Source organism: Halichoeres trimaculatus, unplaced genomic scaffold, assembly GCF_033239565.1.
Source record: "Halichoeres trimaculatus isolate MK-OKI-2021-1 unplaced genomic scaffold, fHalTri1.1 fHalTri1_scaffold_5, whole genome shotgun sequence".
NCBI lineage: Eukaryota > Metazoa > Chordata > Actinopteri > Labriformes > Labridae > Halichoeres > Halichoeres trimaculatus.
The window spans coordinates 2,298,621-2,369,899 of record NW_027437183.1 but is presented as its reverse complement, the minus strand read 5'-3'; the positions used below and the strand labels follow the sequence as shown (position 1 = coordinate 2,369,899).

General features: G+C 41.7%; 3 protein-coding genes across 3 annotated transcripts; 2 read left to right on the top strand and 1 right to left on the bottom strand.

Moving 5' to 3' along the window:
• The first annotated feature begins 160 nt into the window (after nt 1-160).
• On the top strand, nt 161-5,913 carry anxa3a (annexin A3a). Its single transcript, XM_074670354.1, has 14 exons — nt 161-287; nt 710-742; nt 815-862; nt 970-1,057; nt 1,163-1,257; nt 3,064-3,177; nt 3,324-3,414; nt 3,522-3,601; nt 3,678-3,734; nt 3,808-3,901; nt 3,983-4,078; nt 5,212-5,270; nt 5,369-5,491; nt 5,822-5,913. The coding sequence occupies exons 2-14, from the start codon at nt 728-730 to the stop codon at nt 5,879-5,881; spliced, it is 1,020 nt and encodes a 339-aa protein (XP_074526455.1). The 5' UTR covers nt 161-287; nt 710-727; the 3' UTR covers nt 5,882-5,913.
• Nucleotides 5,914-12,481: 6,568 nt separating this feature from the next.
• bmp2k (BMP2 inducible kinase) lies at nt 12,482-54,475 on the top strand. Its single transcript, XM_074669918.1, has 16 exons — nt 12,482-13,351; nt 27,192-27,310; nt 27,844-27,949; nt 28,104-28,246; nt 29,957-30,078; nt 32,333-32,414; nt 34,139-34,271; nt 36,908-37,011; nt 37,089-37,168; nt 37,252-37,400; nt 37,489-37,700; nt 40,357-40,482; nt 43,909-44,219; nt 46,548-46,699; nt 46,805-46,912; nt 52,487-54,475. The coding sequence occupies exons 1-16, from the start codon at nt 13,201-13,203 to the stop codon at nt 53,878-53,880; spliced, it is 3,492 nt and encodes a 1,163-aa protein (XP_074526019.1). The 5' UTR covers nt 12,482-13,200; the 3' UTR covers nt 53,881-54,475.
• Nucleotides 54,476-56,975: 2,500 nt separating this feature from the next.
• paqr3a (progestin and adipoQ receptor family member IIIa) lies at nt 56,976-69,343 on the bottom strand. The gene is made up of 7 exons (XM_074669369.1): nt 69,146-69,343; nt 67,347-67,572; nt 65,022-65,184; nt 64,246-64,401; nt 59,016-59,213; nt 58,373-58,463; nt 56,976-58,195 (listed from the first exon to the last, which is right to left on the bottom strand). The coding sequence occupies exons 1-7, from the start codon at nt 69,204-69,206 to the stop codon at nt 58,053-58,055; spliced, it is 1,038 nt and encodes a 345-aa protein (XP_074525470.1). The 5' UTR covers nt 69,207-69,343; the 3' UTR covers nt 56,976-58,052.
• Nucleotides 69,344-71,279: the final 1,936 nt, after the last annotated feature.

Sequence of the window (71,279 nt, the reverse complement as noted above, 5' to 3'; positions counted from 1 at the left end):
AGGATTATTTAAGTTAATACCAATGTCTGGGAGAAATTTTGTTTGAATTGCAGCTTTGAAAATAAATGCGATAAGAAAAAAGTTGACACGTTCAATACTTATTTTCCCCACTGTGCGTAGGATTTGATTGGTTTCAGGTTCCTGCAGCAGTGGAGTCAGGCTGTCTGAAACAGAAGTCTGAGATGTACGAGCTGTCCCTGAAGGCAGCAGGGTGTGGTATCCACAGGTAGATTTCCACAGAGCTCAAGGTGTGACGGAACAAGCTTCCTCTTCAGACAGAAATCCAGGTGAGTGTAAGAGCTTTAGGATCTTTTTATTTTGTGTGTGTGAGTGTGTGTGTGTGTGTGTGTGTGTGTGTGTGTGTGTTCTTTGATCCAGATTAAAGATCATAGAAACTGTAGATTAGAGATTACAGAGAAAATCAGAGGTTTACTCTCAGGGGATTTATCAATCCTGAAGTCATGAGATCTGAACTCACCTGTCAGACTCAGTCTGTCAGACAGATTATTTTATTTAAATCCAGATTTTCTCCTGGTTTACCTTTAATCTGATCCGTGTTTGGTTTGCTTGGATCAGATCAGTTGATCATGGGGACAGACGGATGGTGAAGAGGATGTTTAACTTCATTTTAACAAACATCTCTTTAGACATCAACACGTCTTTGATTAAAGGAGCTTTAACTTTTTTACCTTTTATCTCTTTCTTCCAGGAACCTTTGGCTGCCATCATGTCTTCTTTATGGGTGAGTCAAGTATTTGATTTCATCATCACTGAAATTTAATTTCACGTAAGCTTAAACACGTTTTCCCTGCAGGACGACCTCGATGACCTCGTGAATAAACCTTCTTCCTTCTCAGTCACAGTGAGTCAACTCAACACTTTATTCAAATATTTGATTTAAAAACTTTACTTAAATGTTTAATTCAAACACTTCAACATGTAAACGTTCAAACTGTGTGTTTGTGTCAGAAAGGAGAAAGAGGAACCATAAAACCTAAAGCTAACTTTGACGCTAAAGAGGATGCTGTGGCTCTGAGGAAGGCTATTGAAGGACTGGGTATGCATACACACACACACACACACACACACACACACACACACACACACACACACACTGGTCAGTGACCTGTGTGTTGACGTCCTTCTCTCTGATCTTGTCCAGGAACCAAAGAGAAAGTTCTGATCGACATCCTGACCCGCAGGAGCAGCGAGCAGAGACAGCTGATCTGTGAGGCTTATGAGGAGGCCACAGGCAGAGTAGGACACACACACACACACACACACACACACACACACACACACACACACACACACACACACACACACACACACACACACACACACACACAAACACACATACACACACTCAGTAAAAATTGTTATACAATACATTAGGATTTTTTGTTTGACAGTATCAAATTCAGGATTCTTTGTCAAAAAAATCATTTTTTTTTTCGTCAAACTCAAAGTCTTAATTTCAGTCTTTGTTTATAAACTGGATCGTAAAAAAGTTCCCACTTTTCTCCAGCAGGGGGTGAAATGTTTCTCTCTGACTCACATGATGTGCATTTTATTGGAAAATGTGTCTCCTGATCCAGTCTGTAGACTTCCTCATCATCATCATTTTACTATTTCACGTTGTCTATCGTTTAGTAAGCACACTAAAAATTGTTAAAATCGTAATTTTGAAAGATTCACTATTTGAATTGAATTGGCACCCCAACAATCCTAAAAGAATTCCATCGTAAGGATAGCATAACACCCTGGCCCCCTATAGTAATAATACAAATAATAATATTTTTACATAAAATAATAATAAAAAAAGAAGTTTATATATATATATATATATATATATATATATATATATATATATATATATATATATATATATATATATATATATATATAAATATATATATATATATATATATATATATATATATATATATATATTAATGTTATATATATATAACATTAATTTTTTATAGAAATTATTAGTTTTTTTAGTTTATATATATATATATATATATATATATATATATATATATATATATATATATATATATATATATATATATATATATATATATAAAGACCTATATGGATTTGTTGGGGCCAATACCGATACTGATTATCAGGCAAGGCAAGTTTATTTATATAGCACATTTCAGCATGAGGCAGTTCAAAGTGCTTTACAGACAGAACAAATTAAAAGAAAACAATTAAAAATTCAATTTAAAAGCAGATTAAAATAATAAAAAAGATACAATAAAACAATAAGATTAAAAAAAAAGTTAAAATAGATTTTTAAAACAGATTTTTAAAACAGATTTTAAGATAAAATTGGCAGTGCAGAATTAAAGAGAAGATCTTAAAATGAATTGTTAAAATGCTCCAATAAAAGGCAGCTTTTAAAAGGTGGGTCTTCAACCTGGAGTTTTAGTAGGCAAGGAGTCCGATAACTGATATTTGAAGCCGATATTCATTTGCAGTCAAAGTGAAAATATTGGCATAAAAAAATTTGAACAATACAAACTCCAACACTTTACTGCTTTTAATGCCTCCAAGCATGAGTTTATTAAACAGCTTCCAGGCTTAGCAGCATGTTTTATAAAGTTAAATTAAACTGAAAAAATAAATAGCAAAAGTTTTCTATAGTAAATAAAGTTTTCAAAAAAAATTATGTAACTGCAACAAAACTGGACAGAATTGAGTTTGTGCTGCTTTTTACAGGCATGTAATGCAGTTGAATTAATTTTCTGTTTAGTTTTACATGACTGATTTTTAAATGACCATCTAGGGCTTCCGTAGTGTGGACAGGGAGAAATTCTGTGCAGAGAAGCATCAGAGGCAAAACAACACAGTTTTGAATGAGTTTCATATCAGCCGTCGGATTTATGCCCCAAAATGCTAAATATAGCCTGTTTATATACAGACAGGTGTTACTGAGCACCTGATCCGTGTGTATCTGTGTGTGTGTGCGTGGATCCTGAACAGCCTGTGTATTTGCATGGGTGTGGTGCTGATTTGAATTAACTGAGGGTTTGTGTGTGTTTTTAACAGACGCTGGTTGAGGACCTGAAAGGAGACACTGGAGGAGACTTTGAAGACCTGTTGGTGGCACTGGTGACTCCTCCCGCTGCGTACGACTGTCATGAAGTGATGAGAGCGATGAAGGTCGGAGGTCAAATTAGTAAACTCAGACCATCAGCTCTGTGAGAGTGTTTGTGGATGTTTGTCGGGACGGATCGCTGCGTCTCAGCGTGATGAAACTCATGGAAAGACGTTTTTACATGTGTAATTTGTTTGTGTGTGTGTTTCAGGGAGCAGGAACAACAGACTCCATCCTGATCGAGATCTTTGCCTCCAGATCAGCTGAACAGATCCGAGCTCTGAACGATGTCTACCTGAAAGGTGAGCCAGCAGGAACACAATGATTCAGACTCATGAAAACTACAGTGAAGACCTGCTGCTGGTCCTGAATTCTTTAACCCTCATGCTGTTTGTTGTCTGGTCCACAGAGACGGAGAAGAAGGTGACCCTGGACCTGAAGTCAGAGGTTTCTGGAGACTTTGCTGAGGCTCTGCTCATCCTGGCGGAGGTCAGTCCTCTTTATGCGACAGAGTGTAACGGAGGCTGTACTGTCTGCTGGTTTACAGCTGGGGTCTGTGTTTCAGGGTGACAGAGACGAGAGCACAGAGGTGGATAGAGACAGAGCTAAAGAGGACGCTAAGGTACAGCCCAGTCTGACTCTACACCTGTCAGCTCACCTGTTTTCATAATCGTTAAACTGTGTGTCCTCTTCAGGCGCTGTACGAGGCCGGGGAGAAGAAGTGGGGCACTGATGAGTCCAAGTTCATCGACATCCTGTGCCACAGAAGCATCCCTCAGCTCAGACAGAGTGAGTCCAACGGACACGCTTAGATGTGTTTGATAAGACCAGTCTGAGCCCAAACTCTGCCTCTGCTCTGTGTGTTGGTAGCTCTGGTGGACTACAAGGAGATCTCTGGGAAAACTCTGCAGGAGAGCATCGAGGGGGAGCTATCCGGAGCTCTGGAGGAGCTGCTGGTGGCTGTCGGTGGGTCCAGACCCGACTGATGCTCTGTATAACGTGTTCATAAATGTTATGTAATTATTAGGGCTGGGACTTTAACACGTTAATTAGATTAATCAATCACACTGCACATTAACGCGTTATAAAAATCAATGCAAGATTAACTCATTGGCTGCCAGACATTTTCAGAGCATCTTAAACGATCATTCAAGACCCAAATAATCTTGTTTTCTATGACCATGTAAACACCAAAGTTACTTAAGAAGAGTTGGACTCACTTCTTTTATGTCTTTCTTCCTGTTTTTGGTCAAAAAAATAGAAATATCAAACTTTTTTGATCCCGTTCATCTCGGGCGCTCCATCCTTTGATCCTCTCTGTGATCTCTGTCATATTTTCTCACGATGGCGCCGCTCTTTCTCTCTGAACTACAGCGACACATCCTCAGTTGGAGCGTGAGCTGCCTGAACTTTTCTGACTCGCAGCGTCTCTCTGTGTCTCTGTCATCTCACATTTCTCCTCATATCCATGCTGAGCTCTTGTCTAAAGAGCACGCAGCTCTCACCCACAGTAGTTTACGAGCAGGATTTTGATTGACAAGCTCCACCAGACTCCGCCTCCCTCCGCTGAAAAAAAATATAATTTACTTCTATAGACACAGTAAACAGTAATCCAATGTTAATGGCAGGGAACACAGACATTTTAAGTAATATTGACCAGTTGAAAAAAAAAGGATTTACAAATCTTCTCTTTTTCATGTATTCATTCAGTTAGTCATGCACTATAATTTTGTAATGCCCTAGAATTCAAATTCTTTATGTGGGGACCTTAAGCAGATATAAGATTAAAATGTGATTAATTAGATCAATTAATTACAAATCCTGTGTCCACAAAAAAAAAAAAAACATCTTCTGAACAAAATAAACAGGATTTTGTTTTTTAAACTTGTGTATGAGAATATTCAATGATTTAGTCTTTTACCAAAATCTGTTTGAATTGAAAAGTGTTGCTTCTGATGTTGAATATTGATGTGATTAAAATGCGATTAATAACGATTAATTAATTACAAATGGGATAATTAATTCGATTAATTTTTTTAATCAAGTCCCACCCCTAGTAATTATGTTCATTATTGTGTTATTGTTTGTTCATCCTGCAGTGAAGTGTGTGAAGAGTGTACCGACGTACCTGGCAGAGCGACTGTATGAGAGCATGAAGGTCAGTCCATGGATCTGTTCAGAGGACTGGGTCTGTGTTTGTGAGATCTTTGGAATAACTGACAGATGTTTTCTGTGTTTCTGTGTGTGTGTCTTCAGGGGGCAGGAACATGTGAGTCGACTCTGAACCGGATCATGGTGAGTCGGTCTGAGATCGACCTGCTGGACATCAGAGCCGAGTTTAAGAAGCTGTACGAGTACTCGCTGCACTCAGCCATCGAGGTGAGGAAGACGTTTTCTTCTTCTCTTGAATATTTAAATCACTAACCTGCAGAGATTTCAGACCTGATGGAGACCTGTCTCACATACTAAACTGTTCTAACCCTGAGCTGGAAAACCATGCTCTGAGCACACCTGACCACTGTGTGAGAAAGGTGTGTGCACACTGAACTCTGTGTGTGCAGGGGTGTGTGTTCCAGCTGGTTGAACTGGTTAAACTGGTCTCACACACGCTCAGACTGGATGTAGGTTCTGGATTCTCCTGTTTTTTGGGGGGTTATGGCCCAGGGTTCAGGTTTGGATTGACCCTGATCCGTTTGTTGCGTTTTTCAGTCTGATCTGTCGGGGGATCATGGAGATGCTATAAAGGTGATCTGTGGAGGAGACGACTAACACCTGAGCTCCACCTGACGCTACAAAGTAACATCAAAGTAACCTGATTCACTTACACCACTACACTTAACCATCAAACTAACCACTAACCACTGTAACAAACCAATCAGAGGACCTCATAGACTCTCACTGATCATATCCTCTTTCTTTAACTTCATCTAAACATCATGAGGTCATGAAATTATGCAAGTGTGACATAATGAGGTAATGTAAAAATGAGATCGTGGGAACATACAGATATGAAATTATATAAACATGTTAAAATGAGACCATGAGGTAATATAAATTATAAATATGAGATCATGAGAAAATGTAATTTTTCAAACATGAGATCATTACATAATGTATAATGTATTTTTTCAGTCATAAGACGTTGTAGACATCCAATCATGAGATAATGTAAAAACTCAAACATGAGAAATTGAAACATTCACACATGAGATCACAAGACAATGTAAACACTCAGGCATAAGATCATCACATGATGTATTCTGTTAGTATGCTAATAAGAGATCATGAGATTTAGTAAATACATCAATATGATATCATGAGACAGTGTTAACATTCAAACCTGAGATTATAAGACGGTGTAGACATCTAATCATGAGATAACATAAAAACTCAAGCATGAGAAATTGAAACATTTACACATGAGATCATGAGACAATGTAAACATTCACAAATACTATGAGGTAATGTAAACATGCAAACGCGAAATTATGACATAATGTAAACACTGAAACATGAGACAATCTAGATATTCAAACATGAAATTGTGAGATAATGTAAACATGTAAATAGAACATCATGAGATAATTTAAATATTTAAACATAAAATTCTTAGATAATGTAAACAAGTTGATATGAGAACTTGAGGTAATGTTTGAAATATTATATCATGAGATAATCTTAATACCCAAACATAAAATCACAAGATAATGTGAATTTATAGTTGTAATATTTTGCAAATATGTTAAATGAAACCATGAGTTAAAGTATTACATAAACATGAGAAAGTGTAAAAATTCAAAAATGAGATCATGAGACGATGTAATCCTTCAGTTATCAGATTATGAGACATTGTAGATATCTAATCACAAGATAATGTAAAAACTCAAACATGAGAAATTGTAACTTTTACACTTGAGATCATGAGACAATGTAAAAATTCAAAATTATGTCATGAAACACGAGGAAATGTAAATATTTGAACATAAAATCCTGAGACCACGTAAACATGTAAATAAAATATCACGAGATAATGTAACAAATAAATGTGAGATCATGAGATAATGTAAACAAATAAATATGAGATCATGAGATAATGTAAACATAAATATAGACTTAAGATAATGTTATCATGAAAACATAAAAATGAGATAAAGGAAACGTGAGATCATGTTAACATGGCAATATGAGAACATGAGATCATGAGATAATAAAAGCTGTTTTGTGTTTCAGTCTGACTGTGGAGGGAAATACGGAAAGACTCTGCTGAAGATCTGTGGAGGAGACGATGACGATAACTAACAACATGTTTCTGTTTGATTTGATTTCATTAGTTTCCTCAAACTATGTTCACTGCTGTGTTTGTGAAGGTCAATACTTTACTCCAGTACAGATGAAATACTCAAGTGAGGGTAACTGATACCTGTTACAACATCAAAACTGACTCTGCAGCAGAATAAACAGGACAGAGGAGACGGTTTGGTCTGAATGCAGAAAGACAGTTTTATTAAACTTTAACTTTAATATTTCTGTAGTTAGTTTAACTCTAATGTATCTCTGCTTGTACTTCAGAAAGTATTTACAAACTTCATTCAGCACAGCTAACCGTCCGATTATTAAACATGACATAACCTGAGAGACTCTGTTTTCCTTAACTTATTTATTTAAAAATACCACTTCACACTCCAGGCTTTTCTCTTTATTGCTTTATTTTATTTGTTTCTGTTTATAATAAACTATTAGACTTAACTGTTTTTATCAATATTTTAAAATAATGAATGTTCTGGAAACATCAGTCTGCGGTGCTCAGAGGCTCAAAATGTGAAAGTGTTCTCATAAAAAGTTTACAAAAAGAGAGTACAGGCTAACATTAGCTCCCATACACACCGAGGAAGCTGTGTCAGTGCGTCTTTAACAGAGTTACTTCCTGTTTCTTACACAGTCACGTGGCTCAGGTTCACCTGTGCTCACCAGTAGAAACATCAAATAAAGAAATTTAAGATCAACTCTGTGTCTCGTTACTTCCTCATGCGTGACCATCATCCATTCTGTCTGCACATGCTCACTGTGAGGTACTTCCCCATAGAGACTAGCAGGGGGCGGCAGGGCTGAGCAGCAGGTGTGCACACCTTCAGAGGACAAACTGGGGTTAGGGTTAGAGATGTTGGTGCCATGATGCTTAACAGGTAACATTTCTGTCTGACAACTTTCCATTTTTTTTTTATTTTTTTTTCGCCGAGTTTTGTTCATTTTGTTTTTAGATTCTCAAACTTCTGAATGCTCTGTCTTAGTGAAGCAGATACCTGAAAAAATCCTTTACATGGTGATGAAAGCATGAAATTGTGCATAGATACACTAATAAGGGACACTCTTACACAATCGAATATTCATCATGTCAAGATAGCAACAATTGAAGTTGGTCACTTTTTCTGATGAATATTTCGCAACAAAGTCAAACCAGGTACATTTAACCTAAGGCCTCTCCCAGTTTTAGCAAACTAAGGGTGTATTCAGACCTGGACTGTTTGGTCCACTTTAAACGGACCAGGGTTTGTTTCCCACGCTGGTGCGGACTTTTCATGCAGGTGTGAATAGACACAAACGAACCCTGGTGCGGACCAAACAACCGGACCCAGACCCACTTTCTGAGGTGGTCTCGGTCCGCTTCCAAACGAACTCTGGTGCGGTTCGTGGTTCTCCTGTGCAGGTCTGAATACAAACCAAGGTCCATCAGACCTAACTACAGGATACATGCGCCTTTTGGGCCTATAAAGCCACCGTAACCTAACCGTCTTTGGTTCATACCTGATGCTTCATCTTCTGTTTAGCCACGCTGTTGCTAGCATGTTGTGGGTCAGGACACGCAGAGCATAGCGTCTCCTTGCTGCGATCATTGGTCTTCCTGTTCCTAAATTGTAAACGGTGTTGTTAAGCCTGCTTTGAAGGAGCTGCTCTTGAAACTGAAAATGATTTTGCAGCTCTAATAAGAGCATAAAACACACATTTTTGGTCCGGACCAAACAAGTGGACCAAAGGACTTTTCTGGTCTGAATACAGCCTTAATCAGTGCCCTTCTGTACTGACTGATGCTGACCTTAAGATTCTGTAAAAGCTTGTAGTTCGTGACTAGGGATGGGTACCTTTCAAATTTGAAATGGTGCGGTACCAGTGCCTGGTACCTGGCAATCAATATCGGTACTCACTGGTACCAATTTTTGATACTTTTGTGTGTTTATATGGTAATTAATATTACTTTATTTAAAAAATAAAATCACAAAGGTTTTTAAATTTAACACATTTATTCTCCAGTATATAATCTTGCAGGGTTGCACGGTTAGCACTGCAGCCTCACAGCAAAAAGGTCAAGGGTTTAATTCCCAGCTTAGCCAACAGGCCTTTCAGTGTGGAGTTTGCATGTTCTCCCCATGCATACGTGGGTTCTCTTTGGGTCCTTCGGCTTACTCCCACAGTCCAAAAACATGCTCATCAGGTTAATTGAGCACTCTAAAGTGTCTGTGAGTGTGTGTGTGAATGATTGTCTGTCTATGTATCAGCCCTGTGATTGGCTGGCGACCAGTCCAGGGTGTACCCTGACTCTCACCCAATGACAGCTGGGATAGGCTCTAGCCACCGCGACCCTAAACAGGATAAGCGGTACAGAAATTAAATGAATAGAACCTTGCAATGATGTGTTCATGTCCAGCATGGAAAATCGCCTACTCTACCACTCTTTAACAGTCACAAGGATGCGTTTAGGTACCTAAACATGGTATTGTTTGATTTTATGTGAATTAATAGTCAGTACTACAGACGTAAATCAGTCAGTACCCATAAAAGTACCTAGTTTGCTACTCATCCCCAATCTTGATGTACAATAGATCAAGTACAACTGTGGGTGTGGATGAGGCCAGACTTGACGTGTTTGCCCGAAAGCAGCGACCATATGAAGCCATTCCTCCAACAAGAGCAGCTCTGCTTCAACACACTGAACGTGCTGCGTCTCAAGCAGGCTGCGTATGGGGTCAAGGCAATCCAGTGTCAGCCTGAGGCAGTCCTGCTGACTGGGGATGGAAAACAGTTGGTGATCAATGGTGAGTCTTTTAGACAGTGAATACACCGGTTGCACAAAGTTGTCAGCAACTGGACAAGTGTGGCTGCAAATCAAAGTGCTGTGGAAGGTGTAAATATTTTAGATGAATAGAAAAGTAAGCTGTATGGATGTTTTGGATGGATGTTTTGTTACCTGCTCAGTAAACTGTTCAGCATGTCTCTGTCTGTAATCACCAGCATGTGGCAGTATAAGCTTCTCTCAGAGTCACAGAACAGTAAGTGTGTCAGAGAGGAGCAGGATGTGCTCAGACAGAGGGGTTTGTTCAGTCATGTGACCGCTCCCTGCTCCTCCTCTCTCTTATGTAATCCTCCTCTCTGCCATGTGCTCCTCTAAGGCCCCGTTTACACGACGCCGAAAACGGTCGATTCCGCAAACATTTCGTTGCGTTTCCACCGTCCGTTTAGACGAGACCACGTTGCGTTTTCAGTGAAAACGCAAACTTTTGAAAACGCTCCCCAGAGTGGAAAGATCTGAATCCGCTCCTCCATCCAGCTTCGTGTAAACACAGAGCGGAGCGTCTCAGGGTGAAACGCTGACGTCACCGCGTGCGCACTCGCAGTTTCAGGTGAAGGCTCCGCGCTCAGCCACATTTCCAGTTGAGCCAGTAGTTGGCAGTAATGCGCGTTATGGTTGGATTGCCGACCGTCTCACACAACAAAACGGCAGAAAAAGAAAGAACAGAAGCGGAGACTTCTCCCCCTGGAGTCGTATGAACGCGGATCGTTTTCACGCCGTCCTCATGTAAACGCGGGTGGCTTTTGAAAACGCAAAGGAAGAATCGTTGCGGGAGTCTCCGTGTAAACGGGGCCTAACACTGACCTGGATATGAAACCTGAGAGCTGTTTTTGAGGAGAAGTCTCTCTTTCTACTCCGATTTCTGACACTCTGACGACAGGGGAGGGCCGCAGAGACGCCTCTCTGCTGTTTCATTGTTCCACAATCAAAGTGTTGAGGTTTATATTCTGGATTCTCTGGCCTGATCACATGCCTTTGTTCACTGAGCAGCTGTCTCAGCACTTCCTCATTGGCTGTGTGTGATGATAAATCACTGTGTTTGTCTTTCTGCAGACGGCCTGAGACTGAGTGAGACACAGACACTTTAAAATGCCCACAGACAAGAGGACGATGAGGTTTTTATGAATTAACCGGAGAATAAATGTGACGTCAGGTTAGCTCAGCCTGAGGTTTGTTTATCTCTTCATGCTCTGAATTCTTCCAGTCTGTTTGAGCTCTTTCTCCCTCACTTTCTCCTCAGACTCTCTGTCACTCAGACCAAGGCCCCTTTCTGTCTGCTCTATGGTGGCCCATTGCAGCCAAAAAAAGCAAAACAAGGAGCTTTGGATTTTAAATACAAAGAATTAATCAATCAATGGAAGAAAGTGAAGAAAGCTGCAGTTCCTCGACTGTCCGCTAGAGTTCATCTAATCAGTTTGGGAAAGTACACACCTTTTTTCAAGTGTCTTTTTTAATTTACTGCAGAAATAAACATGTTTACAGCCTGGTGTAAAAAGACAGCTGAGATCATCAAGAGATCAAAAGCTGACTGCGGTGATATTGTCTTCTTTTTGTCCCTATGTTAAAAAAAATCCTTTCTTTTGGATTATTTACAGGTTAAAGACCAGTGTAATTATGTTGGAGGACAAAATTAAAATAAAATCTTGTTTGTTGGAAACTGATTCTGCCTTGTCTTGAAAAGCAGCCTTTTAATTCATACATATTATCTTATTATTTTTCTCTCTTTGATTTCTATATGCTGTTTTTAGTATTAAAAAAGTTATAATAATATTGTTATAAATTGTGTTTTATTTTTCTGAAGCTAAAATAAAATTAATTTTGTACACTTCATTTGATGATCTATATTTGTGTAAACCATTGCGTCCTAAAAAGTAAAAAAAAAAAAAAAAAAAAAAAAAAAAAATATATATATATATATATAAGATAATATAATAGATATAAATATAGTATATAATATAATATAATATAATAGATATTAAGTAGATGTTGTTTTTACAGCTGTGCTTCTGCTATTGTTTTGTTTTAACATTTCTGACCCACATAATTCAAAATAAAGAACTATTTATGTTATTTTTTTAAACCCTGAATCGTTTTTATTCATGTTGTGATAACTTCATTCATTATTTCCTGCTCTCTGATTGGCTCTCTGGGGCCTCCGTACCTTGTCTCCTTACACCAATGGTAACACTGTGAGGGGGCGGGGCCTGTTTGGGTTCGGCTGTTACTCTCATTGGGTAAATAACAAACCTCCCTCCTCTGTAGCAGAGCCCCGTAACAGTCTGATCCGCGGCGCTGGTCTCTGGCAGCCGTCAGGGACCCACGGGAAGTTTGGCTCCGTGAGAAAGACGCGGGGCTGGAGGAGTGGACCCTGGGAAACTTCACTGGAGGGTTTCAGGACACTAACGGACGCTGAGGTGTGAGGAGGCCGGGCACGGAGCGTGTCAGCCCGGCTGCTGTCTGCTGAGGACCCGCTGTGTCTGCTAGCCTTAGTTGCTAACCTCCGCAGCTAGCGGGCTAACTAGCCGAGGGAAGGGAACTCACCGCGGCGTGTGATGCTAGCAGACCCGGGGCTGCTCCTGGAGGGCTGCTGAGGTGGATTTTCTTTTCTGGGACTCTCCAGAGGCAGTGTTAGTCCTCTGTGTGGTCTTTCCTCCCCTCTGCCCTCCTCTGTGCACACCGCGGGCTCCACGCAAGCTAACAGGGATCTGTGTGATCAGCTAATGCAGCTAGCGCAGTGTGTTTTGAGTGGATGCGCCCTGTGATCCGGACCAGCCCTCCTCTGTGAGTACTGACTGTAAATGTGGTACCAGCACACGGTGTCCAGACCCTGCAGAGGAGCCAGAGGAGCATGCAGGAGGAGAAGGAGTTCCAGATAAGGGGATAGGAGACAAACCGACTTAAATCTGGACTGAGTGGGTCATTCGCCACAGACAGGGACTGGTTTAGGTGTCAGAGGAGCTCCAGGATGAAGAAGTTCTCCAGAATGCCAAAGTCTGAGAGCGGAGGGCTCGGAGGGGCGTCCGGGTCCGGGTCGAGCTCCGGGGTCAGCAGTTTCCTGGGGAAGGTGTTCGCGGTGGGCAGGTACCAGGTGACCGTGGAGGAGCTGGTGGCTGAAGGTGAGTCCAGAGAACAGGAGATAACCCTTATGTTTCATCATCTTTTAGGGACATATGTTAATATTTACATTCGAAAAAAACAGAGACATACTTTCAGACTTATGTTTTTTAAGTTTTGATTGGTTTGTAATTCATTAAAAGTCAGTAATGACTCTGTAGTGGATGTCACTGCATTAAAAGCAGACATGTATGTAGTGCAGATCGCTGCTAGGCCTGTCACAATAACAAATTTTGCTAGACGATAATTTTCCAAAATATTATTGCGGATAAATTATATTATTGTTAATATTATTTTGATTTTTTTTTCATTTCTTTCATTGATGTAATTATGATAAATGGGATAATAAAGTGAGTACACCATATCAGAAGCAAGAAACTTTAATTTCTTAAGAGTATTCAATTGTAGTTAAAAGGTCAGGATCTTTTAAATAAAATAAATTAAACAAAAAATATGATAAATTTAACAAACAAGAAAGAGAAAAAAAATAAAATGAAAATGAAATGGACTCTCTTTTAGAAAAAAATACATGTCAATGAAAATAATTAATACTAATCAAAAACAATAAAACATAGACCCTGTCTCTAAAGAAAAACAAATATAAAAACTATAGCCTAAATAGAAGGGAGTTTATGCAGTTCCTTAATTGTTTGTAACATGTACTTTTTCTCAGTCAATCCGTACTGTCTGTCAAACATTTTTAACATTTCTGGCTTTCAACCGTATTGAAGGGCTGCATTTCTTTGGCAATGTATCTGTCTTTGAGCGCCACCATTTGGCGCTTTTATTTCTATTTACTTTGCAGACCAAAAGTCTCAGTAAGAGCGGATTGTCAAAGAACAAGGCTCCGCTGCACCTCCCCTTCTTCTTCTTCGTCGCCACTATTTTAAAACAAATGCGACATATCAGCTCGTTGGTGTTCATGAGCTCACACTTTATTTATTCTGATAAAAAACAAAATATTCCCACACTGGGACTGTGGCAGGCGGCTTAAGAACCGTATCTTTGGTGCCATCACTCATATTAGCGTGTGTTTCCTCCTTACCCCTCAGGACGCTCGCTTCAGCTCTCTCCGTGTGTACGCGCGAGCAGCCCCGTCTTCACCCCAAAGATTGCATTTTTGACAGATGCTCACTCTGCAATGAATCTGCTAAATCCGTTTTAGAACCTGATGTTAGGAAAGTTAGATTTGATTTATTGATTATCGTGACAGGCCTAATCGCTGCATTAGTAAACACAGTCATGACTCTGTGGTGGAGGTCTCTGCATTAAAAACAATCATAACGTTGCTGCAGTGTGTCAGCTCTCAGTGTGTCCGTATTCACCCGTCACCCGTCCGTCCTCTTGTTTGGACCAATTACTAGCTCATTAAACGAGCAGTGACTCTGGGCCCTGCTCGTTTAATGAGCTAGTAATTGGTCTGTTCTCTGCAGTAAAAGCTCAGTTTTGCTCCTAAACATCTGCTCATGTCCCAAGAAATCCCTCACAGATCCAGTAAAGTAGGTCGCTCTGCTCTTCCAGGCTGTGGAGAGTTTGGTACCTTAACTGGGGCACTGGGGATGTGGTGTCGAGCTAAAGCTGACAACTTCGCTCCATACAGCTGTGGTTTACATCCTGTTTTAGCTGTACCTCAGGGGGTTAGCCCTCAGGACAACAACGGTCCAAGCCTCCTGAGTCAACATCCAGCCTTGAACGCCTCTTTATTGGACGTGTTCATTCAGGTCCTCAGTTCGTCCCTGGAAGTGCTCTCTCTGCAGCTGCTCAGATCAACAAAGACGAGTGTCTAACAGAGACGGGACAGTCTGCGATAATTACTCTCATTTTATGAAATTACACAACATCTAAACAAGTAACAGCAGAGCTCTGTGGGTCGACACATAAAGGAGGCGTCTGCAGAGACAGATCAACCCTCAGGATGTCAACAGGCTTCAGGGAAGTGTTTCCATGGTGGTGTAACAAAGATCTGTGTTTGGAGATGTTGAAATGAGGATCTCCATCGTGTTTAGGCTCAAAATGAGGAAGTGAAAACACAACAGCTGTTATTTCACAACCATCGGCTCTAACAGCTCTGTTTCCATCATTCGCACACTGAGACTGGCCCAGTTTAACCAGAATACCCAGCACCAGGTTTCTCTTTATCAATCAGGGGTTATTAAAGTGCAATGATTTATGTCACAGAATATCAGATGATTTCGACAAGACTGTGTTTAGTTTACAAAGTGTCTAACGCAGAGTTGATTGGACGAAGACTGAGTCAGACACTTTAATAACCTGGTGGATGAAGGACTCTTCTGTGAATCATTCTGTCTCTGTCTCTTTTTACTGGTGGAGGATTTTCTGGGTCAAGGTCGACTCAGAAAATAAACCTGGAAGCTTCCAGGTGAGTGAAAGAGAAAGCCCAGAGCTGTTTTTACCTGATTGTGTTTACAGAATCAAACATACGCACAGAAAACAAACCCCATCATCGTCTCCTGACGTCAGAAACTCTGTTTACTGACCCGACAGGAACAGAATCTGAACTGGTCTCAGAGGGGTCTGGTTCTGTTTGTAGTCTGAGTAGTGTCAACCTAAGGATAACCAGAGATTCCTTAAATGTTAGACCCAGCAAAGATGAAGCTACACAGGCGACCAGTCTAACGTGTAGTTGAGAACGTAAGGCTATGAGGACATACAGCAGGAGTATAAACCAACAGGCTGTAAATAAGCTACTGAGTCAAAGTGTAACCTGTGTGTGTGTGTGTCATCATATAATCATGTGGAGTGTCTGTGTTTGACCTTTGCTCATCATTCTGAGTCCTGAGCTGCTGTTTGTCAAACTCTCTGTCAGTGAGTTTCTTATAAACCGTCCGTCTCCTGGATCAGCTCAGCAGCTGTAGTTTGTTGGTGTTAGAGTTTGTTGAGGTGAGAGTTTGCTCAGGTGAACAAACAGGAACCGTAACCTTAGGCCTGGTTTAAAATGTAACTTCTTGGCAGAGTAGCCTGTGATTGGTCCTCTGAGCAGGATTGAGTTTCCCTTGTTAAACCATTTTTTGAATTACTTCGCCTTTTCTCGCCTCCTCGTCTGCTCTCAGTCCTTCATTTGATAGTGCCTGTTTGATAAACATCAATGTGTTTCAGCCATAGACTGTTAAAAAAATGGACTCCATCTTGCCAAACTGCTCCCCCTGGTGGCTGGCTGCAGTATAGGTCAAAAAATCCATCTCCCCAGTCATTCCAGATGGGCTGTGGTCAAACTTTAAAAAATTAATACACCTCGTAGAAATGTTTCTCACGTCTGATTGTTGTGTTGATTTGAAGATATCATTTGACTGCCTTGTATTTTGAGGTGTCCCAGTCCGATACTGATATCGGTCCAATATCAGCAAAAAACAAATATCGGTATCGTATCGGAATGCATCTAAAATCTCCGATATAAGCAGTCCATTCCAGACCCCGCTCCTGCTGTTTTTATTTGATTAATTTAGGTTATTTTCTGGGTCTTCTAATTTATTCTTTATTTTATTCAACTACTAGTATATTCTTATGCTTAATGTTAAAATTTCTGTTACCCATTGGTTAATGATCAATGGGTCAGTTTTTCCTCATACCTACTGTTGCTGATTACTGTTTTTTGTTTGAATAATATCACTTAATCAAGCCTTTTCTAAAATGAAAGCCATACTACAAAATAAGTACTAAAAGTATGCATGTTTAATGCTGATATCGTATCGGATTAATATCGGTATCGGCCAATACTCAATGCTGCAGTATCGGTATCGTATCGTATCGGAAGTGAAAATGTAATATCGTGACATCCCTACTTGTATTCAGGTCCTTTTTTTTATCTGAAAAGTTTAATTTTGTTATTACAAGAAGTTAAAAACAAGGGTTTAAGTCATGTTTAATGATGGTTGACAGCTGACGTTCTTGTGTATTTTTTTCAGGGATTTTAAAATATGTCAGGAAGTAGAGTCAAGAAGAGATTAGACTCTTGAAAGAAAAAAATAATAATAATTTTGTCACCGGCTCCACCAGATTCTCCCAGAATCCCTCACTGTCTCAACTGCACAGACTTTTTCAGCTTTAACAAAATGTAACATGCTCAGAGTCTCTAGCTGTGTTTCCATTACACTGTTTTGCAAAATCAAAGTGATATGTCTGAAGTTCCGATAAAGGACAATTGCGCCATGCCGGTGTTTCCATTACTACTAGAATTGCGCAGAAATTGAGTAAAATAGCATGCAACATGATGACGATGATGATGCTGATTAGTGTTTTTATTCACTTGTCTAACGGTCAGCCGTGATCACGCCAACTCAAAACAGGCAGGAACAAAACCTTGAATGAAAATCATCATCTTCAGCTCGCCTGCTCCTACTTACACATACACCTCCACCCCTCCCTCCTGCTGCACTCTGACCCACTCACAGCCGCCCTGATGCCTTCACTTTTGACGGTCAGAAACACAAACAGCTGCACTGAACACAGAACTAAGAGCAGAGCTGCTACAATATAGAATAGAAAATACTTAATTTATCCCTGAGAGGAAATTCAGGAGGAGTCACAACAGCAATCAAGAAAACCAAAGTAAGAAAGTGTATAGAAATTGTAAAAAGCTCCATAAGAAAATAGATGCTGACAGCTTGTCCATCATTGTCCAGTCAGCCAGCCTCCACCTCCACAGGGTCCAGGACTGAGCTTCTTCAGCAGTCTGTTCAGTCTCTGTCTCCTGGATCCTGTCTGCTCACAGCAGGTGAAGCTCTTCCAATGTTAGCTCTGTTAGCCATGTCTGTGAATAGCATGATGCTACTCTGCCTTCTGGTATTCCCTTTGTTGCTGGGTTAGCACAGCTAGCTCGTCCATCTTATTGGAGATAGATCTTACGTTCCCAATAACGATGGATGGAAGGACAGGTCCATGTCGTCACTTCTTAGCTCACACCTGAGAACCAGCACGTCGTCCTCACCTCCTTCTCCTCACCTTGTGGGAAACATCTGGCCTAGCACCAGTTAGCATTGATACTGCAGAACGGGTTGAGCTGGGACTGAGTGGGTAACTACAGCGTAGAGCCAAAGCTGGCTTCATCTGTTGATTTGTGATGATATCTACTTTGATTCAGTCTGTATTTACAGACGATAGATTCAGTTTGAGTTTCAGAGCTTCTTATCAGAAACACTATTAACACAGACCTATAAAACCATAATGTAAGAGCTGAGACAACACAACAGGGTTCAGCTGTGGACAGCCTGCTTATTCAGTTACATAGAGGTAATATGAAACATAATCCAAACACATCAACAGAGTTTAGATTATTCTGGAGTGTTATTTCCTTTGGATTAAAGAGATCAGACGAGTTAATGAATATTTCAGCAAAAAAACCATCAGATGGTTTTATTTCTTGTTGCTCTATGGCCTTTGGACTTAATCAACTCAAACCCACACTCTGACAGACTTTTTCATGTAAAGATGATATGATACTCCTAGGAATCAGAATATTAACAATATAACCTGTGATTTACACAAATACTTTTCAGTTTCATTCTCAGTCTGAAACAGTGCCGTGATGGTTTTCAGCCTGATCTTCAGTCTCCAGGTCGTCCTGGCAGCCTGCGGTTGGGTATCTTTGGTCTTTTTCTGAGCTGGACTCTTCCTCTCTGAGTCATTTCCTTGTGTCCTCTGCAACTCGTGTGGTTTCTGTCTGAAAGAGGAACTCAGACATGACATGTATGAACAGGATGCATCTGTGAGCGTGTCACCATCTTCGCTCTTATCAGTCCGGTTCCTCATGGAGGAGAGAGAAATGTGGAACTGAAACTATGCCCTTGTTTTTGGAGAAAGTTCCCTAACCTGAACCGGTCTGATGACTTAAAGCCACAGAGACACGGAGGAGGATTTTATTTCTCTTCTGACTGATCAGACATCCATCTTTTGTCAGATAAACTGACTTTAACTCATCATCTCTGTGTGAAGACTAGAAGAGGGTTTCTGATGATCAGATGAAGATTAGACTTAAGGATGAGGCTGAGCTGCTTTACCTCAGAGAGTAGATCTTTGTTTTTATACTGTGAGCAAACACACCATTGTTTCACTGACGAGTGAGACATCTTGAGTTTTCACTATCTTTGTACAAATCAGCGTCTAGGCTGACCTGACAGCAGCATAAAAACCTTGACTCTTCAGCTCCTCATCTTTCCCTCCTCCTCCTCTTCTCTGAGTCACCCTCCTCTCTGAAACACACGCTGACCAAACACCACATGTCTGAGCACAGGTGTGTGTCAACACGTTTGGGGTCTAATGGAGCGGTGTGTGACAGGTAAAGCTGTTAGCTGAATCAGAGACATGTTTGTTCAGAGTGCACTGAACTGTCCGTTTATTCTGTCCCTGCAGAGGCATTTAGAGACAGGCTTTCTTGAACACATCCTGCTGCGATTGCAGTTTGCATTTTGCTCTATTTGTTGTTTTTCTCGAAGGCTCACTTTGGTGTACTTAGCTCTATGTTTGGTGACAAGATGCAAACGTAAATTGTTCTCTTTGCCAACTGACACAACACTTCGTTAGTACCATAATCAGTAGGTATTATGGGAAATGTAGTTTATAGTCAATGCACCTCTTGAATAAAAAAATACTTTTTTCTAATCCCCAAAGGGAAATCCAGGAGGAGTCACAGCAGCAATCAAGAAAATAAGCATAAGAAAGTTTATAGAAAGTGAAAAAAGGTCCTTAAGAAAATAGGTGCTGCGATTGCTTGGTTAGCACTAGCTTAGCTAGCTTGTCCATCTTATTGGAGATAGATCTTACGTTCCCAATAACGATGGATGGAAGGACAGATCCATGTCGTCACTTCTTAGCTCACAGAACCAGCACGTCTTCCTCACCTCCTTCTTCTCACCTTGTGGGAAACATCCGGCCTAGCACCAGTTAGCATTGCCATTCTACAGGCTGCCAACAGCTGATTTTACATGTAAAAAATGCAGCCATGGTTACATGTAGGATCTCCAGACAAACACAGGAGCAAAAATAGTAAAAATATCACTGAAGACAAAATCAGTTTGGTGTCCATGACCAATAAATGAGCCGTACAAAGTGATGATCCACTCCAAATAAAAAATTGGCAAAAAAGAGACAATAAACCTTACAAGAAACGTTAGTGTGTGCTAAGAAATGACTCAAGAGAAGGAGTTAACATAGTTAAACACCGTGTAAGACTTGAAAACAAATGTGAAATAATTTAAAGATAAAAAGAAAAAGAGTCTGAAATGTGACTAAAAAGGCTGAAATGTGACGCAGCTGTTAAAATGATCATGCCTCTGGAGGAAGAAACGTGAGAAGGCGGGTCCTGTCAGACTCTTTATCTCCAGCTACAGGAAGATGTTGGTCGTCACTCTCTTCACTTCTGGTCTTCACAGCTTCAGACGTTAAAATCTTTCTCTTTGGGGTTTGATCTGCAGCTCTGAGGCTCATAGCGTCTGTGTGAGGTCGTCATCCTCCTCTTCATCACTGTTAAAAAGCTCTGAGCAGGTAGACACAGCTAAACAGACACACGTCTGTCACCAAACAAACACTCTGACCGGCCAAACAGCCTGTTTCTCTCTGTCAGCAGAAACACTCAGGGTGAGGACACTGTGTGTGTGTTTGTGTGTGTGTGTTTGTGTGTGTGTCCCTCCCTTTCTCTCAGATCATGTAAACAGCAGAGACTCTCTCAGCATTTCCATGCAGACAGTCTCAGCTCACCTGATTCCTCCCTGTTCTTTGATCAGGTGATCTCTTGGTTAGTCTGCGACGTGTGGAAGAATCAGGATCTGGATTAAACGGTTTAATGTCAGCAGCTGGTTAAAGACGGTCTGATGTGGGCTCAGCGGTGACGTCAGACTCTGTAGACTCTGGATTTACCTCCACAGATCAGATCGGCTCAGACCGGCTCGGTGTGTTAGTGTCTGAATCTCTGGGTCTGTGTGGAGAGGACGGGGTGTCTGCAGTAAACGTGGAGGATGGTTTATGAGCGGCCTCAGTTTTTAATCGGTCCCTGTCAGGGACTGCTCTGAGCGCTGTGACTCAGCTGAAATCACGCTGACCTTTGACCTCCTTCTCTCCAACTCTGGGGACAGTTTATCATGTCTGATGCTGGAAAGTAAAGTGTGAACTCACACTGCGTTAGCCTCCACAGCTAGCTTGTTAGCATACTGTACGGCTGATGAATGGGCACATTGTGAGTCTTTGTCATCGTGTTGCTGCAGAAAGAATGCTGGTACGACGCAGCACTCGGTCATGTGACCTGCAGCGCTGTCTTTGTGCACGCTCATTCAGCCCTCTGTTTGTCCCCCTCTTCTCTGTCAAACTGTCTCTCTCTAACTCATCATCACGCCATCTGAGGAGGACGCCACACAGATGTGGGCATGGCCTCAGCGTGGGCATGTGGAGGGAACAGAAACACGCTAAATTGTGTCCTGTTTGGGAGTAGGGATGCACTGTAAAATTGGTACATTATCGATAACGCCCAATGTTGGCTTAAAATGAAATATTGGATATCAGCCAACACACTGATATACACAAATAGAATAAACAGACAAATAATGGGGTGAGACACACTTGACTAATGCCTGAGCTTTGTGCCATAAACTAAATAATAAAATATGCTCCTGAGCCTTGAAGCTGTTTAATAAACATGCTTGAAGGCATTTGAACGCAGTTAAGTGTTGGAGTTTCTATTGTTCAAAATTTTGACACCAATATTTTCACTTTGACTGCAAATTAATATCAGCTTCAAATACTGGATATCGGCCTCCTTGAGCGGCCGAAATGAGCTTCCTCCGTAGGGTGGCCGGGCTCTCCCTTAGAAATAGGGTGAGAAGCTCGGCTATCCGGGAGGAGCTCGGAGTAGAGCCGCTGCTCCTCCGCGTTGAGAGGAGCCAGATGAGGTGGCTCGGGCATCTGATGAGGATGCCTCCTGGACGCCTCCCTGGAGATATTACATCTCTCGGCTGGCCTGGGAACGTCTCGGGATCCCCCGGGAAGAGCTAGATGAAGTGGCTAGGGAGAGGGAAGTCTAGGCTTCCCTGTTTAGGCTACTGCCCCCGCGACCCGACCCCGGATAAGCGGTAGAAAATGGATGGATGGATGGCCTCCTTGACTTCAAATAATTGGTATTGGTATCGGCCCTGAAAAAACGTATCGGTCTATCTCTACTGTAAATAGTTTTTGAACTTTTTGTGACTGCGTTTGCACAGTGCAGATTGAGTCGTTACATATTTGGCTCGTGTTTTAAGTTAAATTTGATTTCAAGCCGCAATCTGTACGGTACATGTAGCTGACCCATCCAGGCGCATTTACTGTCAAAAAGCAAACTATTTTATTAGGGTCCTCACAAGGGATGGGTACTGAATAAGGTACTTTTGCAGGTACCGACTGAATTCTGTCAAAAGTACCTGGTACCGGTTCATGAAAAATCAAAAGGTACCATATTTAGGTACCTATATGCATCCTTGTGACTATAAGAGAGTGTAAGAGTAGGTGATTTTCCATGCTGGACATGAATGCAGCATTATAAGGTTATATATTAAAGAATAAATATGTTAAATTGAAAAAAATATACATTTTGTTATTAAAAAAATTATATTTTTTACCACATAAACACAAAAAAGTACCGAAAATTGGTAGCGTTGAGTACCGATACTGATTGCCAGGTACCGGGCACCGGTACCGTATCGTTTCAAATGTGAAAGGTACCCATCCCTAGTCCTCACCCTTAAGATGCCCTGTTGTATTTGGTCCTTTTCTTTTATTACTCTGTCTGCCCCTGAATTGCTTATTAGACCCCCTGAACAAGCTCAGAAACTTACCAAATTTGGCACACACCTTGTGGTGACCCCCAACATCTCATAACTTTCTCTCTTGCCCCACCTGAGGCCCACAGAGGCCCCGTTTACACAAAAACATTTCATGTGAGAACGCTACAATGCAGTGGAAAAAAATCTGCAAATTACACTGAAATGCTGAGGGACTGAAAACACTGTAGTAAGCATGCCAGGCCGTTAGTTGGCGCTATAACTGTCTTGTCCAGAAGCTGCTATTGGGAGATCTCCACCAAAGTAGAGTTGAGCCAGTCATCTGGTGTATTGGGGAATACTAAATTCCAGATGCACATTTTCTTGAAAGACAGTCAGCAGAAACAGCAGATTGAGCAGCACAACAACACGGTAGTTCACAACTATTGTAACAACGGTACTGTTGTCCTGTTATATGCCTAAAGCGCGAGGCGGAGCATCATCGTTTTCACTGACAACTTAGAGAGGTCAAACCAACGCTAAAATGTTTGATTTATTGAGACACAAAAACCATACACTGACACCCCTGACCTATCTTGAACAGGAGGCCGGCTAGTTGCCCTTTAAAATAAGATTTTGCCACATATTTACCCTTTCTGCAAAAATGATCTCCAAAACCATTAGTGGTAACAACTTGAAATGCACTCACATGATAGACTAGACCCTGTTTTACAAAAGTTCTTATGGAAGTTGTCATTTAGAAAATGCTTTTCAATTGACGAGCCCTCAAAGTCGATGAACCCCACAGAGGCCCTCTCAGCTCCCTCCATTAGAAAACATGGGATGACACTTTTCAGCACGACGCAAGCTGCTGCATTTGGGCCTCTAGACAAACATGTAAAAGTCGTACAGCTTTGAAAATGACATGGATGGATCCTTGACAAAACTTCCTACAAAAATATCATATTTCTACATAGATTTGGGTAAAATTGTGGCATCTATGAGGAGTTGTTTGGAAAACTTTTGTGAATTTCGCTCCCTCTGCAGCAGTCAGTGATGATGTCACACACTCATTGGGAGTTCCGTGCAGCTGGTCATGTGACCTGTCCAACGCTGCTTCTTGTTCTCAGATGTGAGATGCTCTGATCTGATCTGAGGTCAGCCCTCTCAGAGTTTCTCAGGTGTGTGACCGTGAGCCTGAAGGTGTTAGAGCCAGGGGGTGGAGAGTGTGCTGTGAAAGGTTAAACTCATGTTCATTATCCTTCATGAGGAGAGGAGCGTGATGAGCCTGAGACTGTAAACCCTGGAATTATGAATAATTACAGATATTACATAATGCTCTGCAAAATTCATTGTTTCCTCTCTGGGACTGAAGGGAATCTCCAAACTGTTTAATCTGAGTGACGGTGGATTAAAGTCCCTCAGAGGAACCATGAGGAGGCGTTGTGCTTATTTGAGTCTTTATTCTGTCCCTCTTGTACCTCTGTAGTATTTTCACATGATTTTCTAACTTCAAAGTGTTATCAATGACACACACCCTCAGTATGAATGAGGGTCCTGGTCTCTGTCGGAGTGGGTCTACAGCTGCAGAGAACTCTGAGTTTGTTTCTGTTTGATGAGCTCAGGGTCTGGTCCTGACCTCCAGAGGGAGAAGGACAGAGTGTGTGTTATCATAGATGACTTCATGTTTTAGAGGAGGAACAAGTGTGAGCAGCAGAAACCCCAACCCTTATCTCTTTCCTGTCCTCTGTGAGCACAGTGCATGCTGGGTAACTACTCAGGCTGACTGTAGAGCGCCCTCCACAGGCTGTGACTGTCACAGTTGCCTTTCACTGAACCAGGCGTCTGCAACCTTTACTTTCTTAGTAGCCATTTTTCCTCAGCTTACCTGGATTAAAGTCATTCAGGAGCCACAAAAGCTACTTTATCTACTATGTAGATTAGAAAGTATATAAAATTATATTCATACATAATATCTAGTGAATAATTATCAAAACTAGTAGTTTTTTATTTATGAAATGGTGTCTTAATTTTTTGTCTTCAAAAAATTGTGAAAATGTAAAAAAATAAAGATAAATTAAAAAAATTTGCAAACAATTTGAAAAAAACAATCAATTTGAAAAATTTGCAAACATTTCAAAACGTTTTAAATCTTGCATTTGCAAAAGTGTCAAAAAAAATGAGATTTCAGAAACTAGCAAAAATTTCAAAAACTTTTGAATGTAAAGAATTTGCAACAATGTCAGAAAATAAAAATTCCAAAAGTTTAAAAAAAAAATTCCAAAGAATTGAATTCAAAATCTTTGCAAAAATTTCACTTTTAAAATCTTAATATTTGTTTTATAAAATCCTGAAATTTCAGTGATTATGCAAAAGTATCACAAACTTTTGGAATTAAAAATATTAGCAACAATTTCAAAAACTAAGAAATGTGAAAAACTTGCAAAAATGTCAAAAAATTTACTTTAGAAAACTTGCAAAAATTCAAAAAACTTCTGAATCTAAAGAATTTGCAACAATGTCAGAAAATTTAAATTCCAAAAATCAAAAAAAAAAAATGAATTAAATTTTTTTTCCATAATTTCCAAACATTTTGCACAAAAAAATATTATTTTTGTCACCCAGCTCCACTCAGATTCTCTCTGAATCCCTTATCGTCTCTACTGCCCAGACTCTGGCTGCAGTTGCTGCCAGTGACTCGACAAGGAACAGCATCGAGCTGCACTTTTTATTGATTTATCCGAAACTTTTGAAACAGTTGACCATGATGTTTTAAAACTTGGACTTCTGGGCTCAGGACTCTCAGCTGAAGCTGAAGCTAGCTGTTGCTAACTATCTTAGCAGTCGGTCGCAGTGATGAGACATGATGGTGTATGCTCAAATATTATGTCAGTCCACAGGGGTATGCTACAAGGCTCTGTATTAGGCCCACTTTTATTTACAATTCATGTGTATAATGTCGATCAAAATGTGTTTATGCTGATGACGCTGTTGTGTACTGCTGTGCTGCATCTCATGTGCAAACTGTTGAACATTTGCAAAATGCCTTTGTGGTCCTTCAGGATGCAGTGCATGAACTGAAGCTTCTTTTAAACACAGATAAGACCAAGCTTATGTTAAGAACCAGATCAAAGACAAGTTCATGAAATGTTCCCATGCTGTCAGACAGAGACAAATACCTGGGTGTATTGTTTGATGTCATTTTGAATTTTAAATCACGTTTTTATTTTTAGAAACAATTTGTGATTTTCTTTTGATGTAAAAAAAACAGCCTGTTGCTGCAACTTTTTTTTTTACCTGTTTCACAGCAAAAAGCTTCAATCTTAACAAGTATTTGTGTTTTATTTTGAGTTAAAATTGTCTTATTAGTCAGGGAAAATGTCTTTGTCACTTTGTGTTTTGCTGCTGCTTGTCTTGGCCAGGTCTTCCTTGAAAAATAGGTTTTCAGTGTCAGTGGGACCAGCCTGGTTAAAGAAAGATCAAATAAAAGTATAAAATATAAATAAAAAAAATGAGCTCTGTCAGCAGCCAATCAGAGAGCTCTGTGTCTGTCATCAGCCAATCAGAAGGCTCTGTGTCTGTCATCAGCCAATCAGAGGGCTCTGTGATGTTCGTGAATGAGGAGTTTGACTGTTGAATGAGCCTCCCTGTCCTCCCTGCCCCCCTTCCTCCTCCTCCTCCTCCTCCTGCTGGTTCCCAGTTCAGACCCATACTGGTCTCAGCTGACCCAAGGTGACTGGTCAGGAACACAAACAGGTCTTTGTTCATCCTCTTTACTCAAACAGAGGCCTCAGAGATCAGCTGTGTGCTCTAATGAGAGAGGGGCCGTATGATCACAGGACACACACACACACACACACACACACACACACACACACACACACACACACACACACACACACACACACACACACACACAGTTTCAGCTTTTGCATAAACTCTGTGAACATGTTTTTGTATTTCCAAGAAGCTAATGGCTTCATTGGCTTGGCTGATGCTAAGCTAAGCTAATTCAGCCCAGAAGCTCGCCTATGCTTGTGTTGTCAGGTGTTTTCTCTCTGACCTTTGACCTGACGTTTACCTGTGCTCTTCTTTCTCTCAGGTGGGTTCTCAGTGGTGTTTCTGGCTCGTACGCACAGCGGCGTGCGCTGCGCTCTGAAGAGGATGTATGTGAACAACGTCCCCGACCTGAACGTCTACAAGAGAGAGATCACCATCATGGTGAGACACTTTATCCCTGTGCTCCTCCTCTTCCTCCTCTTCCTCCTCTTCCTCCTCTTCCTCACCTGTATGGTTACTATCGCTGGGACACACCCTCCTCCCTTAGCACGGCTAGCTTGTCCATCGGATGTAAATTATATGTTCCCAATAACGATGGATGGAAGGACAGGTCCATGTCGTCACTTCTTAGCTCACACCTGAGAACCAACACATCGTCCTCACCTCCTTCTCCTCACCTTGTGGGGAAACATCCGGCCTTGCACCAGTTAGCATTGATATGCTACAGGCTGCTAACAGCTGATTTCGCATGTAAACAATGCAGCCATGGTTACATGTAGGATCTCCAGACAAGAACAGGAGCAAAAATAGAAAAAATATCACTGAAGACAAAACCAGTTTGGTGTCCATGACCAACAAATGAGCCATACAAAATAATGATCCACTCATAATGCAAAGATGACGAAAAAGTGATGAAAAAATGATAAGAAACGGACAAAGATCATCATTTCCCTCTTGGTCTCTTTGTGATGCAGAAGGAGCTGTCGGGTCATAAGAACATCGTGGGTTACCTGGACTCCACCATCAGTGCGGTGTCAGACAGCGTGTGGGAAGTCCTGATCCTCATGGAGTACTGTAAAGGTACACAGATGCTAGACTCAGACTGTTTAACTTCGATACTGAGATAAATATGAGATAAACCAGCTGATACTTGTACAGTACTTGTACCAGTAGAGCAGTGCTTATTGATCCTGATTAATCTTTAATCCTCCATCCTCCACCCTCTGTCCTGCAGCTGGTCAGGTGGTCAAACAGATGAACCAGCGGCTCAATGTGGGTTTCAGCGAGGCCGAGGTCCTTCACATCTTCTGTGACACGTGTGAGGCCGTCGCTCGTCTTCATCAGTGCAAGACGCCCATCATCCACAGAGACCTAAAGGTAACACACATCACCTTTTCTGTGAAGTCAAATATTCATCTGTTTGGGTTACCAAGGGGAATTTCATGACCACTTTAGGAGCAGAGACACCTACAAACTTCCCTAACACAGACCTTCAAAATAAAAGTGTGCCACTTTCCTTTCCTTTTGTTATCTTTTCCTTTCCTTTTGTTATCTTTTCCTTTCCTTTTGTTATCTTTTCCTTTCCTTTTGTTATCTTTTCCTTTCCTTTCCTTTCCTTTCCTTTCCTTTCTCTTCCCTTTCCTTCCCTTTCCTGTCATTTTCTTTCCCTTCTGTCTCTTACATTTCCTTTCCTTTCTTTCCCTTTCTCTTTCTTACCATACCTTTTCTTTTTTCTTCTCTTCTTTCCATTCCTTTTCTTTTTCCCATTCCTTTTTTTCCTTTCCTTTCTTTCCTTCCTTTCATTTCCTTTTGTTATCTTTTCCTTTCCTTTAATCCTTTCCTGTCCTTTCCTTCATATCCTGTCCTTTCCTTTCCTTTCCTTTCTCTTTCCCTTTTCTCTTTCCATTCTGTCCTTACCTTACCTTTCCTGTCATTTTCTTCCCTTTTCTTCCTTTCCTTTTTCTTTCCTTTCCCTTCCTTTCCTTTCTCGTTTCATCCTCTCCTTTCCTTTCCTTTTCTTCCCTTTCCTTCCCTTTCCTGTCATTTCCTTTCCTTTGTTTCCCTTTCTCTTTCTTACCATTTTTTTCTTTTTTCTTTCCTTCTCTCTATTCCTTTTCTGTCCTTTCCTTTCCTTTCCTTTCCTTTCCTTTCCTTTCCTTTCCTTTCCTTTCCTTTCCTTTCCTTTCCTTTCCTTTCCTTTCCTTTCCTTTCCTCTCCTTTCCTTTCCTGTCCTTGAGTCTGACCCCTGTATCTTCTCTGACTCTGACTTGATTCTGGTCCTGGTCTGATCCTGGACTGTGGCAGGGATCCAGATCAGTCCTGGTCCTGCTGATGCTGGCCAGTCTGAGTCTCCGTCCCTGTTCCAGTCCTCCTCAGTGCTCCATCAGAGGGTCGCTGTCCTCCGTCCAGCTGGACCGGCCTGTAAACAGAGACCTCCTTCAGCTGCACAGGCTGCTCCTCTGTTCTCTGAGAGTGAGTGTGTGTGAGAAAGAGTGTGTGTGTGTGAGAAAGAGTGTGTGTGAGAAAGAGTGTGTGTGTGTGAGAGTGTGTGTTACATAATATCTGACACAAAGAGCAGAGAGGCCCGTCCTGCTGAATGAGGGAAGAGAAAGTCTGAGTCTCTGTGATGCTCGGATCAGTTCGACCTCCTCCTCCTCCTCCATCTCTCTCCTCCTCTCCTCCTCTCCTCCTCTCCGTCACAGCGCTCTCTGATTCTTCCTCTTTCATGTTTTGTGTCTGTGGTCTCCCTCCATGAGTTCATCTCTCCTCTCAGTCGTCACTTTTAATTCTCTGCTGAGACGTGAGCTCAGAGACGTCTCTTCATTTATTTTCATCCCTTCATCTTTAGCGTCCTCCAGCTGTGATTCTCTGAACATGTTGGTGATATTATCCCCTCCAATCATCCCGGCCTGTCCCGGTGTGATGATGGAGGAGCCATGATCCTCAGCTCTGTGGTTTCCTGTCAGTTTAAAGAGTTTTATCACAGACGCTGTGTGGAGTCTTTGATTCAGGATGTTTCTACAGAGATGTGTCGGTTGTTGTCTCATCTCTGACCCTCTGTCTCCTTGTTTCTCCGTCTCTGTCCAGGTGGAGAACATCCTGCTGAACGATCAGGGAAGTTATGTTCTGTGTGACTTTGGAAGTGCCACTCATAAAGTTCTGCTGCCACATAAAGACGGAGTTACGGCTGTGGAGGACGAGATCAAAAAGTAGGTTTAACGGTCCACTGATAAATGAAAGAAGAAGAAATGTTCTTACTCTGTGCACACGTTCTGTGTTTACACAAGATCACTTTCAGATTCATGACATGTGCACGCCAGCCACTACCTCCCCCATATTTATCTATATAAGGAGCTCTGTTTCCCTCACTGGGAGTCTTTACGAGATGATCAATAATCAGCGGGCGCTCCTGGGTGCTTTGAGGGGGGTTAACGACGGGTGTTCAGAATATAAACGACCCATATTAAAGCTGCTGCTGGATATTTTTGTAAACAAATAAATAAGTTGGAGTTAACGGTGAAGCTGTGCGCGTCATTTGCTCAGAACATGTGTAAAGTCACAAGAGGTGAATATTCATCAATATCACGTTTATTTAATCAATTTTGTCAGCTCACTGTTTTCACTTTTAAATTCTGTTAAAAACTTTTTGTTAATGAAAGTAGTCTTAATATGTCATGCATTTAGTTATATGTGTATGTTAACATTAGGGATGCACTGATCCAACTTTTGTAGTTCCGATACCTATACTTAAAGGATGCACCGATATGAAGTTTGGCCGGCACTGATATCCAATATTTGTATTGTTGTAATGGCTGATAACCAATATTTACCCATATCAATATTGATTAAAAAGAAAATTGATGCGTCATATTATTGTTTTTTTTTATTGACGTTGTCACATGGTGAAATCAGATACCAGGGGGTAATACTCATTTGTAACTTCAGTTCACTGCATGAGGTGCTGTGTTATTGGATACTTTTATGGGAAAAGATCACTAAGTTCATACGTGAGGAATATTGATGAGGAAAAATCTCTTCTCCCAGAGAGCGCTGTGCGCTGACGGAGGCTCTGCATCTCCGGCTTGGACAGCCTGACAGCTCCCGGAGTTTAGCGTCTGATAACGTGATTTAGAGAATCTCCTTCACTCTCTGTTACCGACAGTTTTTCAGGATCTGAGTCACAAACTAGTGGCAAAACTCCCCTAACTTTAGAAAAGAGAGGACATCATAGTGTCTCTTCGTCCTGGCAGACTACCTGTGTTTGTTTATATCTGGCACGCCGCGCGCGGACTGATACACTAAGCAGCGAGCGCCTCGTAGCCAGCTGTGGCTCTGCAGCGGAGGTAGCGCCGTTTTACGACACGATGAGAACTAGAGCCTTATTAAGCGGTGTTTTTGTGTGAAAGTAACGCGCTGAAAGTTCTCTAAATAAAGCGTGAATGCAGACCCATATCAGAGTTTTTTGGTGGGAGTCCGTTTATTTGTGTTTTTGGTCAAGTAAAATATGGCCCCGTCTGAGTGCAGAGGAAACCGACTGACGAGCAGGGAGGGGGTGTTTGGTGCGAGCGCCCTGGGCTTCTGCTGCACAAAAACACTGCTGTAGGGGTAATTTCTGCCCTAAACCTTGTGATAGGACCCAACTTGTTCCATCCTGGAGTATCACTTTAATGTTTACCATCAAAACAATTCTTCAGAATGTACACAAGTTCTTTTCAAAAGTAAACTTTTATACTCTGTAGACTGGTAATAAAGCAAAAAACAAAGCAAGTGCATCAGCAAGTGTCCCACCAATCCGATTCAGCTTTGAGGGGCACTGATACATCGATAACCATTTCCACCGATCAGTATCAGTGGATTCCTTGTCAACATTTTTTGAGAGCATGGTCTGAGGAGGTTTTAACTTTGTGCACAGAGTAAGAACAAATTCAAGAAAGAAAAAATTGACAAATCTAAGATTTGTGCAACAAACCTTTGTATGCACAATTACGGCTGCTCTCTGCTCCTTATTACAGACACACACACACACACACACAAACATAGACCTGTTTGTACCAGAGGAACTCTTTCACTTTCAGTTTCTGCTCCTGAGAATAAGTTCAGCTCTGTCTCTCTCAGTCTGTGTTCATGTTTTAAATCTCAGCCGCTCTGATCTCTGCTCCTCTTTACAGCTGTAATAAACAGCTCAGTGTGGCCCTATCAGCTGTTTATGAGCCTGTGTGTGTGTGTGAGTGTGTGTGTGTGTTTCTCAGGTTACCTCCGAACACACAGCAGCACAGACAAACTTGATCCCATTTGAACTTTACCTGGATCTTCCTCATCATCATCATCAGTAGTGTGTTCCTTTCTCACACACACACACACAGAGGGTGTGTTCACAGAGAGGAGCTTTAAAACTGACCTGCAGTAAACAGGAAGTGATGCTCTAACTTTGACCTGCAGTGACCTCTTCCTGTCCCTCCTCAGGTACACCACTCTGTCATACCGCTCCCCTGAGATGATTAACCTGTATGCAGGTAAACCCATCACCACCAAGGCTGATATCTGGGTAAGAGACACTCTAAGAGTGTGTGTGTGTGTGTGTGTGTGTGAGTGTGTGTGTACAGTATGTATGTTATGCAGCCTGCTGGTCCAGTTTATCATCCTGACCCAACTGGTTCCTCCCCCTCCCCTCTCTGCTTCCCTCGGGTTGTTTGCCTCCCTCAGCTCTCCAACAGTTTCCCCCTCATTAAAGATTCACCAACATCATAACACAGCCAGGACTCCTCCTCCTCCTCCTCCTCCTCCTCCTCCTCCTCCTCCTCCCTGTTAGCTCCACATGATTGTGTCAGTTACAGATCAGACTTCACGCAGGCTGTTTTTAACCGTTCAGCAGAGTCCTGATCAGGTCGGGTATTTCAGAGTTGTTACATCTCTCAGCGCGTCACATCAGGTCACAGGAAGTTTTTATCTGAGACACTGTGATGTTAAATCTGTTTTATATCTCTGACAAGATGAAAACACTTAAAGGTTTAAATACTTTCCTCAAAGTTGCAGTTGCTCTGATTGTCATTCAAACAAACTTTTATTCTTCATCCTCAGTTTGAAAAACAGGTGTTACAGAAATAATCTACTGAACAACAGGTGTGTGTGGCTCCAACACTTCCTGTGTTTACATAAGTGCTGTCAGGCGATTAAAAAAAATTGATCTAATTAATTACAGGATTTGAAATTAATTTATCTAATTAATCGCATTTTAATCTCATATCTGCTTAAGGTCCCAAAACAAAGAATTTGAATTCCAGGACATTAAAATTACATTAAAAGACATTAAAAGACTTAAAAAAAAATAAGGTGGGAATATATACAACACATTTTTAGGTACCCTGAGGCTTAAGGAACACACGAACCTACCTTAATAAAAAACTAAGTTAACAAAATCTACACAGTCCTGCACCTAAGATAAGCTGATTTGATTTTTAGGACGGTTTTTGCTTCTGTTCACATTTTCACTCACTGTGGACTCAACTGTCACTGCAATATGAACATCTACACTTCTATGAGGTCAGGAGAACCAGGGCTAAAGGCTAAAAACTGTGAGGAACTATGTACAAAACACTTAATTCAAGTCTTGGATCAAAGAAAAGTGAAGTATTCTCAGTTTAACATGCTCTGAACACAAACTGTTACTGATTGGTGCAGAGCAGCCCCAAGCTGAAACATGACACCAGGAAGATGGAAGCAAATTTTCAAAGAATTCTTTAGATTTAAATACAGGACAAATATCGATCATTCAGAGCTTGTTTAAAGCAGTAAAGAGTGTAGAATTGCCTGTTTTTTACAGAATTGAGTTAGAGCAAACGGTTGATTTTCTGTAGATTTTCAAAAAGAACGAGTGAATAAACGAGACGTGGACTGTACCACTCTCGCTTCACCCTAAAGCATGTTGCTGACATCACGTGTGATACATTCAGGGACCGTCGGAAATTTGAAAATCTGACGAGAACACCACTTTTTCCATGTAGGACAAACGGTTTGTAAATACCAGACATTTAAAAATAAGTGCGTCCTTGAACGCCTCGCGGGTTTGGGATCCAGATTAATCTGTGTTAGTTTTTATAACACGTTAATTTGCGGTGTAATTAATTAATCTAATTAACGCGTTAAAAAATGACAGCCCTTGTTTACATGAATTCTTAATTCTGCGTGTGTGTGTGTGTGTGTGTGTGTGTGTGTGTGTGTGTGTGTGTGTGTGTGTGTGTGTGTGTGTGTGTGTGTGTGTGTCCTCCTCAGGCTCTGGGCTGCTTGTTGTACAAGCTGTGTTTCTTCACTCTTCCTTTTGGAGAGAGTCAGGTGGCCATATGTGACGGGACCTTTATCGTTCCTGATAACTCCAAGTTCTCCTCCAGGCTCCACTCTCTCATCAGTAAGTTATTCAGACATAACACAGAATGTTTGTACCCTATTGACCTGAATATAAGAAGACCCCCCTCTTTTTAAAACCAATATTCAGACAAAGACTTGTAAGACTGAACAATATTTTAAATCAGTTGACTCTGTTCCATCTCAAACTGCATAGTTAGATCGCTGAGTTCAAAAGTTTGCAGCCCACGAATCATGTTCTCACACTGTATGACCAGACGCTTTGATGCGACTTCACTGCTGACACTATACGTCCATGCGTCAGACTCTTCACCCCTCTTCTTCTATGCCGTCTATTAAACTTTAGACTGACTTCATCCAATTTTAGACCAACTTCAGAGATTGCGCATGCTCTGTGCAAGAGGCTGAGGCACATTGGCTCATGGCGCTGCTTCTACCATGCGATACCTTCATGAGTAGTGCTGCAACGGATCATCATCGATCCATGATCCATTCGGATAAAAACACAAATAAACGGACTCCCACCGAAAAAATCTGATATTGGTCTGCATTCATGCTTTATTTTGAGAATTTTCAGCGCGTTACTTTCACACAAAAACACCGCTAAATAAGGCTCTAGTTCTCTAAAACGGTGCTACCTCCGCTGCAGAGCCACAGCTGGCTACGAGGCGCTCGCCACTTAGTGTATCAGTCCGCTCGCACGGCGTGCCAGAAATAAACAAACGCAGGTAGTCTGCCAGGACGAAGAGACACGATGAGAACTAGAGCCTTATTTAGCTGTGTTTTTGTGTGAAAGTAACGCGGTGAAAATTCTCTAAATAAAGTGTGAATGCAGACCCATATCAGATTTTTTTGGTGGGAGTCCGTTTATTCGTGTTTTTGGTCAAGTAAAATATGGCCCCGTCTGAGTGCAGAGGAAACCTGCAGAGGAGCAGGGAGGGGGTGTTTGGTGCGAGTGCTCTGGGCTTCTGCTGCACAAAAACACTGCTGTAGGGGTAATTTCTGCCCTAAACCTTGTGATAGGACCCAACTTGTTCCATCCCAGAGTATCACTTTAACTATCTTTTATTGAAACTCTGAGACAACCATCGAAATGATAACTGCTTTTATTTATGGCTCTAAATACAATCACTAAGATCTGTGTTTCAGATGTAAATCTGATGACAGCTTCTCAGGAACAAACTCACACACACACTCCCATCTATCTCTTAATAACAGCCACTTTGAAGACCATGAAAACCTATTTTTATTTTTCAGTTTGCATTTTACAGACGGTCTTCATTGAAGTGCGATCTTCGACCCTGTAACTCCATATTTTTTGGCTGCCTGAAAAGTTGTTCAAGATCTCTGCTGCATAAATCTGTTCATCTGACCATCATTGTCTTAAAATAAGCATCATAACACCTAGGGATGCACAAAATATTGGTATCTATATCAACATCATCATTGGCCGATTTTGGTCTTTTTTTAACATACCATTATCAGAGCATCTTGAAAGATATTTCCAGACCCAAATAATCTTGTTTCCTCTGACTAAGTAAACACCAAAACTACCTGAGAAGAGTGGACTCTCTTCCCTTATTTCGCTCTTCCTGTTTTTGATCCAAAAAAACATTATAGACAGAGAACAAACTCATAAAAGATCTCTTTGAGGATCACGATAAGTTTTTCATTTACAGTTAGCATTTATCAGACGGCCTTTAAGGGCGCGCGATCTTTGATATTACTCTCTGTAACTCCAGATTTTTGTCTGCCTGACAGTTGTTGAACATCTCTGCTGCAGTAATCATCATTACCTTAAAATTAGCATCACAGCTTCGCCTCCGTTGTCTGTTAACTTGCCCGACTTTTGGTCCACTTTGCTCTGGACAATCACCACGCCTCTCCATGTCTCATCTCCTGTCACTGCGTCTCTGCTGTGAATGACAAATGAGGTCACTGCGGTGTAGCGATTTACAACTATCAGCATGTGTCAACGGGTCGACCTCGATTATAGCACCACCCTCCACTTTTAACATTGTTTTCAACAAAAAAAAACTCGTCTCACAAATAGACAATTAGTAATCTCTTTATTCGACGTATGACGGTGTGATTGATGAGTCATTAAGTCAGGTCAGAGTGAGTGTGAGGACAAGTAAACTCAAACTATATGAGCTCACACAGACCCACTGACATACATCAGTATATGATAAACGCACTATTTTAGATATAAAGAAAATTCTTAAAGAGACTCAGAGAGGAAACACTCAGCTGTTGTTTTGAGCTAAAATCAGAGAGTTGAAGGTCACCTGTCAGGTGTGACTGGGTCAAACTTTATAAAGCAGGGGAGTGTTTTCTGTCAGAGGGTTTATATCTGTCACACTGTGAGCTTTACTTCCTCTGTCTTCAAACAGGAAGTGTGTATTCAGCTCTGTTGTTTTTTAAACGATGTTTACACCCTGTGTGTGTGTGTGTGACGTCACCTGTACCTGCTCAGACCGGCCCGACAAACGGTGACCGAGCAGCAGCAGCAGCAGCGTCTCCTCTGACTCAGCCTGTTTGAACCGGTCTGACTCTGAGAGGAAACTTCCTCTGATGAAGAGGAGGCTCCTCCTCACATTATCTGACCAACAGCTCCCCCCTGTGGACAGACAGAGGAGGTGCAGATCTCTCTGAGCAGACTGTGTTTCTGTCGTTCAGGATACATGCTGGAGCCCGACCAGGAGAAGAGACCCGACATCTACCAGGTGTCTCACTTTGCCTTCAAGTTAGCGGGGAAGGACTGTCCTGTGCCAAACCTCTTTGTGAGTGAAGACGTTCGATTGATTACATCCTTTAAAGTCATTATCTCTGTAACACGGCTCACCTGCTGCCTCCACAGAACTCCCCCCTCCCCACGGCGCTCCCTGAGCCTCTGACGGCCAGCGAGGTCGCTGCCAAGAAGAGTATGACGAAAGCACGGTAACATAAACACACACACACACTTCTGTTTTTTTTTCTGCTCCGGCCTCTCCTAAATAAAACTCCTGATGCCTCCTCTGCAGGATCACGGACTCTGTGGGTCCCACAGAAACCTCCATCGCCCCCAGGCAGAGACCCAAAGCAGCAAACAGCAGCGTCCTGCCGCTCGCCAACACCGTCACTCCTGTGAAGATGAGTGTGCCTTCAGCACCCGTCAGCAACGGACAGAAAGGTGTGCAGCGTCTGTAAACACACCTGTAGAGTCTGTGTTAGTCTGCAGCTCCTATAAACACACTCTTCTCTCTGTCCTCTGCGCTCAGCTCCCACACCCGGCTCAGGGCAGCCCTCCATGCAGCAGCAGCAGCAGCAGCCTCCTCCTAGCAGCCAGACGCACAGAGTCCTGCAGCAGCTGCAGCCTGGAGACCTTCGCCTGCAGCAGCTACAGCAGCAGCATCATCATCATCAACAGCAGCAACAGCAACAAGCACTGCAGCAGCAACATACAAACGCTCAGCAACTACAATACCTCCAGGTAGAGAACACACACCTCCACCTTCCACACAGAGCTGATGGTGTGGTTGTAGTTTGATGATTCAGAGCAGAGAGGCTCAGGGCTGCCTCAGTCAAACACAAGCCTGGGCCTGTATTCTCAAATCATCCTAAGGCCAAAAGTAGCTCTTAGTGACATTATTCTCACATGTAGAGAAGAGAAACTGAAACTTAAGTATCAGTCTCATCACCCAAGTATTGATCGATTCACTCTTAGGCTTCTTCAAAGTCCTCCTCCCTCCTCCTAACAGTTTTTCACTTAGGAGCTCTCTTAGGGCCTGAAACACTTTGTGAATAACTTCTATCTTACAGAGGGAAAATTCTAAGAATTTTTTTTTAGACCTGATGGAGTTGTTGTCCCTGAGTTCAGCCTCCTGCAGAGCCGCCTCAGTCCAAAACAAACCTGGGCCTCTATTCACAAATCATCCTAACGTTGCGTACCCACCGAAAGCGTTGAGAGCGAATGTATTTGCGCGTCAAATGAAATCGCACCGCGCTAGACGCTTGAGTTTTGACGCTGGTACAAATATGCAAAAAACTCTCACCACTCACCGTGGCTTCGTTGCACGAAAAGTCCACCATCATCATTTCATCGTCGAACATGGCTCCGATCACCACCATCGCAGCTCTGTACCTGCTGTCGAGAAGTCTGCTGCGGACTAGGCGTTGATGTCGGTACGTCTGGATGACGGCTGGTTCCAGCGGTACTTCAGGCTGACTGTTGCCCAGTTTGAAGACCTGCTATCCAGGGTTGGTGCCAGGATCTCCCGCCTGGATACCAACTACAGGCGCTCCATTCCAGCTGTGGAGCACCTGTCCATCGGTGACGATCTCCACGCTGATAGGCTCTCACGGCGCATCAAGACACTCACTCGCTGGAAAAGTTCAATTATTTCAACTCGAGCGTCAAGCGTTGGGCGGTAAGCAGCGAGCATTTTTTGGCTAGAAACGCTCAATGCTTGAACGCTTGATGACGCAGCGCCAATTCGCGGTTTTAAATTGACTCTGTATGTAATATCAACGCCCAAAAAATTTGCGACACTTCCAGTGGGTACACACTGTAAGGCCAAAAGTAGCTCTTGGTGAAGTCATTCTCAGAAAAATCTTAGAATTCCTACATTTTTTCTTAAAATTTTCCCTTGGTAAGAGAAAAGTTATGCACAAAGCGTCTCAAGCCTACAGAGAGCTCCTGAGGTGAAAAACTGTTAGGAAGAGGGGGAGGACTTTGAAAAAGCCTATGAGTGTATAGATCAATACTTGGGTGATGAGGTTGATACTTCAGTTTCGGTTTCTCTTCTCTACATGTGCTCCTCTCAATCGCTCATGTGCTGATAGCTATCTATCAATCTTTCTATCTATCGAGATAGATGAAACTTTGTCTCTTCTGCAGTAAAAACAGAAACTTGCCTTAGACACGGCTCCAAGTACGAATTTAAACACGCTTACAAACACAATAAATGTCACTTCAGAATTTGGAAATCTTTTGATTTTCATCTTATGTCATTTCGTTTATGTGTGAGAGGAAGTGACTGTGTGTGTGATGTGGCTCTTTGCAGTACCAAGGTAGTTTTTGTGGCTCTTGGTCTCTGACTGGTTGGCCTAAACAGTCCAGTTAATGAGCAAATTAAGCTTATGAAGTTCTATAACATTCATACAGTTATTAATATTAAAGAAACCAGTTTCATAATCTGAGAAAAACGCACTTCTCTCACTCGTGTGTGCGCAAGGAGAGGGAAGCACGCATTGATGTGTGTTGGGCAATGCACTCCTATGTGTGCCCCTGGTGTCGTGATCATGAGACCCGAGTTCCCTCTTTTATTCTCCTTAAGCTGAGCCAACAGCAGGCTCTGTCTAGTTATTTTTTATCCATTTTTTTTAATTGTTTTTTTTGGTTGTTTTGCCAAACCAAATCCCTTTTTAAAAGGATGCCACTAGACGTGCATTGGTCGGTCGATCGATTGGTGCTGATTTCCTCAATTTTGGGGGTTGGTGATCGTCCCATCCTTACGTATGAAACTGATCTTATACACCTCCGGTAAGGTCTGACAGCCAGCCATTGTTGCTTTTTGCTCTGAGACCAAAAACTCAGGACACTTCATTGGCTGTTTAAGTTAAAACATAAAGATTTGATTGTTTTATAGTTATTGATCAATGATTTTCAATAAAAGAAGATTGGAACATTGAAAGAATACGCTGTCAGTTATAGGAAATAAAAAATAAAAATTGGTATCAGCAGGTCAGGCCTTTTTAAAGATCAGCCATTAAAATCAAACATATAGTAGTAAAAAAAAGCAGCGTTGACAGCAAACACAACATTAAGCAGATCAATATAATTGTCATGTAAATGAGTTGCGGTCAGACATTTTGAAGCTGTGACACATTTCTGAAAACAGTATGAGTCATGTGATCGTTGTTTTTACCATTCATTTATTACCCCATTGTTTCTCTTTTAGTACCGACCAATCACAGCCTTTAGGAGACTGCATCACTCCTAGAAACGAGGCCAACCGCACCTCCTCGCTAAGATCAAAGTTTCTGTCTCCTCCTCGCTCAGAGCTGCTCTCAGAAACTTCCTTTGTCTAAAACTTGAAGTCCTGAGAGGAGGCGAGCATGTTTTAACCCTGTCCCTCCCTGCTCAGTACCAACAGGCCGTGCAGCAGTCCCTGCAGCTCCAGCAGCAGCAGCAGGCTCTCCTCCAGCAGCAGCACCTGATGATGACTCCTGTGTACCAGCAGCAGGTGGCCCAGGCCCAGTACGCAGCCATGGTGAGTCCTGATGTTGACCTGGTCCTGGAGCTTCTCTGGGCTGTGATTTGATTCTGATGTTTGTTCAAAAAGACATCCGTCAACCTGAGTCTGTTCTCTTTGTACTTCAGCAGCTAGAGACAGAATCTGAGAGCAGCAGATCTGATCCAAGTCTGCATAAATATCAGATTAAATGAGAGTGAAACACATGGAGGCGCAGCGTGAAAGCACAGATCTGAGTCCTTCATTTAATGTCAGAAGTGTCTCTCTGTTCCAAACACTGGCAGAAGACTCGCTCCTCGTCTGTGCCAAGCAGACGCTCAAACTTCCCACTGACTCCTCCAAACGCTCAGAAACTCGTATTTACGCCGCGACTCAATCAAACACACAAACACACAGGTCCTCCGCACGCGCTCCGTCAGGGCGGAGACATTTTTAGTCTGTTTCCCACCGAACGAGCACCATCTGTTTTATTTCAGAGGCAATCTGGTCCGAGCCGAGCCACGGGGGGATCGAACAGAGGGTGAAAGCGACGATTTCCTCTGTGATGCATCCTGACATATGAAATGGTTCACAGGCAGCACCTCGCACAGTCTCAGCTTATTCCCAGGATACCTGCAGAGGCTCCTCTCTGATCCCAGACCTGCTCTCATTGTGCTGACGGAGGAAGTGTGAGACGATTCAAGACGTCAGAGACACACGAGTTTAAGCTCTCAGAGAGTAACTCTAACAGAGACTGGATCAGGGACTCAGTCTACCAGTCTACCCTGCAGACTCTGAAAGACTTCCTCTGAAGTCACACTGGCAAACTGTAGCGTGCTTCAGATACATCTTTATGATGCTTAACAGGAAATTTGTTGCCGCGTGTGAGGATTGAGGAGGCACGCTTCAACCCTAAAACCCAGTTTGTTGAGCCAGTGTGACCACAAGTGAACACCATTAACCTCTCTGCTTTATCACGCTTTGAAAAGGTGGGCTTCAGCGCAGTTTACTTTGAGAGCTCCTCAGGACAATCATCTTAAACAATAACTGGGTGTCAGAGGGCTGTGTGGGACCAAAACTACTTAACTAGGGGTGCATCAATACCTGTGAAACAATAAAATCTTTATGTTTTAAATCAAACAACCAATAAAGTGTCCTGAGTTTTAGGTCTCAGAGCAAAAAGCAACAATGTCTGGCTGTCAGACCTTCCTGGAGGTAACTAAGATTGGTTTCATATGTAAGGATGGGCCCATGACTGGTCCCCTAAAATGAAGAAAATCTGTACAGATCGATAGGCCGAACAATCGGTGTCTAGACTTAACATAAACCAAGAAGTCTCTAAAGTTGTAGCAGTTTTCTGTGTCTCATTGTGCTGACCGTAAGCGGCAATCTCTGGTCGAATAATGTGAGAAAAAATGCTGAAGTGCTAAAATCTGCCGTTTCTCCAGTGTCCGCTCGAGGCTGGCTCTGAAAGAACCAGAAGTCACAAACACACTAAGCCAAAAAAAAAACATTTTCAAAGCAGAAATTGACCTATTTACAGCCTGGTTCAAAAAACGTCTCCTGTCTGAGTCGCTAATTTTACTGTCAGCACCCTCTCTACGGGTAGAGGTGTCCCAGTCCGACATTAATATCGGATATCGGTCCGATATCAGCAAAAAAACAAAAATCGGTATCGTATCAGAATGCATCTAAAATCTCCGATATAAGCAGTCCATTCCAGACCCCGCTCCTGCTGTTTTTATTTGATTTATTTAGGTTATTTTCTGGGTCTTCTAATTAATTATTTATTTTATTCAATTACTAGTGTCTTTTATGTTTAATGTTAACATTTCTGTTACCCATTGGTTAATAATAAATGGGTCAGTTTTTCCTCATACCTACTGTTGCTGACTACTGTTCTTTGTTTGAATAATATCACTTAATCAAGCCTTTTCTAACATGACAGACCTACTACAAAATAAGTAAAAAAAAGTATGCATGTTTAATGCTGATATCGTATCGGATTAATATCCGTATCCGCCAATACTCAATGCTGCAGTATCGGTATCGTATCAGAAGTGAAAATGTAATATCAGGACATCCCTATCTATGGGGGTTGAATTTTTTTCTATTTATGCAGTTTAGACCAGTGGTTATTGCTCTGAGACTGCAAGGTAAGCTCAGCTTTCCCTAAAATGTCCCTAAAAAGTGTTGATATGTTCTGCTGTGTGAACATTTCATTGATAAAATCTGAGCTAGAATTCCTTCATCTTTAGTTCAGAATCAGCTCCTATCACAGGTAACTGACTCCACCTCCTTCTCATTCATCCCCGCAGCGTCTCAGCGCTTTAACACAGTCGGACGCTGAGCGTCTTCTGACTTCAGCGGGGAAGCGTAGAGTGGGTTGTTCCACTGTGGAAACTGGACGGTCATTGGATAAACGCTGGGCTTTGTCCCGCCCATCGGACGCTCAGCGTCTCTGGGGGTCTATGAGGCAGTGGGCTGGCCTGGACGCTGGGCTTCTGCATGATGATTGGATGATCTGTCTGAGGCCGAATCCCTTTTTGATTGAGAGTGAAATGAGCCAGTCAGAGATCTTAAAGTATAACCCTCCACCGGAGCATCTTCTCAGTTCTACTTTCAGTTGTTCTGGACTGATCTGGAGGCTTTATCAATCCCCAGCGAGTTTACCTTTCATAAAAACGACGAGCGTTAAGAGAACACTGGTAAAATCTCTGGAAAAAACACCTGGCTGGTACGACAGGGTCACAGATCATTTTCTTGAAAAGGAACGGAGGGTAGAATTTACGTTTAAATAAACAAACAAATTTATGATGTAGGTTGGAAAAAAATGAGCTCCACCTCCTTGACTGAGCAGCAGCCGCCACTGGTTTAGAGGATATTAAGATTGCAAGCTCGCCCAAGCAGAGGCACAGCTCAGGTTATGTGACTGACGGGCGCCCCATAGCTGTGCTCGAAGCCCTTGCCACTTCCAACATGACCGCGATAGCCGATCTGCTTCAAAATCTGTTTCAGAAATAGACGAGTGACTTCAGGGAGACTACGTCCATTGATTATACAGTCAGTGGCTGACTCTGATGAGATTGTGCTCATGGTGATGTAGGCAGGCCATACACCAGGCCATGTACCTAAATTCTGGTTCCTATTGGGGCAGTGTGACTGCTCCCTGAGACTCGGTCATTTCTACTCTCCGAGCAGTGAGTCTGTCTGAGGTGATCCTTCTTGTTCAGTTTGGTTTCCTTCGATCTGTTTCACTGTCCCTCCTGATCCTCCTGCCCTATCCACCCCCCTGTGTCCCCCTTATCTCCCCCCCGCTCCCCTTACCCCGTCCCCAGCTCTCCAAACCCAGAGCTGATTCTAACAACATTCTTCATCTTTTCGTATCTAATCATTGTGAACCATGAAATCAAAGCTCCGTCCCTCATTCCCTCCCCCTTTCTCCCTCTCTGCCTCCCCCCACAGCTGCACCAGTACCAACAGGCTTTTGTGCAACAGCAGCAACATCAACAACAACAACAGCAACATCAGCTACAGCAGCAACAGCAACAGTTACATCAACACCATCAACATCATCCTCATCTTCCTCAGCAGCAGCAGCAGCAGCATCCTCTTCCTCCCTCCACCCAGCAGACGCTCCCTTACATGTCCTCCCCCCTCGAGTTCCAGATCCCTCTGGGTTCATACAGCGCCACCACGCCCTCTGCTGCTCCTGCACCTGCACCTGTGCAGGTGGGAGGGCCGTCACCTGTGGATTCTTCATACCTGAACTCCAGGTAAGATCAGGGAAGCTGAAGAGTAGAGCTGCAGTTGAATTACCATAGAGTTATGATTGGTAGAGTAGAGTTACATTAAAGTTGTGGTAGAGTTAAAATAGAGATTGGTGCGTCTGTCTCAGGTGGTAACCAGGCAACCACTGGCTGAAGAAAAACCCTCAGGTCCTCCTGATGCTTGTCTTTTCCAATTCCAAATGCTACTGAAAGACACAATTACACAGTTGGAATATTTCTTGATTTACAGAAAGAATTTGACACCATCGATCACAAACTATTAGACATCAATTTGTCCACATTAACAATCAAAACTCAACTCTGTTATAAGCTACATGTGGGGTGCCTCAGGGTTCAGTACTTGGACCATTGGTGTTCATGATTTATGTTTGGTTTCCAGCTCTCTCAAACTTATTTTATTTGCTGATGACACAACAACATTTTTTAGTGGAAAAAACCTCAAACAGCTTCTGGATACTGTGGAGAATGAACTTCAGACTCTCAGAAAATGGTTTGATGGCAACAAATTATTGCGTTTGGGCAATAGGTCATAACAACAACATCAAAGTAAATGATGTAAAAATTGAAACTGGGTGTGAAAACAAATTTTTAGGAGTTATAATTGATGATAAATTAAATTGGAAATCTCACATAAATCATGTCTCAGCTGAAATTTCCAGATCCATCTCAATTCTCTATAAGATTTCCTAAACCAGAAGTCTCTGTTCATACTGTATTATTCACTCATCGTCCCATACATGACGTACTGTCTAGTCGTCTTCTGTGACAAAAAAAGCCATACAAATTATAAGTAAAAAATGGGGCTGAAGAGTTAATCAAATTTAATTTGTATTATTTTTCATTTTATAAAAAGTGCATTTCACACGTTGACCTATTTCATGGTTCATAGATGAGAGGATTCCTGTTTAGTTTTTATGTCATTGTTGATATCAGGCCTGCAGTGCTTTGTTCCTTTCCCTTATATTATTTAAGGTAATTAATTATCATTTTATTTCACGTCTACAAGGCTTGAAGTTATATCAATCAGGCAGTATTTTGCTGTTACTGTAATAGTTAAATCAAGATATGTTGTTCGGATCAATTCATTCTTCATTTCATCTGATTTCAACATAACGAGGGATGGTACCGATACCAGCCTTTTTTCAAGGTATCAGTACTCGAGAAGGCTGCAAATACCTCCTCGCCACTAGGTGCTGCTAATTGCTGCGGTTTAACACCACAGCAAATGTGTGCCAGGTCCTTTTCAGACAATATGAATGAACCAGGAAAAGTTCTCAGTTAAACTTTTTTATTTTGTATTTTAGTTTACTTTAAAAAATACTTAAACTCTGACAGTTGTTAGTCTTTTGTGCACTTATGATATATATATATTTTTAATATTTATCAAAAAAATTCTAAACTCTAAGAGTTGTTTGTGTTTCATTTGGACTTAATGTCAGAGTGACTGTGTTGTCTTTGATTAAAATGATCTGTCACTGATCATTTAAATTTTATGTATCAAAAGTGCTAGTAGTATCGGTGAGTACTCAAGAAGGAGTACTCGTACTGGTATCGCTCCGCATAAAAAGTGGTATCGAACATCCCTAATCATAACATGTAGGCCTGGCACAAAGGAAAGACTTGTTTCCATGTTGACAGAATCCTTTGCTCTGTTGGTCATACTATATGCTTGTTATAAGTGATTAATGTAGAAGATAACCCCCCCCCCAAAATAAATAAAAATAAAATAAAAATAAAAATAAATAAAATAAATAAATAAATAAATAGACAAATAAAAATTGCATGCCAAATCGCAATTGCAATATGTGTCCCAAAACATCACAATTACATTATTTTCCAAAATTGTTCATCCCTCATAAAAAACCAACCAGTCCCCTATCCCTGCAACTCAGTATATTCCAATTTACAGACTTGGTTGATTATATCACAATACAAACAATGTATAAAACAAAAACTGGTCAATTACCACTAAGTATTCTGATACTGTTTGTTATGAGAGACAATCAGTATAGTCTGAGGTGTACTTTAATTTTCCAAAAACCACAGATACAAACAAAAACTGAATTACATTGTCTGTCAATCAAAAGAGTTAATTTATGGAATTCCTCACCAGAAGAAATGAACACTTGTAGTACATTAAAATGCTAAAAAGACAGTACAAAAACCATATTATTCAGAAGTGTTCAATGGAAAATACTAATCAATAGGTTTGTGTTATTATTTACTTAGTTCAGATTGATCCAATTACTCAATAATCTTGCAGCAGTCTTGACACTCTTTCTGGATCTGGTTGTCCCTGTTGTGTCTCTGCAGCAGAAACCCCCTGCTGGCCTCAGACGGGATCACGCCGCCCTCTCAGAGTAACCCCCCCGACATGTCGCGCTGGAACCCGTTTGGCGAGGACAACTTCTCCAAACTGACCGAGGAGGAGCTGATCGACCGCGAGTTCGACCTGCTCAGAGCAAGCAAGTCCACGCCCATCATTTCACCATTTCATCCCTTACTTCATCATCTCATCCCTTAATCCCTCAGTTTCAGTCCTGTCACTCACCTTCTCCCTCCTCTCACAGAGAAACCCGTGGAGCGAGCAGCCAGCCTGGAAACGGACCGCCCCACGCCGGCTAAGCCCCTCCCCCCAGAGGACCTGTTTGGCTCAGTCCCATTTGTGGCCAGCGCAGGCAAGTCTTAGAGGAGTCTCTGCTGTGAGGACCAGCACTGTGGAGCCACCTGACCCCCTCTGACCCCCCTCTGACCCTCCTTTGACCCTCCCCTTTGACCCCTTCCTCTATAAACTCTGAGTCAGGTGTGTTTCTGTCAGTCTGCAGGTCAGAGGGAGGAGCAGAGCGCTTCATGTTAGAGCAAAACAGAGACATGAAGACGAACTCTGTGACACATTAAAGTCAGAGCAAAGCACCCGCTGTGTCAGGGTTTAGGGTTCAATTCCCTGCAGAGAGTTACAGAGGCGCTCGGCGTGAGATGCTCTGAGACTTTTAGACTCCTCTGAGGGCCAGCGAGACGAACACAAAACACGTTTCTGCAACTTCAACAGAGAAAAACAGACACTGCAAGAGAGGGGAGGAGGGCTGAGTGATGATAGACACACACACACACACACATACACACACAGGAGTGACACTTAAGAAAGGCTTTCTAATTAAAACAACACAAGTTAATTTCCAATCGATCCACTACATCAACCATCACTCAGCCCTGCTTCCTGTCCACAGCTCAAACACTTCCTGTTCCTATCAGCTGATCCCTGACACACACACCTGAGTCAAACACTTCCTCCTGATGGCAGCAATAAGCGTGTGTGCCTGATCACCTGTCAGGTGAGTCCAGTAGAAAGGCGTCTCAGTGAGAGCAGACTGTAGTCCCGCTCTCAGACCACCTGAAGCTTCGTGTCGAGTTCAACGTAATGATGCAATATAACCTCTGAGCACTTGAATGTAGGGGCGACGTATTTATCCGTCTAACTTTATGAAACCATATCTGACGTCTGATTGGATCAGAAACCAAACAGAGAGGTGACGTCATCCCGCCATCTTTGGGCTGGGACTTATTCCTGCAGGCTGGCATGAAAAGATTAGTGTTAACTGATTTTTGATCAGCTGTTTATCTTCCTGTTTGTGCCATCACAGCGTTCAGACACGCCGCTGAACCAGTCAGACCAGACTGATTATACTCGCTGATCTGACTCCTCTCTGACTTCCTGTTTCTATCAGCTGTTTTTCTGATCAGCTGTTCATCTGTCCAGATTGTCATCTGTCCATCTGTTTGTCCAATTAGCTCTTCATCAGCTGTTTGTATGACCAGCTGTTCTTGATCTGTTCGTCCAATCAGCTGTTCATCCATCCATCTGTTTATCTAATCAGCTGTTCATCTGTCTGGCTGTTTGTTGAATCAGCTGTTTATCTGTTTGTCCAACCAGCTGTTTATCTGTCCAGCTGTTTGTCCAATCAGCTGTTCTTTAGCTCTTTGTCCAATCAGCTGTTCATCCGTCCCCTTGTTTGTCCAATCAGCTGTTCATCTGTCCAACTGATTGTCCGATCAGCTGTTCTTTAGTGGTTTGTCTGATCAGCTGATCATCTGTCCAGCTTTTCTTCCAATCAGCTGTTCTTTAGCTCTTTGTCTGATCAGCTGTTTGCCTAGTCAGCTGTTAATTGGCTGTTTGTCTGATCAGCTGTTTGTCTGATCAGCTGCTCATCTGTCCAGATGTTTGCCTAGTCAGCTGTTCTTTAGCTGTTTGTCCAATCAGCTGTTCATCTATCCCACTGTTTGTCTGATCAGCTGTTTGTTCAATCAGCTGTTTGTCTGTCCAGCTGTTTGTCTGATCAGCTGTTTTTGTGATCAGCCCAGGTTTAACCCTTAAGTTAATGAGAGAAGGATCTCCTGTTTTCAATCCTGGTTTCAGGGATCCTCTGTTCTTGTATGAAGTTCCTCTCTGAGCTCACAGGACTTTGTTTCCCTCAGAGAGTGATCAGCAGGAGAGTTCAGCGTCTGCAGGTTTACTTTCTACTTCCTCAGAGGTAAAGTTCCTAAAACACAGAGAGCGTGCACACCTGGACCTGACCTGGTTTAGACCCTGAGGCTGATCCCCTCCCTCCTCTGTGTGTGTCAGACCCTGTGATGGCACATCTGTAGATGTTAGTGAGCGTGTGTGAGAGCGTGCTGATGGTTCCTGTTTCATACAATCCTAAAGGGCTGTATGTTTAACCCTCGCTGTGCTGCAACCTCCGCCTTAGAGCAGCACAGGAGATCATCTGTGTCATCCACACACACACACACACACACACACACACACACACACACACACACACACACACACACACACACACACACCTGAACTCTGATCATTGGGTTTAGCTGCAGGTAAGTCTGCTTCTGTCTCATGTGTGTGCTCACGTCACCAAAGCTTCATCTCAGCTGCGTTTTTCTTTCTGTTGGTTCATTGGAGAGACGGCCATGTCAGAAACATCCTGTTGGTGTGTACTGGTGGATGGGTTTTTATTAAGAAGTGAACATTATGCCAAAAATCAGAGAAAGGGACGATCACAGCACTTTATTTCCTCAAAGTGTGGAGGAGGAGTCCACTCTGATGTTTTTATGTTGAAGACTTTTCATTGTTTGCTTCTCGTCTGTGCGACATGTTGCTCTCAGCGTTCAGAGGATCAGTTTATGGTACGGCTCGTGCAGAGATGTCTCAAACATGTTCCTGTATCATCCTGTGAGTGTGAATGTATTTCTCTTTATAGAAATAAAAACCTTTTAAACCAAAGATTCACTTTGTTCCTTCTTTATGAAGTGTAAATCTCTCCACCAGCACACACACTGATGTTCCTCTAACAAACATGGCTGTCTCTGAGCGAACTGAACACTGAGACTCTGAGTCAGGTCGTCCTCCTCTAACAAAGCTCTGTCCTCTGAAGAATAGGGTTCAGCTGACTTGAAGGTCAAAGGTCAAAGTTCAGACTGATTTTTGTAGAAAAAGCAGCTGAAGAGTTAAAAACTGCAGTTCCCTGAGTGTCCACTAGAGGCTGTGTGCAGAAACAGCAGAATCCAGATATACTCTCATTCAAAAGCTGAACTGTACAGCAGAAATAAACGTTTTTACACACTGAGGCGTCATTATAACCAGTTATTGATAAAGTTATTGAACTGATGAGTTTGTCCATATAAGGGCGTGGCTGTTTGATTGACAGGTGGGCATCCTACCTTTATTTAACCAGGTAGGTCGCATTAAAAACCTCTTTAACAAGACAGACCTGGCCAAGACAGACAGCAGCTAAAACACAAAGTTACAGACAGGAAACACCAAAAGAGACAAAGTACAGTTAGTAAAAACCATAGACTGTAAAAAAAACAAAAACAAATGGAAGTCATCTTGCTTGGCTTGAGGTGAGGTCGCCTCAAAAACTGCTCCCCCTGGTGGCTGGCTGCAGTATAGGTCAAAAAATCTGTCTCCCCAGTCATTCCAGATGGGCTGTGGTCAAACTTTAAAAAATTATTACACCTGGTAGAAATGTTTCTCACGTCTGATTGTTGTGGTGATTTGAAGATATCATTTGGCTGCCTTGTATTCAAGTCCTCTTTTTTCTGAAAAGTTTCTTTTACATTAGTTATAAGAGGTTAAAAATGAGGTTTTACGTCATGTTTAACGATGATTGACAGCTGCCGTTCCTGTGTATTTTTTACCAAGGATTGTAAAATATGTTGGGAGGTAGAGTCAAGGAGTGATTAGACTCTCTAAAGAAAAAAACTATTATTAATTTTGTCACCTGGCTCCACTCAGATTCTCCCAGAATCCCTCACGAGCGTTTGGTACAGAGAGCATTATTTATTTTGTATGATAAAAACCCATAAATAGTGGGGAAGCTGGCTAAGAACTGCCTCATAAGCGAAGGTCTACCAACGTCAGAAACAAACTTTTAGGTTAAAATGCTGACAGAGAGGGAAAGACATCATCCTCCTTCACTAAACTTTATTTAAATACAGAATGACAGAGCTCTGATCTCACACCTGATCCAGGTAAACCATCACTCAGACCTGGACACAGAGTCGGTTTAATCTTAAATTTAATTGTTTGATTCAGGGTCTGGCGTCACAGCAGAGACACATCAAAGTGTGTGTTAAAGAGAGTCACTGGTTTTTAGTTTTGGAGTATTAATAATAATTCCAGTCAGACTGATCAAACACTTTAAATGTTTTTAAAAGGTAAATGTTGGTTTATCTTTATAAAGATCACAAACCCTCTCAATGATGTATAATCAACTCAGCAGATCTCAGTTTTTCTCACCTGAGCTGCACCTTTATCGAGCTAAACCAAGGCCAATGATTTTGTAAAGTAAAACAACGAAAAAAATATATCTGAAAAAAAAAAAGAAAAAAAGTTTGATCCTGATTTTTTTATTTAAATTAACTCTAAACCAGAACAAAAAATAAGCAATCCAAGAAAAAAATTATTCAGGTCTTTAATTTTTTATAACATTTTTTTCTCCAGTTTTTACTTTTAAATATTATTATAATTTTATTTTAGGTGTTTATTTTTTCAGGTGCAATTTTCTTTTTTTTTAATTAATTATTATTATTATTTTTATTATTATTATTATTATTTTTATTATTATTATTTATTTATATATTTATTTTTTAGCATTTTTTTGCGTTTCAGATTTTTTGATTCACGCATTTATTTATATTATTCATTTTATTTATTAGTTTATTTATTTTCAGATTTAAACTTTTCGCCCTGTTCTGGTGGCGTGGTCTCGACTAAGATTACATATAATCCAGGATCATCAATTACATTTTATTTTTTTAAAGTGTGTATGAATGTACATTGTCCCTCCTTATCAAATAAACTAAACTGAAATTGAAATTGAAGAAGGGTGTAGTATTGTGAGTGACAGTATAGCAAAAAAAAGCTCAAAACCTTACTTGGTGATGTTGCCTTCAGGGAACGTAAGAAGTTTCAGAGATATGACTCTAAAGAGCTGACACAAAACTGTTATTAAATTGAAAAATAGTTGCTTTGGTTAAGTGTTTTATTTTTTTTAAACTCAGGATCAAACTTCACATTTTCTGTTTCACTTTTTATTTCAAATTATTTTTTTTAATTTACAAAACTTTTGGCCTTAATTTAGCTCCAAACACCTTGACCTGTTCAGAGGATGACGAGGTAAAGACTGAGTTAAACTATTTTTGTTTCTTGAGTTTTCAGCCTCATGTTAGACTTCCTGTAAACTCAGGTGATAGTCAGAAAAATCTGTGAGCAGATCAGATTATAATCCAGGATCAGGAGAGTCTTATACCGCTCACTTCCTGTCAGTCTGTCCTCCTGCTAACGAGCATTGTTAGCATTCCTCCTCTCAGGGCTAACGCCTCAGAAATAAATGACCTCAGAGATTTTCCTCCAAACAACAGTGAGAGTTTAATCTGCTCAGATTAAATCTGAGAAACTTTATGAAGCTTAAATCTTCTCTGTGTGTCGTCTTAGCTTCATCGTCTTAGCCTCGGTCAGAGCAGCTTTCAGACCATATGGACCCCTCAGATCCTCCTCAGATCCTCCTCAGATCCCCCTCCAGCCTCCTTCTGCTTCACTTTGGGACAAACTGTTGGGATTAGAGTCTAAATTTAATCCTCATCCAAAGCCTCAAATTACAGAGAGCAGCAGCTCATCCTCTCAGTGCAAACGCTGAGATCATCAGCTGGGTCAGAGGTCAGAGAGTCTGAGACTTTTTGTTTTTTTCCTGCAGGTCCCGAAGTGACGACGAGCAGTCCGGTCTCTGAGGAGGTCAGCCGCCCTGATCCGGGTTCCTCTGGGTCTCTGCAGCTTCCTGTCGCCGTCAAAGACCCAAAACCAGCCAAGAGGAGCAGCCGAGCAGGAGACGAGTCCGACAGCGACTTTGAGTCTGACCCTCCATCACCGAAAAGCAGCGAGGACGAGGAGCAGGAGGAGGAGGAGGGTCTGAACAGCGAGCACGGTGAAGACACTGAGCCAGAGATCTCAGGACAGCGCCCCCTGCTGATGGACTCTGAAGAGGAGGACGACGAAGAGAAGCACAGCTCAGACTCAGACTGCGAGCGCGGCAGAGTCAAAGGGCGCTCGAAGAAAGGGTCAGGAGGCAAAGCGGCGGTCAGGAAGAGTCCTCGGGAGAGGTCGGGGCCAGCGCTGATCACGCCGCCTCAGTCGCCCAGCGGGGCTCGAGCTGCTCCGCCTCCAGACACTGTGGATGTGTTTGGCGCCGTTCCTTTCCTGGGCGGGGCTTCGCCTCCAACCGGACCTCCAGGAAACGCAGACATCTTCACTAAAGCACCTTTCCGGCAGGCGAGCCAGGAGCCACGAGCTGCAGACGAGTTTGACGTTTTCACCAAAGCGCCGTTCACCAGGAATCTGTCCAAGTCTGGACGGAGCGGAGGAGACGTCCCCATGGGCCAGACTCCGCCCATTTCCCCTGAGAGCATCGACATCTTCGGCTTCTCTCCCTTCCAGCCCGGCCCAACAGACCCGCCTCCCACCACCTCCCGGAGCGCGGAGGACATCTTCAGGCCGTCTTTCGAGGACTCGCCAAGTCCTCAGCACCAGCGGCTGAAGCAGCGCAGCCTCCAGAAGCTCTCGTCCCGCCAGAGGAAAACCAAGCAGGAGCCCGCAGCCGGGGGCAGCAACGGGAAACGCCACCACGGCACGCCAACCGGAGGACGCAAGACCAACAAGCCCACGTACCGGACCCCAGAGAGAGTCCGCAGACACAAGAAGGTGGGCCGCAGAGACTCGCAGAGCAGCAACGAGTTCCTGAGCACGTCGGACTCCAAAGAGAACATCAGCGTGGACGTGACCATGACGGAGGGGCGGGACAAAGGAGCCGCTCTGCCTGGCGAGGAGGCTCTGCTCGATCCTTTCGGAGCCAAACCGTTCCACCCTCAGGACGGAGGCCGATACCCCGGACTCACCGAGAGCAGGAGCGACACCAACGGGAAGTCCTGGACCGGGTCCCTCCACGCCACTCTTGGGGAAAGTGAGATGATGGATGACTTCGGGGCGGTGCCGTTCACAGAGATGGTGGTTCCAGGTGGACCTCAGCAGGCTCCGCCCCCTCAGCCAGTGGAGCTGGACCCTTTTGGGGCGGCCCCGTTCCCCTCGAAGCAGTGACTCAGATCCTCTTAGGGATCAATCATCAATCGTGACACAAGCTAACGAGCTAACGCTTCCTGTGTGCGTGCATCTCTGCGCCGGACTGAACCCTGTGGACGGAGTCACATATCTGTGAGCTCAAGCCTTTAATGCTGCATCCTAACGCTCCGAGGAATCTCCTGGACTCAGACTGTGACCCTTAGCTTAGCATTAGCGCTGCAGAAAGCTACTACAGCTGCCTTCTTTTTATTTCAGCACCGTGAAGCCTTACCAGAGCGGGCCGCCTCGATGCACCGCACCTCTGAGCCTCCACGTGACGGAGGAGGAGTCGTTTGGGAGTCGTTTGGGAGTCGACCTGACCACTGGGTTTGTTTTGGACCTTCTTCTCTATGCAGATTTCACAGTAGTCTTCATGCAGCCGTGTGTTTTTCACTTTGAATTTTAGAAGGGAAGAATCTTATGGGATCTGTTCCTGGGTCGGTTTAAATTTAGGCTCTTAACTGTTTCCTTTTTTTCTAGCCATGAACTTTACGTAAGAACTGTTAACGAACTTTTTTATTAAGTAATAACTCAACACTTCTGTGCAAATAAGAAATAAAACGCACCGACACAAACTGACCCGAAGTCTACATCTGTGTGTTCACAACCCAGATCATCCACAGACTCAACCTCCGACAGCGACATGTTGTTTAAACTTAAATACAAAGACTTAAAGTCGGGTCTTTAAGGTGCAGGAGAGGTTTTCAGCATTTGGCCAAACAGAAACAGGAAATGAGAGATTATGGTGATTTATGTTTGTGAAGTTTCTTTTTATTCAATTAGAAAAAATCTTTTTATATTTACACTACTGAGAGCAGACATGAAGAACAGCCATGTTGATCTACGGCAGATTTGGGGGGACAAAAAAGAGCTGAAATCTACCTGGAAGGAAGGCAGAGAAGAAGAGAGGGGCGTTGTTTTTACAGTAGAAGAAGAAGAAGACATTTATTTTGTTGTTTTTGCACCAAAGCATTTATATTAAGAGTGTTTTATGATTGAGAGTCACAAATGTGCATCAGATGAGTGTAAATCTATCACATTTTGGTCCCAAAGGAAGAAATGAAGAAAAACCAGGTATAGGGATGGGTACCGATTTAGGTACTTTTATAGGTACCGACTAAATTCTGTGAAAGGAATGGGTACCGGTTCACGTATAATCAAGTGTACCATGTTTAGGTACCCAAATGCATCCTTGCCACTGTGAAGGAGTGGAAAGGCGGGCAATTTTCCATGCTGGACATGAACACAGCATTGCAAAGTTATATACTGAAAAAAAAAAAACATGTTAAATTGATTTTTTATATCTATCGTTCCATCCAGGTATACAAACATATACATATATATATATATATATATATATATATATATATATATATATATATTTGTTTTTTTGGTGTACTACTGTGACAAAAAAATTCCCCCAAGGGGGATCAATAAATAATATTCTATTCTATTCTAAATATATATATATATATATATATATATATATATATATATATATATATATATATATATATATATATATATATATATATATATATATTTCATTATAAAAAATATGGATATCTTTCACCACATAAACGCAAAAAGTTCAAAAAATTGGTTCCATTGAGTACCGGTACGATATCGTTTCAAATGTGACAGGTGCCCATCTCAAAAAGGCTAGGCCTTGGCAGATAACAACTCTGCTGGGCGATATATGGTCCCACAATTATTGACAATAAATTATATTATTGACAATATTATTTTGAGACCAAATTAATCTCTAATATAAAAAATATATGTCCCAATAATAATACACCCTTTCAAATATAATAAACTTTTATTTCTCATGATTATTTTTTACTGAAGTAATTGGAATATCAATAACTTTTAAATATCCCAAATAAAAAAACAATAAAAATAAAATGGGCCCTCAGTCAAAAATTGCACTTGAATAAAAAACTGAGTTAAATGCAGAATTTCTTTTGTTAATTGTCACTCATTTAGCTCAGTTATTCTGAACGCTCCAAACCGAGGTAACTGGACCGTCCAGAGTTTGTGAAGACGTTTCTCCTCTCATTCATGAAGCTTCATAATCCTCATCCTAAACTACAAAAACAAACACGCACATGGCGATATATTGAGGCATGCTAAATCATTGAGTTCATTCTATTATTGAACGATTAAAGGATTTATTGACTATCCCAGGCCTAAAACTGGGACAGACAGCGACTAAAAGGAGAGTAAACCTGGGTGTAGAGTTTCAGAGCTGGGAGTCATCAGTGAAAAAGTTGGGTCTGAAGGACGACACTGAAGTTGGCTGTTTTCTGCTCCACAGGTAAAAGTTGGAGAACGTTCCCTTAGCAACGTTTATTGCTCTCCAGGTCATTGTTCATTATTTCTGGTATATTCTCTGCCTGTTGTTTCTCCAGCTATGAGACATGTTCCTTAGCATCAACGCCATCAACATGATGATCAGAGGGAATGACGCCACCTGAGTGATGGGATGATTTCGAAACAGATGAGCTCATTCATCATTTCTACATGCCGTACCTTTAAGAGGAGCGCTAACATTCCAGCAGACTGCACGCTGCAATAAGTTAAATCTTGATTTATTTTGAGTAAAATTGTCTCATTATACTCGATATGAGCCTCATTTAACTCATGGCAGGTGAATGTGGATCATACTGAGTCGAAAAAAAAAAAAAAATTCTTCTGAAAAAAAAAGACAAAAAAACTTGATAAAATTTCATTTTTTTGTGGGAATAATCGACCAATCAGGTGTTAGCAGGAAAAACAATGACACAACATTTCTCTTTGAAAATCTGTGAATAGGTATTAAAAAAATAATAATAATTAAAAATAATTATAATAATAAAAATATTATTATATTTTTTAATAATGATAATAATAATTAAAAAAAAATAAAATATTGTATATTTTTTATAATAATAATAATATAAATAATAATAATAATTATTATTATTATCATAATTTATTTATTTATCTATCTACTCTGTGTTCAAGGGACAGATTTTTTTATGTCTTTTGTGAAACTTCAGGATTATAAACCAGACCAGTCTGAAGTGTACATGGTATCCTTTATTTTGAGTTCAGCAGTTCGATTGCTCACATTTGAAAAGTCGAAATAGAAAAAGTCTACAAAAAGAGTCTGATCTGAAACCATCACAGACAGAGAGTACGGAGGAATAATTTAAACAGAGAAAAAACCTGAAAAGCACAAAACATCATTTTAAAACTCACAAACATTAAATATCAGAGACTCGATCCGAACTGAAGCAGCAAACACTCAAAGACTCGTCTGCTGACGGCGAACGACGACAGACGCTGACGACTCAAAGACACAAACACGTTCATCGTGTTTCAGTGCTTCGTCTACTAAAAGAAACTTTTTCCCCGCTAAAACAGCTTAACTCTGCAGTAACAGTCACAGGCCCACATGTAGGGGGCGCTCTTTAATGCTAAATCTTTAGATGTAAAAAAAAACTGTTGGTATTTGATCAATTCCCGGCCCCTGATTTGATCTTTACATGAAGTTTAAACTCTTAGGAAAGACTTTTAGAGCTGGACACTTTGACTTTAACATGTCATAAATGATTTTACATAAAACAAAATTCAGTTTGAACACAATGAATTCTTCTTCTCTGGTTTCTGGATCCGAATGCTCACACAGGAAACAGTTAAAGGGTTCACATCTGATTTCTCTTTAGTATAAAACTGTTTAACCCCACGCATGGACACTTTCCTCTGAATGAAGATAAAGACGAGAGCTGTTTCAAACATCTTTACGTTAGTGTTCACAAACAGCAGCAGCAGTAAAAATCTCTCAAACATACAAACACGTCATAATAAAAACTGGTTTTAAAAAGCAAACATGAACATTTAACAAAGTGATCCGCTCTGTTTGAGACACTGAACTTTACACGATGACGTCTGAGCTACAGGACGCGTCTTTGAACAGGCACTTAGAGATGCTAACAGATGCTAACAGAGATCTGGAGCTTCCTGTTTCTGCAGCTCAGTTTTAAACCTACTGTTCCTCTCAGCCGGTCTGAGCGCGCTCAGTGAGGGTAAGACAGTCCATGAGAAGTCCAGCTGTACAAAAGTGCATCCTGGGAAACACTGCAGAAACACACCACACACGCTCCTCAGACGTGTTGGGGGGCGTCAGGGCACGGCTGGCTGTGTCTGTACGCCATGATGAAACAGGAGGACTGGTGCCACCAGTAGAACATGAGGACCAGCAACAGGTGCCACACCTGGTGGCTGGAGCCCAGGTAGTTCAGCTGACCTGGGAACAGACAGAGGAGGAGATAAAACTTCAGCTACGGAAAAACATGTTCACATCGTCTGTTCTATCTGATTAACTTTACATTAACACTAAGAGAAATCTACCATCCAGGGTCTGATAAATCTGAAGGAGTCAGGTCTAACACCTGAGACAAACAGGAAGTAATGTCAGCCTCACCTGGGAAGTAACGCTCAGGAACTTTAGAGACATAGAAGATCAGAGCCAGCACGGCGATGAAGTACATGACGAGGACCCGAGGAACAAACGCCTGAAGGAGAGGAGAAACATGACCACGTAAATTTAAAAAAAATAATAACAAAAATAATAATAAAAAAAATGTATATATATATATATATATATATATATATATATATATATATATATATATATATATATATATATATAAATGTAAAAAAAAAGATGTATAAATAAATATAAAATAAAAAGATGTAACAACAAAAAACATTTACAGAAATTGAATCAACATTAAAAAAATATATGAAACATGCAGTTAATATAAAAAAATTGAAGTTTGTATAAAACATTAAGAAATAAATATAATCAAAATAAACCCACGAAAAATGTAAGAAAAAATAAACAATGTGAAATTAACAAAAAACATAATATAATAATATAAACAACAAATATTATAAATAAACATTTAAACAAATTAAAGCCAAAATATCGTAAAAATTTTCAAAACATTCAGTGAGCAAATCAATGTAAATTAAAAATGTAAACACCTCCGGAAATGTACGCCACATCTGGACGAGCTTAAAGATGTGGTGTCAGTGTAACCATGGAAACCGTCAGTGCTCACCTGTACCAGCTCGGAGCCAAAGCCCCCGGTCAGGCAGATCCAGTGCACCGTGGGCAGCAGGCCGTACCCGGCCACGCAGCAGAAGATGAGCGAGCGGAGCTGCTTCCACTGTTTGCTGAGGTAGAGAGGATGAATCTGAGCGAAGAACACGGCCAGGATCATCGCCAGCACCGTCACCAGGTACACCTGCCGCCAGTACTGCAGACACAGAGGGGTCAGAGGGTCACATCAAAGTCTACATACATGAAGTCTTTATTGAAGCTGCCTGTGTTTCATCTGTCTGTGTTTCAGCTGTCTGTGTTTCAGCTGTCTGTGTTTCATTTGTCTGTGTTTCATCTGTCTGTGTTTCATCTGTCTGTGTTTCAGCTGTCTGTGTTTCATCTGTCTGTGTTTCAGCTGTCTGTGTTTCAGCTGTCTGTGTCTGAAGCTGTCTGTGTTTCAGCTGTCTGTGTTTCAGCTGTCTGTGTATGAAGCTGTCTGTGTTTCAGCTGTCTGTGTATGAAGCTGTCTGTGTTTCAGCTGTCTGTGTTTCAGCTGTCTGTGTTTCATCTGTCTGTGTTTCAGTTGTCTGTGTTTAATCTGTCTGTGTTTCACCTGTCTGTGTTTCAGCTGTCTGTGTTTCAGCTGTCTGTGTGTCACCTGTCTGTGTTTCAGCTGTCTGTGTTTCAGCTGTCTGTGTTTCAGCTGTCTGTGTTTCAGCTGTTTGTGTTTGAAGCTGTCTGTGTTTCAGCTGTCTGTGTTTCATCTGTCTGTGTTTCAGCTGTCTGTGTTTAATCTGTCTGTGTTTCACCTGTCTGTGTTTCAGCTGTCTGTGTTTCAGCTGTCTGTGTTTCAGCTGTCTGTGTTTCACCTGTCTGTGTTTCAGCTGTCTGTGTTTCAGCTGTGTGTGTTTCAGCTGTCTGTGTTTCAGCTGTTTGTGTTTGAAGCTGTCTGTGTTTCAGCTGTCTGTGCTTCAGCTGTCTGTGTTTCAGCTGTCTGTGTTTGAAGCTGTCTGTGTTTCAGCTGTCTGTGTTTGAAGCTGTCTGTGTTTTATCTGTCTGTGCTTCATCTGTCTGTGTTTCATCTGTCTGTGTTTCAGCTGTCTGTGTTTCATCTGTCTGTGTTTCAGCTGTCTGTGTTTCATCTGTCTGTGTTTCAGCTGTCTGTGTTTTATCTGTCTGTGTTTCAGCTGTCTGTGTTTCAGCTGTCTGTGTCTGAAGCTGTCTGTGTTTTATCTGTCTGTGCTTCATCTGTCTGTGTTTCATCTGTCTGTGTTTCAGCTGTCTGTGTTTCATCTGTCTGTGTTTCAGCTGTCTGTGTTTCAGCTGTCTGTGTCTGAAGCTGTCTGTGTTTCATCTGTCTGTATTTCAGCTGTCTGTGTCTGAAGCTGTCTGTGTCTGAAGCTGGTGGATGCGTCACAGCGTGGACAGCCTGCTCTCCGTCCCTTCTGTCCCTGTGTGTGGATGTAGGCCTCCGTCCAGTCCCACGTCCTCCTCTAACCAGTCCTGCTGAATTTCACAGTGAATAAATTTGCACCCAGAACAAGGCCCCGCTCTGCTGCAGCCAATTTTCAGAGCTCTTCTCCTCACAGACAGCGTGTTCTCTCCTCCAAATCTGCGTCTCTGCAGCCCTCTCAGAGACGGCGCTCTCAGGCTAAATATAAAAAGCAGTTTCCATCGGGGACTTGGCGAGCCGCAGGAGTGGAGCCACCCAGCAGCAGAGCCCGAGTCTTGGCAGGGACGGGGGCCCTTCGCTGAGACGGCTCCCAGACTCGCGAACGTCATATGGTGGGGAACAGGAGTGACGGACCGCTCTGTGAACGCAGCCATCTGGTTTGGGCTGGAGCAGATTTCAGCTGCGTTCTGGGGGCAAAATAAGCCGAGGCGTCCAACATGCGGGGGAAAGCGAAGAGGACGAGCTCAGCCAAACTCTTCAGCAGGAAGACACCAAAGAAGAAGAGAAGAAACAGAGAGGAGGAGGAGGAGGAGGAGGAGGAGGAGGAGGAGGTGGGCGGCTGGAAGGAGAACTGAATCATCAGAGGAGGGTTTCCAAACGGCGAGCAGCAAAGGTGTCGTGTTTCTGCTTCACCGAGAACAATGAGTCAAAGAGACGAGCCAGAGCGACGCTACGCCTCACATTTATTCAATTACAGAGAAACAGGGAGGGAGGAGCAGGGACAGACAGGATCCGAGAAGGAGCAGGGACAGACTGGATCCGAGGAGGAGCAGGGACAGACAGGATCCGAGAAGGAGCAGGGACAGACAGGATCCGAGAAGGAGCAGGGACAGACTGGATCCAGACTAAAGCTCTGAGGGTTTCCAGAAGGTGTACAAGTCCTGGACCTCAAATATTCTGCTGGAAGTTCTCTGACGGACCCTGTCCTGCAGGGTGCTCACAGTTATCACGGTTTTGTGGTCACGTTTTTTTGGTGTATGTTGTTGTTTGTAACACCCCAGATTACCATATACCCTAATAATCCACCATTAACAGATTATTTTTAATCTATTCTGTCGTGTTAAATCATGAAAACCCTGAAAGAATGAGGCTGTTTCCCATTAAAACATCATTAAAGCTGACTCAAACATTGCTAGTTTCAACTCCTCAGTAAGGAAAGTCTCTATTGTCTGTCCCAGAAGCCACTAATTTGCAGAATAATCCAATTGCATGTAATTGTCATGGACTTTGTAGGAGAGAAAAATAACGTGGGAGAGACAGAAATCAGGAAAAACACAACATTATAAATAAGTTTTAACTACAAATGAACTTTCTTCTGTCCATTCTTGTTTTTTTATGTCTAAATATCAACCCTCCTCTTTATCTGGGCTGGGGACCGGCAGAAGTGACCATAATGAGACACACACTTGGTGATTTCATCTGCTGTGAGTGAGGACTGTCTGTGTGTGTTTTGGATAGAGGGGCTCACACACGCTGACCACTGAGGAGATCAAAGCACGCTAACCTCAGATTCTCCAAAGTCCAAAAAAGACACAAGAATTGTCGTCTTTAGAAAAACTTTCTAGAGGGGTCTCAAAAGTCATTAAACGTAGAGACAAAGTCTCTAAGTTGGCAACACTCAGTCGGGGTTTTATCCTCCACTTTCTTTCCGCCATCATCAAAGCTCAGACTGAGAGGCCGTTTACATGACAACGGTTTCATGACGACACGTTTACATGGAAATGTAATTTGAATGTGTTTCACTTTCTTTTGTATTGTTGATTGGTATGAACTTGCGATATTTGGTCAGGTCCACTCCCCTTCATTGCCCGAAAAAAATGGATATTTCTGCGGATTAGGACTAATTTTTCCAGGGGAGTTTTTTTTTTTGCTAGAAAGGAGCGTTGAACATGGAGTGTTTTTGAGGAGGTGTTCGGACGGATTTAACTCGGGACGTCGTGGCTGTGTGGTGGCAGCGGTGGGCCTGACTTCCTCAGTCGCTTGTTTTTCTTTTCTTCCTTTCTTTTTGTTTAATCTTTCGTTGGACTGAGACAGGACTCACTACCTTTGAGGATGACTTTTGGAAGGACAGCGTGACTTTGGACATTTTCTTTTCGGGATTTCGGTTTATTCTAAGTTCGTAGCAGGAAGGTATGGGAGTTTTGTCCATATGGTGTTTTGTGTTATTTGGTGTCTGTAAATATAATCTTCATTATTTCACAATCGAATTGAGGTTTTTCGTCACTAAAAAATGTTTTGGAAGTGTAATTGACCGGGCTGTCATTTTAACGGGTTAATTAGATTAATTAATTACACCGCAAATTAACGCGTTATAAAAATTAACGCAGATTAATCTGGATCCCAAAAACCGCAGGGGGTTCAAAAGCGCAAATGCCTGTCATTTACTAACTGTTTGTCCTATTCAAAAGCTGTAAAAAAAAAAAAAAAAAAAAAAAAAAGTGGTGTTCTTGTCAGATTCTCAAGTTTCCAACGGTCCCTGAATGTATCACACCTGACGTCAGCAACATACTTTAAACTGGGGGGAAGCCAGAGTGATTTTTGTGAGACTGCCGTCCACATCTTGTTTATTCACACGTCCTTTTTGAAAATCTGTAGAAAATCAACTTTTTGCTCAATTCTGTAAAAAACAGATAATTCTACACTCTTTACTGCTTTAAACAAGCCCAAAATGATCGATATATGTCTTGTATTTAAATCTAAAGAATTCTTTGAAAATTGCCTTCCATCTTCCTGGTGTCGTGTTTCAGCTTCACTTTTCTTTAATCCAAGACTTGAATTAAGTGTTTTGTACATAGTTCCTCACAGTTTTTAGCCTTTAGCCCTGGTTCTCCTGACCTCATAGAAGTATAGAAGTTCATATTGCAGTGAAAATTGAGTCCACATCGAGTAAAAATGTGACAGAAGCAAAAACCGTCCTACAAATCAAATCAGCTTATCTTAGGTGCAGGACTGTGTAGATTTTGTAAAGATAGAACCATAAAACTTTTTCATGTGTTCCTTATGCCTCAGGGTACCTAAAAATGTGTTGTATATATTCCCACCTTATTTTATTTTTATTTTTTTATGTCTTTTAATGTAATTTTAATGTCCAGGAATTCAAATTCTTTATTTTGGGACCTTAAGCAGATATGAGATTAAAATGTTAATAATTCGATTAATTAATTACAAACCCTGTAATTAATTAGATTAATTTTTTTAATTCCCTGACAGCACTAGTAATTGATCTAGAGGTGAGCTGGCTGATTGGGAGAAATTTATTTTTTTTACTCAACCAGTCGGCTGTGTCTATTTCCTGGCGCTATAGACTCTCCTCCTGCCTGAGTGTAGTGACATTTCATTTATTGCCAAATGAGATAACATGAATTGTTACACTCCTACACTCACATACTGCAAAACCTGGGCCTGTTTAGCACAAAGCTGACATCCTGACTTCTTTACCCCCTTAGCAATAGCTCTGCAGGCAGGTGGTGTTAATGGCTCTGTTACAGTCTGCAACATTTTTGATTCAGCAACAAGTTCAGCAATGTGGTACCTAGCTTTGAGGGCTTGCTGTTTGGGACCATGGCGTTATTGGATAGCAGCAAGCACGATTACACAACATTACTATTAATGTTCTCATTAGACTGAATCTGAGCCACATCCCCTCATAAGTCTGAAAAAAACGTCCAATTTTAAGATCTTTCAGACTTAAAAAGACGCTTTAACTGTTTGTGAAGAGTAAAAAGAAGAAACATGTACTTGTTTAGTTTCTTCACACAGTAATTTTCCTTTCAGTTTCAGTCTGCAGGAAACTCACGTTGTTGCAGTAGAAGGTGTAGAAGACTCCGGGGACGTAGCAGCCCAGGATGCCGATGGAGACGCCAGCGTAGTCCAACGCCATCCAGCGGCGGCAGGTCTTCTCTGAGCGGTGGCAGCAGAACAGGTGATACCCAACGGAGCAGAGCATGCAGAGCTGAAGAAGAGGAGGAAGAGGAAGGTTTTAAAACACAGAAGGTGTGAGAGGAACAGCAGACAGACAGAGGAAAATATTGATGATCCAACGAGCGCTGATCTCTGGATTCAGACGCTGTCAGGACTCTGCGGTGGGCTCAGACCGCCAACTGCTGGACCCATTATCTTTCATTTGTTGGGAGAAGCTGCCAATGTTTGGGAGGAGGTCTGAGGTCTCTGCAGGCGCTCGGATGAAGGTAACACCAACACGTCAACACACGTTCAGTCTCCAAGACAGTTGGCTGGTTTGAAATCAGCACATCGCTCGACACGAGGAGGACGAGCTCCACGAGCTGAGCGAGGCGGACAGAGTCAGCACGCAGAGAAATAAAATGTCTGCTCAAATCATCCTGATCATTTCTCTGGAAACACGTCTCAGACTGAAATCTACATCTCAACTTAGAGATCAGACTTCTACTGGAGAAACCAAACCATCATTTTACACACGAGATGAAGAGCTGAGGAGTTTTCTGTCCGTCTGAGGAGTTCAACCCAAACAACCTGACTCTGCTTTAAAAAACACCTTAAACAATCAGTAAATGTAGATTCTGTAAAATAAAAACCTGCTGAGGGGGTCTGTACCTGGAAGCAGAAGAGTCCGATGGAGTAGATGACGTAGTCCTCTCTGGAGGCGCCGAAGGCGGGCAGCACCGAGGACATGTTGTACACGCCGACGCAGAAGAAGAGCAGGAAGCCCAGCAGATGGCTCCAGATATTCACCGTCTCATTGGACAGGATGAAGAGGCTGCTCACAGGAGACAAGAAACACACAGTTCAGCTCCAGGAACCTGAACCATCAAAATCATATTCAATTAGTTCATTTTGTAAAGTCAAACCTTTCTTCTTCTTCTGTTTTTGGGGCTGTTACACAGTCTCAATGAAGGACAGTGACAGAAAATAGATATTTACAAACACAGCAGTCTCCGTTGATTAGTCTCTCTTCAGTCATGTTGGGCTGTGAAACCTCAAACCTGTTGACTCCTGATCTGGCTCCACTCGTAATGTCCATTTATCATCTTTGCCAAGCTAAATGAATGCGTCACAGCTTCACGTCCGTCAAAAATAGGATGGCTGTGTATTACCTACAACATGACAAACCTCGAGGTCGTCTCCACAGAGACCGCTGTGGCCTTGTCATCAGACGGCACTAACGTTGTTGAGTCTGGGTGGGGATGAAATCTACGGGCTTACACATACACAGGAAGTCACATGGCACACACGCCTCCTCCGTTATAGTTCAGCTGCAGAGGGTTGATGCGCACATGCCTGAGTAAGGCTGCGTACGGGCCCCTCCGTGGCTGAGCAGTGACATCTGTGCAACTGAGGTGGGGTTTTTTTCTTAATCTCAAACTACACCCCCTGTTGGGAATCGTTTGGAATTGACATTTTTTTCCCTCTTTTTCCCAATGTTTTTATTTCATATCAGTGGTGATTGCTCTAAGACTGCAAGTGAAGCTCAGCTTCCCCTAAAATGTCCCACTAAAAAGTGTTGATATGTTCTGCTGTGTGAACATTTCATTGATAAAATCTGAGCTAGAATTCCTTCATCTTTAGTTCAGAATCAGCTCCTATCACAGGTAACTGGCTCCACCTCCTTCTCATTCATCCCCGCAGCGTCTCAGAGCTTTAACACAGTCGGACGCTGAGCGTCTTCTGACTTAAGCGGGGAAGCGTAGAGTGGGTTGTTCCACTGTGGAAACTGGACGGTCATTGGATAAACGCTGGGCTTTGTCCCGCCCATCGGACGCTCAGCGTCTCTGGGGGTCTATGAGGCAGTGGGCTGGCCTGGACGCTGGGCTTCTGCATGATGATTGGATGATCTGTCTGAGGCTGAATCCCTTTTTGATTGATAGTGAAATGAGCCAGTCAGCGATCTTGAAGTATAACCCTCCACCGGAGCATCTTCTGAGATGTTTTGGTCTGATCCGGAGACATCGATCCCCAGAGAGTTTACCTTTCTTAAAAACAACGAGTGTTGAGAGAACACTGTTGAAATCCTTGGAAAAAACACCTGGTTGGTACGACAGGGTCACAGATCATTTTCTTGAAAAGGAACAGAGGGTTGAATTTACGTTTACATAAATAAACAAATTCATGATGTAGGCCAGAAAAAAATGAGTTTCCCCTCTGTGACTGACCAGCAGCTGCCACTGGTTTATATCTATTACAAAGGGGCACTGGGCACGCTAGCAGCTCCTAGGTTAATCCCTGTATTCCCATGTCACTGTCTGTCTTCTTATAGGTCTTGGAAGAGATGTATCTGAAAGGAAATTTCCCCTCGAGGATCAATTAAGTATTCTGATTCTGATTCTGATTCTGACTTGACACACTGACTTGAGTGGAAACCTCTCAGATCCGTTTGACGTGACGGAACGAAGACGCACTGCAGACAGATCTGGTGTATTTCAGCTCCTGTTCAGCTGCTGAGCTCCAGGAGGAAACAGAAGACAATGACTTCCTGTGAAGTTTTACAATCTAAGGGTGTATTCACCACCTCAGATTCAGGGGCAAAAATGATCCAACTGTAGCGGTTTTCACTTGGTTTGTTTGTGTTCACAAGGCAAAAGTCTGCTGCAGTCCAAAGTTGTAAAGAAATACCACGTGCGATCAGTCTCCTCTTCTTCTGCTTCTTCTTCTACTGTTTTTGACTGTACAGTTGTCAACTGAGCTCATTACTGCTCGTATTACTACAGTGTGTGCCACAGTTATGAGTCAGTTGTGTCAGTTTTGGGGGTTGTGAATACACCCTAAGCAGGCAGACTTTCATCAGGAGGAAACACTTTGATGTGGCGTATTCAAAGTTCATAAAAAGGATAATCCCAGCTACACTCTGTCCACAGTTCTGGGTCACTTCAGTGTTTACCTGCTGTATCAAACAAAGAGACGGAGGTGGAGGAAGCGTCTCACCTCTTGATGCAGAGTCTGGAGGGCAGGTAAGCTCTGTACCCATCTGTGATGTACGGGTTCTCCCTCAGGAACACGGGGATCTGTTCGTACGTGTAGAGTCTGATACCTCGAGGAACCAGAACGGGCCAGTACTGATACCCTCCCAGCTCAATGTAGTGAGAGCTCGGCCCGCTCTTTGGAGGTTTCTGAGGCATGGCTGGACCACGGGAGTCTGATTTACTCAGACCTGAAGCAGAGAGCAGAGAGAAATTTATTAGTTAGTCTAAATTACATTGATTGACATTGTGTTTTCAATATGTTGAGGTAAAGAAAAGCTGATTTTCCTTTATAACCAATTAATTTATCTTACTCTCATGAGAAAACAGATGGTTTTCTCCTGAAAAAAAGTCTTGAAACTAGGGATGCACGATATTGGATTTTTGCCGATATCCGATATGCCGATATATCGAAACCCCTTTTGGCCGATACCGATACCAATAATCACAAGTTTGTTTGTTTTTTTCACCGTAAAGAAAGCTTAGTCTATCCTGTAGTGGAATTTATATGTTACTCTTATTGTGACGGTCTTATTTGTTTAAGAAACACACATAAAACAAGACAAAACAATAGATTTTACCATAAATAAGAAATGTATTATGTTTTCAAACTCAAGACATTCAGTATTGAAATACAGAAAAATAATTTCTTTAGATCACATGAACTTTAAATGTACAATGCATTTTTAAACATAACCAAGTTGCATTTGATTATTTTGGAGCTACTGTAACAACCTGGTGACAGACACAGAGCTCTGCAGTGCAAATAAATGAAGTGCTACATTTTATTTAAGGAGCTTATTTTTCAGATGGAAAATAATAATAATCCTAACTGAACAGCACCTTATTGGTTGTGCATATCGGCAGAAATTTTCATATCTGCCGATACCGATAAACGTGTTTTTAAGCTTTTATCAGCCGATACCGATATTGTGCCGATAATATTGTGCATCCCTACTTGAAACAGCAACAATTAAATTATTTTGGTAGGTGAACCCACAGTTTGATACAGTCAACTCTAAATAAAAAGCAGCCTTTCATATAAACAGCTTCACAGAGGTCAGTTCAGACTCCCTGTTTGTTTTGAGGTTTTTAACTCAGACATCAATGTTAAAATCATGTGAAGATAAGAGAAGTGAAAACTGTGGTAGCACTGAGTCTGTCTGATTATCTCCAGATGTGTCAGTAAACTATCAAACATACATTATTCAGCTCCATCATGTCTTATATTTATGATCTCAAGTAACAAACTTAACACCAACATACAGCACATACTGACTATTAACCAAACTCCATTCAGAAATATGGAGCTATTTAATTCAAAGCTCACCTCAGGTACTTTTTAAAGAGTCTCATAATCCACTTTGTCTCCTGTTAACAGCCTAATACCAAAACAATATTAACATAAAGCTCTAATTTAAGGATAAACCTTCATGCTAGCCGTTTCCAAACCAAACTACCTCTCCTGGCTTCACAGTGTTGAGCTGTTGCTTTGTACAGAGCGGATCAAAGCTCAGACTAAGTCTGTAAAAGTTGTGATTTTATTGACCTAACGGTTTTCTTCATTGAGTTTATGACAGCCGAATTCCTTCACTGATCCCCCTGAAGATTAAACCAGTTTAATATAATTGATGAGATAAAACTAGAGGTGGAAAAACAGGAGAATGTTAAATCATCTAAATCTTTAATTGAGGTTTGGTGACAGGAGGCTAACTCCGGAGCTAACAGCTGATCTAAAGCCGCTTAAAGTCTGAAAAAACTCACCCTTCAGTTTGGAATAAGAGTAGTTTGATCCATCCTGAGGTTTATAAGAACTACTCCTCATTTATGATTATTTACAGCCTTCCGTTTATCTTCATTCAAAGATCTTAGTCTAAAAACAGCTCACGGGTTTTTAACTTTTAGCTAACATCTCCAACAAATCACTACTGACGTCACCGGGGAAGGACCCCGGAGGTGTGTTCGCAGACCGCCTGAACAATAACAACGAAGAGAGAGACCAGACCGGAGAAACCAGGCCACAGAGACCGGACCCGTTTCTTGTCTTTTCAGATACAACGTCAGATAATTTACACCAGGACAAACAGGTAAAAAAAAAAAACAAACAAAAAAAAAAACACATTATATCGGGCTATTATAACCTACGGAAGCGTATTGCATTCACTTGAAGAAAAAAAAAAAACAACTCAGGTTTTTCAGAGTAATTTATTCTTCAGTCGTTTTTTGTGGTGATTAATTTTGTTTTTCTGATAATATTTTTTTATTGGTTTGTTTTTGTTATAATTATTATATTAGTTTGTTTTTTGTTATAAATATTTCTGTTTAATGAGTATTTTTTTGTGGTAATTAATTTTTTTTTCTGATAAATTTTTTTATTGGTTTGTTTTTTGTTATAATTATTTCTGTTTTTATGAGAATTTTTTTTTTCTGTTTTCAGATTACTTTTTTCCTGTTACGAGTAATTTTTTCCTGAAGTATCGAGATACTTAGAAATCCCGCGAGAACCTCAACCTGCTGTTTCTCGTGGTAATTTTTTCTTTACTCATAAAAACAGAGCTAGTTATACCAAAAAACAAAATAATAAAAAAAATAATAATCAGAAAAACAAAATTAATTAACACAAAAATTACTCATAAAAACAGAAATAATTATAACAAAAAAACAAATGGAAGAATAAATTACTCTGAAAAACCTGGGTTTTTTTTTTTTCTCTCTTCAAGTCAATGCAATACGCTTCCGTAATAACCAGTGTTGAACATTAATAAAGTCAGTTAACTTGTGTACCGTGCTGCAGTAACCTACATTTTTAGAGTATTTGTGCTTTAATTATTTAGGAGAGAAAATTTGACTTTTGCTCCCCAACATCTGCAGTCAAATATTCTTAACAACCCACAACATTTCTTTGAATATTCCTCTTGTTTGTCATCTGATAAATGTCCTTCTTATATATCTGGCTGTCCAGTTTGGGGCCAAAGTTGGAGAAGGGTCTTGCAAAGTTGGCCCACCAGAGATATTTTTTTTGGCCCGTTGTCCGTGTTTGAATTTTTATTATATATATGTTTTTAATTTTCATTATTATTTTTACACTGCCAGCAGCCTTTATTTCTCTTTCATTATTACATTCATTATTAGATTGTTGCACTTCCTGTCCTGGCCACAAATTAACACTGTGTTACATAGGGACTAGTTGCTGTTGTTTTTCCTTTTATGGTTGTAACACCGACACGAAATGATAAGTAATTCCTCTCCGAAATAATAAGTATTCTCCACCACCGACTGTTTCATATAAAATGCTGCTTCTGGCACTATTTTTGCAGATTAATAACTGAAATGTCAACATGTCGGCTACTCATGGTTTGTTTTGTACATTCAAAATTAAGTTTGAAAAATAAATCGTATAAAAAAAAAAATCCTATTTCCGCTTCACTACAAAACAAACCTAACAGAACAGTCATACTACTACTTTTTTTTTTTTACAGAAATTGATCCCACAGCAGTATGCCTAAAATGTAGGCAGAAATTTGCTGTTTTAAAAGATTAAAATCTTATTTTATATTAATGTAAATACGGAAATCATTTATAAGGGAAAATATCTACAACAGGTGACTAGTTCTATTACTGTTCCTCAATTTAAAGCTCCCATATCCTGCTCCTTTCCTGCAGTTTAATCTGGATCATTGATGTCTTCATGAAATGGTAGTAACATGTTTTGGTCCAAAAAGCCAATAAATCAAGCACAGCAGCATTGTTTCCAGGCTCTCATAGCCCCTCTGTTCAGAACGCTCTGATTTAGTGGGCGTGGCCTTCATATGTAAATGAGCCACCGCTGATACCGCCCCGCTCTTCCACGTCACTGAGAGCGGCGCCACGAGCTCCGAGTGCACAATGTTTAGAAAAC

What these genes read in the sequence shown, in the direction of transcription:
- bmp2k (XM_074669918.1), top strand. Translation starts at nt 13,201, where the DNA reads ATGAAGAAGTTCTCCAGAATGCCAAAGTCTGAGAGCGGAGGGCTCGGA. An exon ending in CCTCATGGAGTACTGTAAAG is followed by an intron (nt 27,950 to 28,103) that starts GTACACAGATGC and finishes TCTGTCCTGCAG; the next exon opens with CTGGTCAGGTGGTCAAACAG. An exon ending in TCATCCACAGAGACCTAAAG is followed by an intron (nt 28,247 to 29,956) that starts GTAACACACATC and finishes GTCTCTGTCCAG; the next exon opens with GTGGAGAACATCCTGCTGAA.
- paqr3a (XM_074669369.1), bottom strand. Translation starts at nt 69,206, where the DNA reads ATGAGGAGTAGTTCTTATAAACCTCAGGATGGATCAAACTACTCTTAT. An exon ending in TCGGACTCTTCTGCTTCCAG is followed by an intron (nt 64,402 to 65,021) that starts GTACAGACCCCC and finishes CCTCTTCTTCAG; the next exon opens with CTCTGCATGCTCTGCTCCGT. An exon ending in TTGGCTCCGAGCTGGTACAG is followed by an intron (nt 58,464 to 59,015) that starts GTGAGCACTGAC and finishes CCTCTCCTTCAG; the next exon opens with GCGTTTGTTCCTCGGGTCCT.
- anxa3a (XM_074670354.1), top strand. An exon ending in ATGAGGAGGCCACAGGCAGA is followed by an intron (nt 1,258 to 3,063) that starts GTAGGACACACA and finishes TGTTTTTAACAG; the next exon opens with ACGCTGGTTGAGGACCTGAA. An exon ending in AAGTGATGAGAGCGATGAAG is followed by an intron (nt 3,178 to 3,323) that starts GTCGGAGGTCAA and finishes TGTGTGTTTCAG; the next exon opens with GGAGCAGGAACAACAGACTC.